At 37.3% G+C, this 72,089-nt stretch overlaps 2 protein-coding genes across 3 annotated transcripts; one reads left to right on the top strand and one right to left on the bottom strand.

The window, feature by feature from the left end:
• Positions 1-41,380: 41,380 nt before the first annotated feature.
• Positions 41,381-43,065, top strand: LOC126632120 (1-aminocyclopropane-1-carboxylate oxidase). Its single transcript, XM_050302358.1, has 3 exons — positions 41,381-41,558; positions 41,696-41,904; positions 42,171-43,065. Exons 1-3 carry the CDS (start codon positions 41,457-41,459, stop codon positions 42,766-42,768), a joined length of 909 nt encoding a protein of 302 aa, XP_050158315.1. The 5' UTR covers positions 41,381-41,456; the 3' UTR covers positions 42,769-43,065.
• Positions 43,066-44,241: 1,176 nt separating this feature from the next.
• On the bottom strand, positions 44,242-50,321 carry LOC126632119 (NAD kinase 2, chloroplastic). 2 transcript variants are annotated; one of them, XM_050302356.1, is made up of 8 exons: positions 49,968-50,321; positions 47,408-49,339; positions 46,299-46,420; positions 46,070-46,211; positions 45,751-45,975; positions 45,416-45,490; positions 44,729-44,830; positions 44,242-44,606 (listed from the first exon to the last, which is right to left on the bottom strand). In XM_050302356.1, the coding sequence occupies exons 1-8, from the start codon at positions 50,196-50,198 to the stop codon at positions 44,403-44,405; spliced, it is 3,033 nt and encodes a 1,010-aa protein (XP_050158313.1). In that variant the 5' UTR covers positions 50,199-50,321; the 3' UTR covers positions 44,242-44,402. The 2 variants fall into 2 exon arrangements, with proteins under 2 accessions (XP_050158313.1, XP_050158314.1); XM_050302357.1 differs by lacking the exon at positions 45,416-45,490.
• Between the last annotated feature and the right edge of the window lie 21,768 nt (positions 50,322-72,089).

Raw genomic sequence — 72,089 nt, 5'->3', positions numbered from 1 at the left:
TGCTGAGGCACTCTATTCTCCACGTTCCGGCAGAACGTTACTAAGTTTCAAGGACATTAGAGATAACAATTACCACGCTGAAACCCACGTAGAAAACGGAGTTAAATTTCTGTGCGTAACTTCCTACGAATATGGCCAGAAGCGTATTCTAGAGAAGATGGAACGTAACCCGAGTGGTCTGTATACTACGACCATACGCCCCATCGAATGCCACTATGTGGCCGGCCCTACCACAGGGACCGCGCACGAAATTACACTTTGGCATGATCGTTTGGGACATCCTGGACGAATAGCGATGCGCCGTATCCTCAAAACTTCACACGGGCATCCACTAACCCGAAGCTTAGGTTCGATCCATGAAATTGCATGTCAAACATATTCTATGGGAAAGCTTATTACTAAGCCTTCTTATGACAAGATTCGTTCGATAACTCCCATTTTTCTACAACGGATTCAGGGGGACATTTGTGGACCGATTCAACCTCCCTGCGGACCATTTAGATATTTTATGGTTTTGGTTGACACTTCTACACGTTGGTCACACATGTGCTTGTTGTCCACAAGAACGCTGCATTCTCCAAACTGTTGGCTCAGGTTATCAAGCTCAGGGCTCACCACCCTGATTATCCGATCAAATCTATTCGATTGGATAATGCTGGAGAATTCACATCTAAAACTTTTGATGACTATTGCATGTCGGTTGGGGTTGAAGTTGAACATCATGTACCCCATGTTCACACCCAGAACAGCCTGGCAGAGGCTTTCCTTAAGCGTTTACAAATGATTGCTCGATCATTGGTCATACGTACCAAGCTCCCGATCGCTGCTTGGGGCTATGCAATATTGCACGCAGCAAAGTTGGTCCGCCTGAAGCCTGTTGCGACACAACCATTTAGTGCCCTTCAGTTGGTCACCGGATGCGAACCCGACATATCGCATCTGCGCGTTTTTGGTTGTGCGGTCTATGTGCCGATTTCGCCACCCTTACGTACAAAAATGGGGCCTCAGCGAAGGATGGGAATCTATGTCGGATATGATTCTCCTTCGATTATTCGTTACTTAGAACCTTTGACAGGCGATCTGTTTACCGCTCGTTTCACGGATTTTCACTTTTATGAGACAGTCTTCCCGCCGTTAGGGGGAGATAAGAACGTCAACGTTCCAAATGAATGACGCGAATTATCGTGGACGACTCCCACTTTGTCTCATTTAGATCCCCGCACCGCTTAGTCTGAAGCTAAAGTGCAGCGCATATTAGATCTCCAGAGCATAGCTTAGAGCATGCCAGATGCTTTCACCGATCTAGCGTGCGTGAGAAGATCACATATTCCAGCTGCGAATGCGCCTGCAAAGATAGATGTACCAAATGTACGACGGACTACCCTCCTGGAAGCCCAAGACGCCAATTATGGTGATCCACGTACATTAGCGGCTAGCCAATCATCTGCCCCTACACAAAAGCGTGGCAGACCCCTTGGTTCAAAGGATTCACACCCCCGGAAGAGGAAAACCACGGCACAAGGTCCTGAAGAGCCTACTGTGAATCCGACTATCGCTTACTCATTTTACCCAACTCATGAGGAAATTCTAGATTATGGAAGCGTCCTTGAAGAGACGAATCCTCCTCCCGAGAATCGTGAGATTTCGGTCTATTATGCTAGCTTAGATGATGTGTGGCGTAGAAATGAGATGATTGTCGACGATGCATTAGCATTTGCAGTAGCTACTGAGATCATGTTGAGCGATGACATTGAACCGCGTTCCGTTGATGAATGTCGACGTAGAGCTGATTGGTCAAACTGGAAACAAGCAATCCAAGTCGAACTTCATTCACTTGCGAAACGTAAGGTGTTTGGACCTGTAGTTCCTACTCCTCCACATGTGAAGCCCGTTGGCTACAAGTAGGTTTTCGTTCGGAAGCGTAATGAGAAGAACGAAATTGTGCGTTACAAAGCTCGTCTTGTAGCACAAGGTTTCTCACAACACCCCGGGATTGACTATGACGAAACTTACTCACCCGTTATGGATGTGATTACTTTTCGATACTTTATTAGTTTGGTAGTTTCTGAAAAACTGGATATGCTGCTGATGGACGTAGTAACCGCGTATCTCTATGGGGATCTTGATACGGAAATTTATATGAAAGTTCCCGAAGGACTTACATTGACTGGTTCAAATATTTCCAAACCCCGGAACACGCTCTCAATTCGGCTGAGGCGTTCACTATACGATTTGAAACAATCCGGAAGAATGTGGTATAATCGTCTGAGTGAGTATTTGACTAGTCAGGGATATGTGAACAACGAACTATGCCCTTGTGTGTTCATTAAGAAGTCACATTCCGGATTTGCGATTGTTGCAGTATATGTCGATGACATGAATCTCATCGGAACTCCTGAAGAGCTCGCGAGAACTGTTTCGCACCTAAAGTCAAAATTTGAGATGAAAGATCTAGGAAAGACTCGATACTGTCTCGGTCTCGAGATAGAGCATTGTTCGGATGGAATCTTAGTACATCAATCGAACTACACCCAGAAGGTGTTGCGCCGTTTTAATGAGGATAAAGCGAAGTCTTCGAGTACTTCTATGGTCGTTCGTACGCTAGATGCAAAACGAGATCCCTTCCGTCCGAATGAGGATGATGAAGAGATTTGGGAGCCTGAAGTTCCTTATCTAAGTGCGATAGGCGCTTTATTGTACTTAGCTCAATGCACTAGACCCGACATCTCCTTCGCTGTTAATCTTTTGGCAAGATACAGCAATGCACCAACATGCAGACACTGGACTAGCATGAAAGACATCTTCCGTTACCTTAAGGGTATCCTCGAGTGATGCCGCACCCTATGCTCATCGGGTTGATTCTCGCCTTGTTGGTTATGCCGACGCTGGATACTTATCTGATCCGCACAAGGCGCGTTCTCAAACGGGTTATGTCTTTACCGTTAGAGGCACCGCAATATCTTGGAGGTCAACTAAACAGACCTTAGTTGCCACTTCGTCTAACCATGCTGAAATTCTCGCCTTACATGAAGCAACTCGGGAATGCTTTTGGTTGAGAGCAGTAATGGGCCATATTCGAAGCTCCTATGATCTTCATCCTGTCGTTAATGCCCCGACGACGATTTTTTAAGACAACGCAGCTTGCATCGAATAGCTCAAGAAGGGTTACATCAAAGGAGACAACACCAAGCATATTGCGCCAAAGTTCTTCTTTACACATCAACAACAAAAGCATCAGAAGACTGAAGTCACGCAAATCCAATCACAAGACAATCTGGCCGACCTCTTCACCAAATCACTACCGAAGGCGACGTTTCAGAAGCTTGTTCATGGAATTGGTATGCGTAAACTTTCTGAGTTGTAACTTTGCTATTTCTCTTTGGAATTATGTCAAACTCAGGGGGAGTATCTTCTGGATACTTGCTTGATCTTAATGTACTCTTTTTCCCTACGATTAGGAGCATTTTTCCCACTGGGTTTTTGCTACCTAACTAGGTTTTAACGAGGCACCCACCTTGGGCTGGTCATATCCCTGATGACGTCCTGTAGACTTTTCTTTTGACTTTGCATTTCTCACGCATTTTTCCTTAGACTATGGATTTTGTCCCTACTTGGGTTTTTTTGCCATAGCCTTAGGGTTTTTTTTTTGTGAGACTTACTACTTATGCAAGTTCCTACCTTATTGAGAATAAGCGTTGTTCCTTGGAATCAGTGCCGACGAGTCGACTTCCTCAACTTCTGCATGATGCTGAATCTACCTTAAGTATTTGCACACTCAAGGGGGAGTGTTGTAAACATTCCTAGAATAAGTATGATTGTGTAAATCCTAGATTAGATTTGATTCTAGTTATCCTTTCCTATTACAACTTGTATTACTTGGAGGAGAATGAATATCTTCTCTCCCTTTACTACTATAAATAAAGGCACAATGTAGGAGGGATAACAACACACACATTCCCCTACAATTCTACAAACACACATCTCTCTCCTCTCTCTCTGCCGCCGGCCCTAGTCTCTCTGTCAGATAAATATAGACCACAACAAAAAAACTAATTGTAAAGGCTTTGAAATTGTTAACAAATAAACCCCAGGACAGTTTATGTAACCCTATAATACGGTTATGTAAGGTAGTTATAACTAATCGTTGATAAATTAATCAAAGAGCTTGAATTGCACAGTTGGTCATGGCTGACACACAACCAGGCTCTTGAAGCCTTCCATTTGTGATATTTTAAATTCTTAAGTATAATTAACATAGTTTTATAATATTATCCACAAGAATATGCCCTATTGTTAATCAACCCAGCTGCTTAGTCTGCTTTCCCAATGAAATATTATATCATTAAGCTTAAAATATCTGGAAACTGAGTGACTGCCGACCACGCCAATGACTTTCTAACCCAATTAATTATACAATTAAATAATAATTTTCTTAATTAATTAGCAAAGTATTAATCTCTGCGATGACTGATGAGACGCAGAGGTTGATTTAAAAGGAAGGGAACGCCAAACAGCATTATTAGGCAAATCTATGTATAGGGTTCAGGCACCCTAGACTCATTTTTTCCATCTTTGCCACCCCCAATGGGTGCCTTGTGAGAGACATCATTACTCAGCACCATGTGAGAGTAGACACAGATGAGAGAATACTACTGAGACGTCTTGGAAAGAAAGGCAAGTCACAGTGAATTTGATTAGTTATTTAAAACACTGTGCATGAATATTAACTACGCAGACTCGATTCTCTCGAGGCACTTCTAAGCTATACTCTGTTAGAAAATGTTTTGGGGGAATGTATTGAGTCAGTCACTTGGATCATGGAAGACCCGTCACATTTTAAGAAATGAAACTTCATTAAAAAGGATCAAGAATTTACATAGGGTATGGATGTTAGATGCGAACCACACAGCATACAAAAACCACATGGAAAATTATTTGAGATCCATATAAGAGGGCAAAAGAAATAGCACAACACCACAATTACAAACTCATTATAAATACAATACAATTTCTCACCACGGAGGACTTACATTCAACCAATATGAAAGATAACACTCACAAGGACTAAATCTTGCATGGCAAAAAACTAACATCAACAAAGAACAACAGTGATGAGTCACCTCCAATAAATGCCAAGTTTCCTCCTCATAGTCCTTTGCCAAACACATAAACCACATTTTTATATCTAAATTATAATCACTGCTCTAAGATCCAACGTTGAACAATAAGCTATAATCGCTACACAACAGGCTCTCATCGACAGAGCGAGTTACCATAACCACATACTGAAAGAGTGACCACAAACATGAGTTGTAGATTGTTAGAGGATGTGAGAAACATGGAGGTGAATAGACCAAAAGAGATTGCAACTGACCCCAAAACCAAGGGTACATAAGGGTCGACAGTGGTAAATTTTTTCATGGGTTAAACGATATCACCAACTCATTTGAAAGTTACTTTCAAAGAAAAAGTCATTTTCAATCTTTAATACATGCATACATACAATAAAGGATACATACATTAACGATTAACAATCTTTCATGTATTCTTGAATGAATGTCTATGTCAATTCAAGTCTTCTATTTAGTAATAACTTATTGAACCATGGATATGCTGATTTTTGCAATAATAAGTGGTCTAAATTCACAATTTAACAATATAAATTCACAGTTTTACATCAATCTTCGGAGAAATTGTTGGAACTAGAGCTAGGTCTAGGATTAGAACTATTGTTGTATATTGCTTCACTAACCGTTGACATAGGCTGATCCTCCAAACCGTTATTACCGTTTCAATGATTAATTGTGCTAAAATTCAGGAGATCATCGAGAGTAGTTAGGACCACCTGCGTGGCTAGGCTTTAATTAGTAGCTCGGGAAATTCAGTTGCAGCTAATCTTGGGTTTCACCCTTTTGCTGGAGAGAAGTTTAAGCCTCTAATTAAGTAGAGTCACTGTAAAAAAAATAAAAAAAATAAATTAAGTAGAGTCAGAAATGTTGAATTAAAATACACCAATTTCAATCTGTTTACCTTTCGGCATTCAAACTAGTTGCATTAGGCATGTGTTTGTTGGTGATGCCGCATTGTCTAAAAGTTGAGTATAGTTTTTAAAAAATAGGAAGAGGAGAAATCTTATTCAGACTATCTCAAAAAACAAATAAATTTTAGTTTTTTTAATTTTTACTTTCACCTTCCTACTAGTCGACGATGCTTCAACTAATTTATTGGTCGATACTGTTGAAATATTCCACATTGATTGTATTTTTAAGAAAATAAGAGTTTAAATATCATAACCCCATTTTAACTAATACCGAACCTTTTGTGATAAAACCTCACACCTAATAGATTGTGCATGTGGTAATTACCAAGTTGGAAACAATATCGATGTTGTTGATAGTGGGTCTTCGGCCCATTTCTCTAATAATTCTACATTATTCTTATCTTCAAGGTGAAGTTATATGGTGATGGTTGTTTGGGGTGGTTCGTCATCCATTTTGCCTGTTCGAGGTAAGTTGTATGCTATGGTGGTTCACCTTTAGTTTTGGCAGCGCCTCATGGTAGCAAGTGATTTTCTTGGCTTTAGGACAAGGTTATTTGTTGTTTTGTCTTGTAACAAGTCTAGAAGATCATATTACGTTGTCTGTGTTAAGTAGCTAGTCTCGTTTTAGGAGAGGTTGAGTTCTCAAATATGCTCTCATTATACATCTATATGTGTTAAGTATTCATTAAAATTTACGTTCGTTGTGCGTTATCTTCTCTAAATAATATCAGCTCTCATGTTAAGATTGGTCGCTAAAAATTGTTTATCAATATTTAGTCTTGTATCTTTAAGATTGGTCACCAAAAATTGTTTATCCATATTTAGTCTTGTTATCTTCTAGTCTTTGCCAATTTATTATATCTTTTTTTATTTTTTAAATGAACTGATGTTAGCAATCCAAATATTTCATTATACACTTCTCATAAGTTTAATTTTCTAATTAATTATAGAAAGTTTGAAGTGTAAACTGAGATTTTTGAACTGTGTATAACAATTCCTTTAAAAAAAAGTTATTATGAAGTTAGAAAACATCCTAAAATCAAACTAAAGTCAGCCTGGCCATTATAATCGTGTCTCACCCTCCTAGTTCTTTTCGATTTTATTTGTCTTGAGGGTCAGATTTGCCAACTCTAGTAAATCATGGATAATGAGAAGTTTACTCTTGAGAATATTAATTTCACATCAAAGAAAGAAATGATCCTTGCTTGTAATAATTGGATTATTCTCTAGTATATATAGCTAACTGGTTTTATGGTAAAATTCTAATTTCTTTATCTTGCATGTGTTTGTAAATAATTGGATTATTCTCTAGTATATATAGTCATTTGGTTTTATGGTATAATCTTAATTTCTTTATGGCATTAGAGCAGATTGTGTCATGTGTGAAACTCAACGGTCAGGCTTGAAAATCACCACACATAAGAAAGCGTGATGATAGTATTAATCTCACATCCAAAAAATAAAAAACATTAGATTTACTTATAAATATGTATTACTCTCCATATTATTAATTAATTTTTTAATAACCTTTTTACGCAACTCTTAATTAATTAAAAGTTCAAGTTGAGTTGGCCTTTGACCTTCGTGCCCATGTTCTGTTCAAAAAATTTCACAATATTTTAACTTTAGTAAACTCGCTTGACTCTTGACCCTTAATTACGACACCCTTATTACAACCACTACTTTAGTTTGAACTAGACAACTCCTTCTATATCAAATTAAGCTGTTTATTATGTGGTTTAGTCGAATTCTCTCTTTTCTTAATGTAAAAATATCAATGCACTCAAAAAAAAAAAAAAAAAAAAACTCCCTCTATATGCAATTAGGGTTACAGGGAGATGGGTTAGAGGAGGTAGGATTTGAATTCACTGAGGTCATGATAATTGAAGAAGTAAACGTGGTAACATTTTGTGACTTAGATATATACTTCATGACTGGTTCTTAAAATTTGAACTCGGCATTGTACGAGATCATTATCTATAGTGTCATCATTATTCATAACGACCTAAACAAACAAGTTATAACCATATAGTACCTTAACTGTATAATGTTATATTTTTCCACTTAAGGAGCCACCACCTTTCATTTGAATGCCGAAAGAAAATACACCAACTTTTGTGAAAGATTATTGATCAATCCTTTCAATTGATTGAACTCACTAGGAAATATTGTAGTGTTTTCATAAATAATGAAAACCAAAAGCATGCTGTAAACACAAAAATCTTGTAACGAATGAAACGAGAACACGTGTACAAAGTAGATTTGTATTGATTTGAATTTGTAGGTTACAATCTCTGTTTACAACTTTTCCTTTGATTTAATCTTCAAATTTGATGTAGATGCGTAGGTTGTTGATCCAAGGGTCGTGATGACTTGATCTCGGACAAACGATTGAACGATTGCTTCAAGTTTTGAGCTTGAAAACAACGCGTGGATGATCTTCACCTCAAAGGTGCAACAAATGTAGTGTTTGATGCAGGATTTCGTTGCTTCAAGGGTCTTGGCGACTTGATATTGAAACATTGCTACTAGTTTATAAGCTTGCAACAAAGTCTTGAAGGAATCGACACAAGTGCTTGTTGATTCTTCAAGGGAGTGTTTTGGCTTTGGTCGAGAGAAAACTTCGGCTTTGGTTGAATGTTCTTCGAAGAGAGCTTTGGCAGCGTATTAGTCTTTAAAGGTTTGGCAGAGGTTCTTCTGTGTAGAGATTTTTCTGACCCTCATGCTTGTGGGAGGACCTTGTATTTATAAGTTTCTCAAAGCTTGCCTTTGGGTGGATTTGGCTTTGATTTATGTCCTAATTTGTCCATGGGAGAATTTAGGCATATTTTGTTTCTTAATTTCAGCCACTTTACTCCCTTGGCCGAAATTATGAGGCCTTGTTGCCTATTTTGTGAGCAATCTTCAATTCTTGCTTGTTTTATGAAGATGCCTTAACTATTTTTCCGGTTTTGAGAGTATTTTGAGCCCTTGCCGAATTTAAGAGGGATTCTCCCTTGTTTGTCAAGTTTTTTGGGAAGTTTTAAGATTCCTTTCCTTGATTCGTGCCACATATCATTGATAACTTATCCATTTGTGATGAGTCATATGTCACATGAAGTTTGGCGATGCATAATTTGTATGCAACGAAATTTACATGTCTGCACATGCAGATATAAACTTAAATTGAACCTAAAACTTAAACTGAACGTAATTTTTTTTTCTTGGTGAACAACTGAACTTAATTATTGGAAGTTCTTATTTGGGTATATATTGGGACCAACAGCATAAACCCTGTGGAGTAATATAGAGTTGTTGGGTCGGGTAACGGAACGAAAATTATCCACCTCCGGAATATGTAAATAAAAACCTACATTTACATTTTTTGGTGATGCGTCCCACTAATCAAAGAGTGAAAATTACATGAAATCTCAAATTTACATTTCTTCCATTAAAATAGAACTTTTACTAACATCTGCCGAAAATGTATGGGGATGCAAATATAATTTTTGCATCTCAAATTTGCATTTTTTATTGGACATGCCCTAATCATTTTTAGTAGGTACAGAGAGACCATATGGTCCATACACGTACATATACGCATTGCTGTTCACATCTATATTCTACATTTTTAGGGTTTTTCCCCGTTAGGAGAGAGGAGAGAAGAGATCGATTGGCTCCAGTAATTATTGATATATCAAATTATATCAAACCTAATGATAATTATGTTGACCTTGCCTCAGCGTACGTACCATGGACAAGGAAAATGGTACTAAAGATAATCCACATATATACCACATGATATGGTCACTCCACAACATGACATGCCAGCATGCCATATACAGAAAACGATTTGGTAGTCTAAGCTAGCTAGCATGCCACATAACATTATCCAGGTCCTGTTTGTGGACCTAATAATTAAGCCAGCTAGAGAGTAAGACCTTGTACTCGGACCTTTCAAACCGAAGATTTTATATGGCAATACACAATCCCGATAGAATTTCATGTCAATGACATAAAAACGTGTAAGTTTTTGTCTGGCATGAGTACATGATAGTATAATTGTGTTATGCAAGTTGTTCTTCTTGAACCATACATACATACACAAAACAAAAACTTTACACCCTCAATACAACATCATGCATAACATCTCGAATTAATAATATAATATTATATGAAAAAGTTAAATTAAGTATTTCGTTATTCATCTAGGATGTCAGGGTAGCATACTAATTATTGCTAAGTCCTCTACAAATGCATAAATTAATAAAGATACGCTTTTTTGGTTTTAAGCTTGTCAACCAATCAAATTACACATATTATATATAGCATTATCCTAACTAACCTAATTAATTAAATCTAAGTGATTCAACCTTCGGTTCCAGCTAGCACATTTTTCATAAACATAAACATATGAGCCAAAACATGCAACGTGGCTAAATCTGTATCTCGAAAACCATATGCCTACAAGCAGTCAACCGTTAGATCCTTGCAAATTTGACAACGGTTTTGAAGTACCACAAGTACAGCAATGCATTTATTTGTTTTCTAAGCCTGAGTTCTTGATCAGACGGCCATGATCATCTCTGTCCTCTGAATTGTACCCTTAAATTCGGACAACTGGAATCAAGTCAGAAGGGTGTATGATGTGCCCTAGTACCTCTATCATACAGCACATATAGTTGAATTCCAGATCACTAGCCCTACTAAAAACAATTCATGTTAATTAATTCACCCTGCGTGTATAGGCCTAGCAATTCCTGACACGACCCGATAACCCGACACGACACGACACGAAATTAACAGGTGTTCGGGTCGACACGATAACGAAACGGGTCATTATCGGGTAACCCGATAAGCACCTGTTAAGATAACGGGTTTGTTCGGGTATACACGTGGGTAACACGATACACGATAAGCAGAATATTAATTTAATAATTTATAACCCTAAATAAATACTATAATAATTATATATATATATTAATTTAACAATTTTATACCCCTAAAAACTATAATAATTATATATATATATATTAAATTAACTATAATAATTATAATAATTATATATACTATAATAATTATACCCAAAATATTAACTATAATAATTATATATATATATATATGAAATTTTATACCCCTAAAAACTATAATAATTATACATACAAAATAAATAGATTTAAATCTACTTAATAAATATATATATATATACACACACACGTGACACACACCATTGAACTTCATGGGATACGAATTATACGAAACTAATTTCAACGATCCAACCGTCAAACATGTTTGTATATACTTCGAGATCGCATACACCAAAAATTGCAAAAAACAAACATTCAGAGAGCAAGTAACGGGACAACACTTTTTGACGGTTATAAACGAAAAATCACAATTTAACGGTCATTTTAACTCCGATTTTGATGATTGTTTACAACCACACTCCTTGACCCTATATGAATACAATGATTGAATTCGATATTCAATTTAAAATATTTACACTAGTGGATACCACAAAATCTTATGTTATACTTAATAAAAGTATGAATAAACTCTTAAGTATTAGTGAATCTATTGTTTTGATGGGATACTCATTCTACAAAACTAGTTTCAATGATCCAACCGTCAAACATGTTTGTATATACTTCGAGATCGCATACGCCAAAAATTGCAAAAAACAAACATTCAGAGATCAAGTAACGGGACAAAACATTTCGACGGTTATAAACGAAAAATCACGATTTAACGGTCATTTTAACTCCGATTTTGATGATTTTTTACAAGTACACTCCTTGATCCTATATGAATACAATGATTGAATTCGATCTTCAATTTAAAATATTTACACTAGTGGATACCACAAAATCTTATGTTATACTTAATAAAAGTATAAATAAACTCTTAAGTATTAGTGAATCTATTGTTTTGATGGGATACTCATTCTACGAAACTAGTTTCAATGATCCAACCGTCAAACATGTTTTTATATATTTCGAGATCGCATACGCCAAAAATTGCAAAAAACAAACATTTAGAGAGTAAGTAACGGGACAAAACTTTTCAACGGTTATAAACGAAAAATCACGATTTAACGGCTAATTTAACTCCGATTTTGATGATTTTTTACAACTACACTCCTTGACCTTATATGAATACAATGATTGAATTCGATCTTCAATTTAAAATATTTACACTAGTGGATACCATAAAATCTTATGTTATACTTAATAAAAGTATGAATAAACTCTTAAGTATTAGTGAATCTATTGTTTTAATGGGATACTCATTCTACGAAACTAGTTTTAATGATCCAACCGTCAAACATGTTTGTATATATTTCGAGATCGCATACACCAAAAATTGCAAAAAAAAAACATTCAGAGAGCAAGTAACGGGACAAAACTTTTCGACGGTTATAAACGAAAAATCACGATTTAACCGTTAATTTAACTCCGATTTTGATGATTTTTTACAACTACACTCCTTGACCTTATATGAATACAATGATTGAATTCGATCTTCAATTTAAAATATTTACACTAGTGGATACCACAAAATCTTATGTTATACTTAATAAAAGTATGAATAAACTATTAAGTATTAGTGAATCTATTGTTTTGATGGGATACTCATTCTATGAAACTAGTTTCAAAGATCCAACCGTCAAACATGTTTGTATATACTTCGAGATCGCATACGTCAAAAATTACAAAAAACAAACATTCAGAGATCAAGTAACGGGACAAAACTTTTCGACGGTTATAAAAAGAAAAATCACGATTTAACGGTCATTTTAACTCTGATTTTGATGATTTTTTGCAACTACACTCCTTGACCTTATATGAATACAATGATTGAATTCGATCTTTAATTTAAAATATTTACACCAGTGGAAACCACAAAATCTTATATTATACTTAATAAAAGTATGAATAAACTATTACGTATTAGTGAATCTATTGTTTTGATGGGATACTCATTCTACAAAACTAGTTTCAAAGATCCAACCGTCAAACATGTTTGTATATACTTCAAGATCGCATACGTCAAAAATTACAAAAAACAAACATTCAGAGATCAAGTAACGGGACAAAACTTTTCGACGGTTATAAAAAGAAAAATCACGATTTAACGGTCATTTTAACTCTGATTTTGATGATTTTTTGCAACTACACTCCTTGACCTTATATGAATACAATGATTGAATTCGATCTTCAATTTAAAATATTTACACCAGTGGAAACCACAAAATCTTATATTATACTTAATAAAAGTATGAATAAACTATTACGTATTAGTGAATCTATTGTTTTGATGGGATACTCATTCTAAAAAACTAGTTTCAAAGATCCAACCGTCAAACATGTTTGTATAAACTTCAAGATCGCATACGTCAAAAATTACAAAAAACAAACATTCAGAGATCAAGTAACGGGACAAAACTTTTCGACGGTTATAAACGAAAAATCACGATTTAACGGTTATTTTAACTCCGATTTTGATGTTTTTTTACAACCACACTCCTTGACCCTATATGAATACAATGATTGAATTTGATCTTCAATTTAAAATATTTACACTAGTGGATACCACAAAATCTTATACTATACTTAATAAAAGTATGAATAAACTATTAAGTATTAGTGAATCTATTGTTTTGATGGGATACTCATTCTACGAAACTAGTTTCAGTGATCCAACCGTCAAACATGTTTATATATACTTCGAGATTGCATACGCCAAAAATTGCAAAAAACAAACATTCAGAGATCAAGTAAAGGGACAAAACTTTTCGACGGTTATAAACGAAAAATCACGATTTAACGGTCATTTTAACTCCGATTTTGATGATTTTTTACAACTACACTCCTTGACCCTATATGAATACAATGATTGAATTCGATCTTCAATTTAAAATATTTACACTAGTGGAAACCACAAAATCTTATGTTATACTTAATAAAAGTATGAATAAACTTTTAAGTATTAGTGAATCTATTGTTTTGATGGGATACTCATTCTACGAAACTAGTTTCAATGATCCAACCGTCAAACATGTTTGTATATATTTCGAGATCGCATACGCCAAAAATTGCAAAAAACAAACATTCAGAGAGCACGTAACGGGACAAAACTTTTCGATGGTTATAAACGAAAAATCACGATTTAACGGTTAATTTAACTCCGATTTTGATGATTTTTTACAACTACACTCCTTGACCTTATATGAATACAATGATTGAATTCGATCTTCAATTTAAAATATTTTAACTAGTGGATACCACAAAATCTTATGTTTATACTTAATAAAAGTATGGTATAGTACTATTGTTTTATTTTTTTTCATAATTATTTTGGTAAACTTCTCATAATTTGAATGATTTTTAATGTTTGGTTTTTCTATGCTTAGTTTATGCAGAAGATAGTTATGACGTGGAAAACCTTACTGAAAACATCATCAACATAACTCTTGAAGGCAATAGATCAAGCCAAAGTTCCAATGCAATTTCATGATGATCGATGTAAATCGAGGATTTTGTAAATTGAGGTTTAAACTTTTGAGAAAGATTTCACAACCTTGAAAACAAAAACTGTTTCATTTTGCATATCCTTGCACATTTAAAATTTGTAATAGATTAGTAGTGTATGTATTATTTTTTTATTAGGCTCTTATTTTCGAGTGTAAATGTAGTACTTAAACGACAAATGTGTTTTAATGTTTTGAAGTAATATTTATGTGGCAATGTGTGGTATGTGCAAATTTAAGAAAAAATATATATTTTTCTTAACGGGTCATAACGGGTCGGGTCACTTTACCCGTTGGGTAAAGTGACACGACCTGTTAAGGACCCATTAAGATAACAGGTGTGACACGACACGACCCGTTAAGATAATAGGTGTTACACGAAAACGACACGAACACGACTGACACGACCCGTTTGCCAGGCCTATGCGTGTATTTATCTGTGGAGGTTTTGCTAATTCCATGATCGATGCTGGTTAGTTGCGGCAATGGCTTAGGAAGGGTCCCTTAAAACATACAAAAGAAACTAAACCAATCATATCAATATAATTTGTTGATGCACAAAATCAGTGAGGACTTTGGTATAATAGAAAGTGTTAAGTTTGTGACCTTCACTAGATTGCTCCGGTCACTAGTGTGAATAAGTATGGAAATGGATAGAGACAGGGAAGCAAACACAAGATGTACGTAGTTTGCACATATTGGCTACGTCTACGGAGTAGAGGAGTTCTCATTAATTGTGAAGGGTTTACACAAGTACATAGGTTCAAGCTCTCTTTTAGTGAGTACAAGTGAATCATTTAGTACAAATGACATTAGAAAATATTGTGGGAGAATGATCTCCTTTTATAGAAGAGAGTTTCTAGCTTTGTTTTGACATTGACACATGTCGTGTTGTGATTGGCTTCTGATGTTGACACGTGTCGCGCTATGATTGACTTTTGATGTTGACACGTGTCACGCTGTGATTGGCCTCCTAGTTGGAGGGAAACTCTTTGAAGGAAATTTTATGAAAAACATGTTCATTTGAGTAACATCTATGGCATGCAATTAACAATTAAAGGCAGAATCATGCTTGTATGCACTCAAAACAAAACATTACCCATGAAATTCAAAGCCTAGTAGTTATGTGAACCGAGACTCAAATCAAGAACAAAGTGAGTTGAGGAATTTTATACCTTTGTTGATTCCTCTTTGCATAAGCAAAGGCTAATCACCCAAGGAGAGGGCTGATCGGATGATATTTATATATATTTTTACTTCGAATTCACTCGTCTTTTCTTAGTTAGTTCCTTATATTTTTGAGCTATTTACGTTATTTTTGTGTTTATAGGATTTGTTATGCAAAGAAAATAAAAATAGAACAAGTGAATTTTATGTAATAAATTCGTCAAAACTGTCTGTGTAGATCAGCTTTTAAATAAAATTAAAAAAAAATATATATATAATAATAATAACAAGTCATGATGATGTTTGAAACATCATCATGATTCATGTTTTGTAGAAGAAGAAAGGAACGGCAAAGAAGAAAAGAAAAAGAAAGAAAAGAAAAAGAAGGGAGGACAGGGAAAAACGGAAAAGGGGGAGCTGCCCTTTGGGCAGCTCGAAAGGAAATAAGCAGCACTTGCTGCTGTGCAGAGACGGTGGGCAGGAAAGGAGAGTCCACGTGAGGATAGCAAGACGAAGGAGGACGTGGGGAGAGATAGAACTGAGCTGCCCATGCAGCTGTGAATGAGAGTCCACGTGGGGAGAGCTCGCAGGACAGCCTAGAGAAAACCGGAGGGAGAGCTGCCATGTGGGCAGCTGAGATAAGGCGCAGGAAGAACAGACATAACGCAGCACTCTTCTTTTCTCTCGGTTAAATCTTTCTTCGGTTTAATTTTTCCAAACTTCTCTTTTATTTCTGTTTTTAATAATGTGTAATTAAATTTATGTTGGTTAGAGGTTAATTCGAAACCATGAATATATTTGTAATATGAATTGATTACCTTCAGTTGTGAGTTATAAGTTGTGAATTCAATTTACTTATCCGTTCGTATAAAAACTGATTTGTGTATGTTGGTTGAGAGTGCACGCTTAATTTACATGCATGAATTTGATGCTAGAATATAAGTGAATTTCACCTAATCGTTATGAACTTATTTTCACAAGTAGTAAAGGTTGCTAGTCACAATCACGTTAAGTAAATTCTTGGCAAGAGTATCATGCTTTTCATAGTTACGAATGCCTCGTCAATGCTTATAGTTTTCACAAAGTTTAATGATCTTTGATTGTATCGCTATTGTGCTTTTCACGTAGGGGACTTTTGAAGAATGTTTTGAATTGTTGTATGCGTTTTTCCGTCCAATTCAATAACTTAAGGAAAACTTGAAGATTAAAAAAGTGCTGTTCACGGTTAATCTGGAGTATTGAGATTCACAATTTATTGAAAGAACAACTGAAAATCAATTTAGGTTGCTTATGTGTCATGTGTGGAGAAGAACCCTCTAGCTAGTCCGTCATTTATCATTTTACCTTAATTTTATGTTTTTGTCAATTCTGTAATTTATTTAAGTTTAATTTACTTCTCGTAAAACCAAACACCCATCCATTATTAAATTATATTATTTATTTAGTTTTCTTTATTGTTAGTCTTTTAATTTAATTTCCATCCATTTCAGTTCCTAGTGTTTAATTTAATTGTTTTCATTATTTTGAGTCATTTTAAGTGTGTTTCGAGTTATTAGAGTTTTTAGCCTAATTTTGTGTCCTTGAGTCTTATTTAATATTTTTAAATTAATTTAGAATAGATTAGCAATCCCTCCTAATCCCCGGCCTAGAACGATACCCTACTTACATCTATACTACAATTGTCAAAAAGAGGGTTTAATTTGTGTGTCAAGTTAATTCTCGCACCAAATTTTGGCGCCGTTGCCGGGGATTAGCAACTTTGCTAATCCTTTTATTTTTGTTTTTGTTTATGTTTATATTGGTGTTTGTGTATTTTACTTTTGATTTTTGATTTATTTTTCTTTCTTTGATTTTAGGTTCAAATGGAGCCGAGGGAAATTTAAAGGAAAGATGCGTCCGGCTAAAGACGTTAAATCAAGCGCTTCTTGGGAGGCAACCCAAGCATTCAACGAAGGGAGACTTTGGAATCACTAACCCAATCAGCTTTGCATTCTTCCACCCTTATCTTTACTGCTTTCATTTTGTTTTGTTTAGTTAGTTGTGTTAATTGGTTGATTTCTGTGAGTTTGTGTTATTTAGTTTAAGTGTGGGGGAAGGTTAACCAAAGTCTCTTTACATTAATTTACACATTAAAAAAAAAAAAAAAAAAAAAAAAAAAAAAAAAAAAAAAAAAAAAAAAAAAAAAAAAAAGTACAAATATTTTACAATAATGTAAACTAATAGTATTCATTGGTCGGGTGGTGCTTCGGTAGTCGGCGGGGCTTCAGCAGTCGGCGGGGCCACAGAAGGAGGAGGCGGCAGAGGTTGATCAGTTGGAGCTTCACTACGCGGTGCCGCTCCAGAAGACGAAGGCAGATGCGGTTGGAACAAACCCACAAACCTCCGATGATCAAGTAAAATTTGACCATCGGTGTCCTGCATCTGGTCAATCTTTCTCTTCATGCTGGTGGCATAATTGTGTGCAAGCTTGTGCAATTGTTTATTTTCATGCTTGAGTCCTTTAATCTCCTCTTTGAGACTCTGTATTTCAGCCACCAACGATTCAACATGACGGGTTCGGGCAAATAGGCGTTGGGCCATGTTGGACACGGAACCGGCACACTGCACACTGAGAGCCAGAGACTCCTTAACCGCCAATTCATCAGACCGTCTAGCGAGCAGTCTGTTATCTCTGGGAGTGACAAGGTTTCGGGCCACCACCGCAGCGGTCATGTCATTTTTTATCACCGAATCCCCCACGGTAAGAGGACCGGTAGGGGATATGAAGGATGGGCGCCATATATTGTCTGGTGAAGGCGGAGCTGCCTCTTCACCAATGTTCAAGTCAAAACGTCGATCAGAAGGGCCTGCCATTTTCTGAAGATGTTGAGAAAGAAGTGTCGGACTGATCAAGATTTCGGAAGTGCAAGAAGGGAGTGTTTACTGGAGGGATAAGTGTGTTGTGGAGCAAGATTAACGCCTCTATAAAAAGGAAGAAATCAAAGAGGCGCTCCTCAGAAATTGAAGAAGCGTCCTCTCGCAAATCGAAGAGTCGGGGCTCCTTTCTCAAAAGCCGGATTCTTTTCTCAAAAGAGGCGTTTCATTTCTTAAAGGCTGGGCTTGCTCAGAAACAATGAGCCGAACCCCGGATTTCAAAAGATCAATTTGTCCAGACGTGTCGTCACTTGTCACACGCAAATTGCTTTGCGAAATTCTCGGGCAGTTTGTCGAAGCACCAATTCAGAAATCGAAGAGGGAAATTCAACAGTCAAAGACACGCTAGCTTTCTCAAAAGCTGGGCTTCAACCCACGGGCAAATCTTCTTTTCCAGATTTATCCGCACGTGTCACATGCTACCTCTACAATCGACGATGCTCAGAGCTCGAAGCGCCGATTCCAGATATCAATGAGGAATCTGCTTTGCGGAAATTACGGGCAGCTTTGTCAGAAAGCGCGTAATTTGTATTCTTCACCCATCCACCGGCTGCCGACACTAAGTGAGAGAACAGTTCCGGTTGTGAAGACAAGTCCTATAAGTTTCTACCTTCGCCTTCCACAGCAAAAGCACACTCTCTCAGCACACCCTCTCAACACTTCTTCATCTCCGAAAATGCATTCCCAAAGAACCCTCTCGAGTCACTCTGTATTCCTCATTCCTTGGGATACTCCTGCGAACAACCCATTCAAAGCAAAAGTATTTCATATCATGAAGGTTGAAAGCAAGAGTATCTCATATCATGCTTTCTCCATGTCCTTTCTCCAGCCAGCACCTGCTCTCGAGTACTCATCATCTTGTGCTTTCGCTTTGTTTCTCACTTATAAGGGAAGTGAAGATGATACCTCGAAGCATGTGGAGACAACGTGCTGATTCATCCTCAACTAAGGACAAGGAGAAAGAGAGCAAGAGGTGGGCACTTGGAAAGATTGAAGAAAGAAACAGACCAATACCTCTACCTCGTGCCTGCCCGCCATGCAGAGGAAACAAGCAGAGAAGAATGCAGCTTGCGCAATCATCCCAGCGGAAGGAGTCTGAGATGAAGAACAAGAGAAGCTGCCACATCTGCTTGGAGAACAAATAAGGAACTGCAACATTCCCAAAGAGCAAAGCCTTGCAGTACAATAGCATAAAATCATCACTTGCAAGTGAAAAGCTAAGTGTCACCCTGTTCAAGAGGAAAGCTGTGGAAAGTCAACAAGCACGACCAATGATTACTTATTAGTTTTATTCATTATCTTTTATCGTAATTTTCAATTTTTCGTTTGCAATTTTTTATTTTTTTTTTAAATTAATTTTCTTGCATACTTAACTGAATTATTTCTTTTCTTTGCAGGAACTTTTGGTTATTTCCACCCTTGAAGTTGATTGCAGAATTTTAGCTTGGGGGTCATCGCTTGATTTTACTGCAAATTAGGGAAGTTTTCAGTCCAATTGCGTTATTTTGTTTCTTATTATTTATTTATTTTATTTTATTTTTTTTATTTGCATTATAGTGTTTTCTGACATTGGGGACAATGTCAAGTTTAAGTGTGGGGGTAGAAATCTCTAGAATTTCATTTGTTTCTGTGTTGTTAGTTTTTGTTTTCTTAAAAAAAAAAAAAAAAAATCGGAAAATTTAAAAAATCCAAAAATATTGTCTTGTTTCCCTTATTGTTTTGAATTAGATTTTTGTTAGTTTCCCGACCCAATGATATAATTGGATCAAGAACTTAGTTAACATGTATTTTGTGAAATTCCTAATTCTCTTGTTAGTTTTGTACATGTTTGACCATCTTTGAAAAACCAAATGCACATAGCCTTGTTGATGTGAAACTAAAGTATGAATTAAAGCTTCATATGTGAATTTAGTGACCATATATAATTCCTATGTGAGTTTTTGAGCCTATTGAAAGTGTGTGCATTTTTCATACACTCCTATTCTTTCATGTGTGATGAACTTATGTGAGATACATCTCTAGAACTTGCGTAACGATCTTTCGAAATGTTTGTCATTGATTGCATGAACTTGGAAATGATAGAGGCATTAGGTTTACCACTATGGCCCAAATAACCATGTTTCCCAAAGAAAAATGATATCATTAGATTGCCAATTTGAGCCATGTATGTTGAGCCTTTTATTTCTTATCACCAGATATGTCTACCCTTATACCTGAAACATTTTTCCTTACCCTTTCCAAGCAAGCTAGTGAGCAATGTGAAATTGTTTTATGAGAAACGTTTGTGAAGTACTGTGAAGATGTTTAGCAAAAGATTAAGTGTGGGGGTATTTCATGTTTGTATTAAAAAAAAAAAAAAAAAAAAAAAAAAAAAGAGAGAAAAGAAAAAGAAAAAGAAAGATTGTATACGAAGAAAAAAAAAAGAAGAAAAAAAAAAAAGAAAATAAAAAGTTTTTTTTAAAAAGTTTCAGTTTAAGGGTATGGTTGGAGGTGCTAGAAGAATCGCTGAAAAAATTGAGTTCTTATAAATCTAAACAAAAGAATTGCTTGCAATATAGCTTGGAACTTGTGTTTTCCTATTCTTTCATTTCAATAACCCTATCCCTAAGCCTCATTACATCCAATAAAAGTCCTCTTGATTTAAGTTTTGCAATTATGACTGTGGAGAAGTGATCTTTATGCAAGCTTATGGTAGAAATTTCACATTTGTTTCTTTGAGCGAAACACATTAAAACTAAACACATGTGTGATTGAGTGAATATTCAGTGAGAAGGTCGCTAGTTTGCATATGATGATTTTAAAAATAAAAACTTGAAATTGCATTAGCATGGCTATCTCACACACTACACTTCAAGGATGATTTGAAGACTACTGCTAATATTTGAATAAGGAAGATGAACTTGGATTAGTTCCTTGATGCTAGCTATGGTTCTTGATGATTTGTTTTCTTAAATGAAATTCTATGAGGGTCAGATAGGGAGAAACTAATGTTTTTCTTGTTACTTCTTGTTCTTGTTTTCTTTGTTTTGCTCGAGGACTAGCAAAAGTTAAGTGTGGGGGTATTTGATCGGATGATATTTATATATATTTTTACTTCGAATTCACTCGTCTTTTCTTAGTTAGTTCCTTATATTTTTGAGCTATTTACGTTATTTTTGTGTTTATAGGATTTGTTATGCAAAGAAAATAAAAATAGAACAAGTGAATTTTATGTAATAAATTCGTCAAAACTGTCTGTGTAGATCAGCTTTTAAATAAAATTAAAAAAAAAATATATATATAATAATAATAACAAGTCATGATGATGTTTGAAACATCATCATGATTCATGTTTTGTAGAAGAAGAAAGGAACGGCAAAGAAGAAAAGAAAAAGAAAGAAAAGAAAAAGAAGGGAGGACAGGGAAAAACGGAAAAGGGGGAGCTGCCCTTTGGGCAGCTCGAAAGGAAATAAGCAGCACTTGCTGCTGTGCAGAGACGGTGGGCAGGAAAGGAGAGTCCACGTGAGGATAGCAAGACGAAGGAGGACGTGGGGAGAGATAGAACTGAGCTGCCCATGCAGCTGTGAATGAGAGTCCACGTGGGGAGAGCTCGCAGGACAGCCTAGAGAAAACCGGAGGGAGAGCTGCCATGTGGGCAGCTGAGATAAGGCGCAGGAAGAACAGACATAACGCAGCACTCTTCTTTTCTCTCGGTTAAATCTTTCTTCGGTTTAATTTTTCCAAACTTCTCTTTTATTTCTGTTTTTAATAATGTGTAATTAAATTTATGTTGGTTAGAGGTTAATTCGAAACCATGAATATATTTGTAATATGAATTGATTACCTTCAGTTGTGAGTTATAAGTTGTGAATTCAATTTACTTATCCGTTCGTATAAAAACTGATTTGTGTATGTTGGTTGAGAGTGCACGCTTAATTTACATGCATGAATTTGATGCTAGAATATAAGTGAATTTCACCTAATCGTTATGAACTTATTTTCACAAGTAGTAAAGGTTGCTAGTCACAATCACGTTAAGTAAATTCTTGGCAAGAGTATCATGCTTTTCATAGTTACGAATGCCTCGTCAATGCTTATAGTTTTCACAAAGTTTAATGATCTTTGATTGTATCGCTATTGTGCTTTTCACGTAGGGGACTTTTGAAGAATGTTTTGAATTGTTGTATGCGTTTTTCCGTCCAATTCAATAACTTAAGGAAAACTTGAAGATTAAAAAAGTGCTGTTCACGGTTAATCTGGAGTATTGAGATTCACAATTTATTGAAAGAACAACTGAAAATCAATTTAGGTTGCTTATGTGTCATGTGTGGAGAAGAACCCTCTAGCTAGTCCGTCATTTATCATTTTACCTTAATTTTATGTTTTTGTCAATTCTGTAATTTATTTAAGTTTAATTTACTTCTCGTAAAACCAAACACCCATCCATTATTAAATTATATTATTTATTTAGTTTTCTTTATTGTTAGTCTTTTAATTTAATTTCCATCCATTTCAGTTCCTAGTGTTTAATTTAATTGTTTTCATTATTTTGAGTCATTTTAAGTGTGTTTCGAGTTATTAGAGTTTTTAGCCTAATTTTGTGTCCTTGAGTCTTATTTAATATTTTTAAATTAATTTAGAATAGATTAGCAATCCCTCCTAATCCCCGGCCTAGAACGATACCCTACTTACATCTATACTACAATTGTCAAAAAGAGGGTTTAATTTGTGTGTCAAGTTAATTCTCGCACCAAGGGCCTTCATTCTTTCCTTCTTAGCTCCATGGATTTCTTGGATGAGGATGGTTGAAAGGATTCTCCAAGTTCCCAAAGTTGAGAACCTCTAAGTCTTCACACTAAGGTAGGACTTGAAGAAGAGATGAGTGACCTAGAGGAAGTAAGATTGCTAGCTAAAATCCTCTAGGGTGGCCGGCCTCTTAGAGAGAAAAGGGAGCTTGTGTTCCCATCTTTTCTCCAAAAGAAACCCTAAGGATGAAATAACTATAAAGTTGCCTGTATACCACCTCACAATGGAGTGGCAAACTTGCAATTAAGCCAAGTTCACTACCCCTCTCGATATGGCCGGTTTTCCCAAGCCTTTGGGCTGTTTTGGGCTTCTTGAATTTTGTTTGTTAAGTTGTCATACAACTTAAGCTAATGGGCTTGACGATTCGAAGCCCAATTTGGGCTTTAAGGCCCAAAACTAACTCAAGGTTGAAAACGAACTTATTCGTTTGATTAATTAACATATTAATTGATTATTGCCATAAACAATTAAACCATTTAATTGTCCTTACTTATCAACGTCAATTCCTTCAAGCATTACCTTACACGGTGTGCGATCCATTAGGTTCCTTTTAGCAAGGCAGTGGACGATTAGAACTCTTTCAAATCGATTGTGAATTGAAACTTACTTTCAATTCTCCCTTTAGTGATTATACACGTTTAGGGTTTCCACAAACCATGAGTGACACCTAGCAGTATGTCATGGTTACCTAAGCTAATCAGAAGAGGTGGAGAACCTATTCAGTTTAGGATTACAATGCAATACAATCTTTCTCTAATACAATACTCTTGACCACATTGTTTAGTTTGATAGTTTATTCATGTCTACTATCCAATGTGATTAATTTACTTATATGATTACCTTGAATGTGATTTGGAACGACTTCCTAAATCTCATTCATACTCTGGCCAGAGATTCTTAATCATATCATAGAGTATTCTCCCTCAAACAGTTTGAAGGTTAGAGATCCCTTGTTGCGCATTCACTTGCCTCTATGGCTAAGTGGCTTAACCCCAACTATGTCGTGGACACCCTCGGATGGAGTGACTATGACATAGTCAAAGATCAAGGACCTAACCATAAGACAACTATGATGCCTCAGGTTAAATGACTACTTTGCATTATCCCAACCATGAGTTCTCATGTGACATGAGTATGAGAACTCCTTGTTAATCACGTTCAGTGAACTCATTCTCTATTGAGCACCTACGTACTTGTCTTGGTGTCAGTCACACCAATGACTTGAGACCAGTCACTCTCCCTAAGAGAAGACATAGCACGTACTGATCTTAATTGTCTGTCAATGCCCAATTGGCAATCCTATGATCAGGAACGTTTAGGATATGTATACGAAAGAGAATGGTCTCATGAATCTAACTTCTTTAGATCGCATTCTCCTAATTACATATTCCTTGGACTTATCGTTTAAGCGTATAACATTTATATGAGACGACTTCAAACAATAATCTTTGCCCTTTAAATTAAACTATATTAGTTTAACATGTGAAATGTTCGTAAAGTATCATCATATGATTGGTTTTAGGGCACATTTCCAACACACTTCTGGGTCCTTGATGGTATAACGTTAACCAGTGCTCATTAGTTTCAGGATTGGTCAAGTATGGTACAAACAATGCTCCCCTAAGTTCCCGAGTGAGGGAATCTCCTCGATTGGGGACTTGCAAGATCCAAGCCGCAGAGTAATCACGAAACTTCTAAGTACCAAAGTGTGGTATCGTTTTCACTTGCCTTATCTGTCTCATAAGTAGATGTGGCATCTTCTCTAGAAGTACTTTTCCTCCATCCAAGGGTGGTATCTTTAACCGGTGGAGATACACAAGGTAATACATCAATTTCACTTGAAGCTTACTTGTAGTTTCATGCTTGGTCAAGTGCGATACAAACCCTATAGTAGGAGTCCCCCAAGTCGCCAAGCTAGGAGATTTACCGAATGAGGTAACAGACAAGGTAAGCAATCAGACTTCCAAGCAAGCAACCTGGATCAGAGGTTCAACTTCGGCTTCAGGTTGATTGTTCTCTATCTCCTTGTGTCGTAAACAGCAACAAGGATAAGGAGAAGCAAATGGAGAAGAGATGATATGAGATACTTTTGCTTTTGAAGAAGTAACTTTCCACATGCTTATTCTTGAACTGGGCTGGAAGGTTTTCTGGTTTCCTCCATAGTATAAGGCCGACTCAAGAATTTGAGGGTCAAAACAAGTCCATCAAATCTAGAGTATGTTCAACCCTGATGATATGGGATACTTTTGCTGTTGACAAAGTAGTGGATGTATCAGCACGTGTTTTGTTACGTTTGTCTCCATATGCTTCATTGTATCCTTCTCACTTGCCCTATCTGTTCCTCAGGCAGATATGGTATCTTCTCTGGAAGCATAAGATGTTGAAGATGAGTACTCGAGAGCAAATGCCAGGTAAGTAATTAGGCAAGGGGTTCCAGGCAGTCAGTTCCTGACTGGAAGCTTGATTCCAAGTGCTGACTGATTGCTCTCTTTCTCCTTGTCTTGCAGGTAAGAACAAGGCCAAAGGAAAAGACAGGGAAAAAGCATGATATGGGATACTCTTGCTTTTAACCCTGATGATATGAGATACTCTTGCTCTGGTGTGGCTTGTTTGCAGGGTATTATCGGGGGGAAAATAAGCTGAGTATTTTGAGAGACTCTGCTGAGAGTGCCCTCTCAGATGTGAAGAAAAGTTGAGCATTTTTTTTATTTGCAGGCAATTTTTAAGTGCCCTCTCCGAGTAAGGCAATTTTTTTTTTGAATTTTCGAATTTTCGAATTTCTGAATTTTCGAATTTTCGAATTTCAGAAAATATATATATTTTAAGCTTTATAGGGGAAGCTTTGTTGGGTACCATGAATTGATTTTGCTTCACACTATCTTGATCAAGATAGTGTGAAGCTTTTGTAGGTGAAGCTTTTGTGTTGAAGCTTTGTTGGTGAAGCTTTTGTGGTGGGTGAAACTTTTGTTGGTGAAGCTTTTATGGGTGAAGCTTTTGTGGGTGAAGCTTTTGTAGGTGAAGCTTTTGTCGGTGAAGCTTTTATGGGTGAAGCTTTTGTAGGTGAAGCTTTTGTGGTGGGTGAAGCTTTTGTGGTGAGTGAAGCTTTTGTGAGTGTAGCTTTTGTGGGTGAAGCTTTTGTGAGTGTAGCTTTTGTGGGTGAAGCTTTTGTAGTGGGTGAAGCTTTTGTAGGTGAAGCTTTTGCGGGTGAAGCTTTTGTGTTGAAGCTTTGTAGGTGAAGCTTTGGAGTTGAAGCTTTGTAGGTGAAGCTTTTGTGTTGAAGCTTTTGTAGGTAAAGCTTTGGAGTTGAAGCTTTTGTTGGGTACCATGAATTGATTTTGCTTCACACTATCTTGATCAAGATAGTGTGAAGCTTTTGAGAATTCGTAGTTGTCCTCCATTGATGAATGATGTGAAAATTAACTTAACACACAAATTAAACCCTATTAAGATAGTTGTAGTATATGAAAGTAGGGATCGTTCTAGGCTGGGAATTAACTAGGGCTGCTAATCTACACAAATATGACTTAAAAACACAAAACTAGGCTTAAAAACACTTAACTAGACTCAAAGAACTCAAAGCAAACTAAAAAGACTCAAAACAGCACATAACAATCAAATAGACTCAAACTAGACACTAGAATGTGAATTGGACGAAAATTAATTTTAACCTGACTCAAAATACTTAAAAACACAAATTGGACATATTCTAACTAACTTGACTCAACAAAGTAAAGGGGATTGGGTTTTTGACGAATTTAAAGTAAAACTAAACAGAATTAAAGACTCTAAATACTTTGGACAAAATTGGTGAATTAAATGGGTGAATGGCTAGTTAGAGGGACCTTCTCCACACATGAACATATGCAACATAAATCGATTTCCAGTATTGTTTCTTTAAACCATGAACGACAATGCCCCAAATTAATCGTGAATGCATTATTTAACTCTTAGATTTTCCTAAATTCATTTAATTGAATGGACAACGCATCGCAACCAAATTATCCTCATCAAGTTCCCTATATGAACAGCATGATAAAGATACATTCAAAGATTGTTAAGTTCCATGGAAATCATAAGCATTGGCAGGGTTATTGTAACTATGAACTGCATGATACTCCAACCAAGAATCTACTTAACACGATTGTGACTAGCAATCTTTACTACTTTTAATTTTAAGTTCCTAACGATTAGGTGAAAGTCCCTTACAATTTAGCATCAGATTCAGGCATGTGAATTAAGTGTCGACCCTCAACCAACATACAAGAATAAGTTATCGATCAAACAGATAAGTAAATCACATTCATGTTTTGCGAAACAAAAACTGAAAAGAATCAATTCATATTAAACATATGTCCATGGCTTTGAATTCACCTCTAACTAAAAAGAAATTAGTTCCTCATGTCTTTGAAAACATAAAACCAAATTAAAACAAACATTGAACTAAAACTAAGGATAGAATACACCTAGAAACGTCCAACAATCCAAGCTTGAATGGCAGGGCACGACTCCAAGGGTCTCCTCTCCTTCCTTCCTTACAAATCTGCACACAAGTATGTATTTTCTGATGTTTTGGCTCTTGTATGTGTGGTGTGGTTGAAGGGGACGAATTTGTGGTGAAAGGTGGATGGTGTGGTGATCTGATGCTAGAGGGTGGTGGTTTGAATTGTGGCAAAAAATATGTATTTATAGGAAGAAAAAGCACAACAAAAAGGGTTGAATTAGGACTCCAAATCAGCAAAGAACAGGGACAATTCTCATCAGATTCCAGGGATGAAAAGGAGTAGGAAATTCGTTAGATTTCTAGGGGGAAGAAGAATCAAGTTATTTGCATTATTTCAGGGCTTCTAGAATCAGATATTAGGCATTCTAATGTGATAAGGAGTCCCTTTTGCAGTTGTTTAAGGCATGATAAGATTGGGATAGGATAAGATAAGATAAGATTAGTTTAGATAAGAGAAGGTTGGATAAGGTTTTGGATAATGTTCCTTCTTTTGAGCTGATTCCTTATCTTCTTTGTCTTGGATTTATTTTCTTCATCTTTTCAGCACATTCCTAGCCTTTTGAACTTCAAATTCGTCCATCCATCTTGCTCCATTCATAAGCTATCCATTTGATGCCCAAAACTGCCTCAAAATGCTCCAAATTGCACTTTCCTGCCAACTTTGTCAATTGGACCTACAAACACACGAAAATAGCTTAAAACACTATAATAAACACAAACAAACTATGAAAATGCAAGAAAACAAGCTAACTAAGTCGCACAAATACGCTCCTATCAATCAAGCTTTTGTTGGTGAAGCTTTTGTGGTGAAGCTTTGTTGGGTAGCATGAATTGGTTTTGCTTCACACTATCTTGATCAAGATAGTGTGAAGCTTTTGAGAATTTGTAGTTGTCCTCCATTGATGAAGCTTTGTTGAATTTCCTTTTTTTTTTCTTTTCTTTATTTTTTTTGGAAACTAGAAATTTGAAAATGTGGGAGAGACAACATATACAAATTTTGCTTCCACACTGTTGAGCAAGAGATTGTGATGCAAGCCACACCTTGTAGTAGTTGAAGGTTTGGATGAACCATATAAATTGAATTTGCTTCGTACAGTCTTGATCAAGAGTGTGAAGCTTTCTACGAGTTGTAGTTGCCCTTCATTGATGAAGCTTTTGTTGGCACCATAAATTGGTTTTGCTTCACTGTCTTGATCAAGAGTATGTGAAGCTTTTGAGAATTGTAGTTGAACTCATTTGATGAAGCTCTTATTGGCACCATAAATTGGTTTTGCTTCACACTGTCTTGATCAAGAGTGTGTGAAGCTTTCTACGAATTGTAGTGTTTGCATTGTTACAGAGGAGAAATGTCGAAAGCAGATGCAAGAGAGCTGAATAGCTTAATCTTCGGCTGCCATGCACTAAAGTTGTTGTTGGCTTGCAATAAGACTTTGTTGGTGACTATAACTCTTGTTGGGCATAAGTGCTCCCCTAGTTGAGTTGTCAAGCTTGAGGGTTTTTTATTATTTATGAATGCTAGGAGTTCACATGTACAAGTTGTATCACTCGTCTTCTGGTAGGTGGAATAAATGGTGAGTTGCTTTCATCACTTGGTTGGTGGTACGAAGGTGAGTTCCTTCATTACCTTTCATCACATTTCATCACCTGGTTGGTGGCACGAGGATGAGTTCCTTCTTCACCTGGTTAGTGGCATGAATGGCAAGTTGCCAAATGATATTAGAGTATGTGTTGTACATTTCATCACCTGGTTGGTGGCATGAAGATGAGTTCCTTCTTCACCTGGTTGGTGGCATGAGTGGCAAGTTACCAAATGATATTAAAGTACGGGTTGTACATTTCATCACCTGGTTGATGGCATGAAGGAGAGTACGGGTTGTACATTGGTTGGTGGCATGAAGATGAGTTCCTTTTTCACATTTCATCACCTGGTTTGTGAGAATAAGGGCAATGTGTTAAGGCATATTGTAGCAAGTGTCGAATTACACAAAGTATGTTGAACCCTTTTGAAGCACAGTTGGCTTATGTATGACTATGTTGGAATGTATGATTGAACGAATATATTGTGAAGCTGTTCGTTTATTTGTATAGTCTTGTTGACATATACTTAGACTTTGTTTCATGTTGGAAGCATTCATGTTGAAGCTTTGAACCCGAGTGTTTCATTGCTAGGAATGTAAGAGGATTAGGACCGAGTTGTCTAAATCACCTCTTTATTGAATTCATGCCAAATAGTCTTCGTTACATAAGATGTCGAACGGGTAAAGCTTAACATTTGTACAATGTGAGTTTACTTGTAATAGTACTTCAAGTGATCAGCATTTCATGGATGGCCAAGGGTCTTGCCATCGAAGCTTCTAAGCTTGTAAGAGCTAGGGTGACCGATGCCAACAACTTCAAACGGTTCATCCCAGTTTGGACTAAGTGTTCCTTCACTCGAGACTCTATCGCAAAGTAATCTTTTCTTCAATACCCAGTCCCCCACTTTGAAAGAACGAGGTTTGACCCTTGAGTCATAGTAGTTGGAGATGCGCTGCTTGTAGGCGACATTCCTCAAGTGAGCTTGGTTTCTGTGTTCCTCGACTAGATCTAAGTTGAGGGTAAGTTGTTTGTCATTTTCGCTTTGCACGTAGTTCTAGACTTGGAATGTTGCTTATCAAGCTCAACTGGGACAATTGCCTATGTACTAAAGGCAAGTGAGAATGGGGTTTCTCCTGTTGATGTCCGATATGAAGTGCAATATGACCAAAGAACTTAGGGTACAAATTATGGCCAACAACCTTTAGCCTTGTCCAAGCTGGTCTTCAAAGTTCACTTGATTATTTTGTTGATGGCTTCAACTTGTCCATTAGACTGAGGATGGTTGGGGAGGCAAAACATAATGTGATGTTGAACTTAGAGCAGAACATCCAGAACTTATTGTTGTCTAACTGTCGCCCGTTGTTAGTGACTATCGCATTGAGAATGCCGAATCTGCAAAGGATATTCTTCCATACGAAGTCTTCTATTTTTTCCTCAGTAATGGTTGCCAAGGGTTCTACTTCAGCCCACTTTGTGAAGTAGTCAACTGCAACGATTACATAGCGGACCTTGCCCTTCCCTGCAGGCATTGGGCCAATCAAATCAAGTCCTTATTGGGTGAAGGGCCAAGGGCTGATCATAGGAGTGGCCGGCTCGGGAAGGGAGTGAGGAATAGTTGCGTAGCGTTGACACTTATCACATGAGCGATATATTCTGATGGCATCTTGGTGGAGTGTTGGCCAGTAATATCCTTGGCGAAAAGCCTTGTGTGCTAGGGATCGAGATCTAGCATGATCTTCGAAGACTCCTTCATGTATTTCCCGAAGGACAATTTCCACCTCCGCGGGCGTAAGGCATCTTAGGTATGGTAGGTTAAAACCCCGTTTGTAGAGTTGGTCATTAATGATCAAGTAACGGGTAGCCTTGTATCGAATCTGCTTAGCTTGGACTTTATCGTTTAAGAGGGTACCATGCGTAAGGAATTTATAAATCGGGGTAATCCAACTATCCCTCTGTTGTAAGTTGCACACTTCCGCGACCATGGTGCTTGGTGCTGCCAACAATTCGACCTGAATTTTTCTCCCAACTTTGCCATCTACTGCTGAGGCGAGGCGAGCCAAAGCGTCTACATGACTATTTACCGCTCGAGGAATTTAGGTGATCTGGTAGTGGAAGTACTTGAGCAACAATTGTGTTTGTTCCAGATATGCTGCCATGGAGCTATCCTTAGCGTCAAAGTTGTTGGTGACCTAGTTAACCACTAATTGGGAGTCACTGAAGATATCAATTTGTTTAACCTCAAGGTGTTTAGCCAAACGTAAGTCTGCTATGAGGGCTTCATGTTCAGCCTCATTGTTCAACACCTTGAATTTGAAATGAAGAGCATACTCCATCGCCACTTTGTCAGGGGTCGTAAGGACTAGTCCTGCTCCACAACCCTGTTGATTGGACAAGCCATTAACATATAAACTCCATGTTGGCGGTGTTGGTTCTATTTTCTGAGCTTTCGAGGGTAATGAAACCATTTCTTTAGGCGTAGAAACAATATCAACATGATATGTGAAGTCAACGATGAAGTCTGCCACTGCTTGGCCTTTCTTAGCTGGCTTTGGTTGGTATGAGATGTCAAACTCACCCAATGTTATCGCCCATTTGATCATTCACCCCTAAGTGTCAGGACTTTGGAGTATCTGTCGAAGAAGATGATTGGTAAGCACGATGATGGAGTGTGCTTAGAAGTAAGGGCGAAGTTTTCAAGCAGACATGACCAATGCTATAGCCAGTTTCTCAATGTTGGAGTATCGTGTTTCCGCATCTTGTAAGGCCTCGCCAGCGTAGTAGACAGGCCATTCAACATTACCATCCTTTCGAATGAGAATGAAACTTACTACTGAAGCCGATACCGATAGATAGATAATGAGAGTGTCACCAACCTCAGGTTTGGAGAGCAGATGGGCTTTACTCATGTAGTCCTTGAGGTTCTTGAATGCCTCGACACATTTATCAGTCCATGTAATATACTTCTTACTTCCCTTAAGTGCTTTAAAGAAAGGAGCACATCTGTCTGTGGCCTTTGAGATGAACCTAATTAAGGCTGCCACCTTGCCAGTAAGACTCTGGATGTCTTTTGAAGTTACCGGTTCCTTCATGTCGAGGATTGCTTTGATCTTCTCGAGATTAGCCTCAATGCCTCGTTTGCTTATCATGAAGCCTAAGAATTTACCAGAGTTTACGCCGAAGGCACATTTGTTAGGGTTCAACCTCATTCGATACCTCTTCAGAATGGTGAAAGTTTCAGATAGGTTGGTGATGTGTTGGTCAGCATGTTTGCTCTTAACTAGCATATCATCAATGTAAACTTCCATGCTCTTCCCAATCTGTTCGGCGAACATTGAATTTACTAGTCTCTGATAAGTCGCTCCTGCATTCTTTAGGCCGAAGGGCATGACTTATAACAATATAGTCCCCTGTCAGTAGTGAAGGTTATGTGTTCTTGGTCCGGAAGGTTCATGAGGATTTTGTTGTATCCTAAGTAAGCATCCATGAAGCTCGGGAGTTTACACCCTGCCATAGAGTTTATAAGTCTGTTAATGAAGGGAAGAGGAAAGCTATTCTCCACAAGACCTTTTGGAGCAAGAGACTTTCTTTGGTTGGATTTTTGTTAACAAGGACCACATTTACTACCCATGTTAGGTAATTGACTTCGCGGACAAAGCCTATGCCTTTGAGTTTTTCAACTTCTGCCTTCATTGCTTTGTATCGTTCAGCGTCATAAGATCTTCGCTTCTGTCTCACCGACTTGGTCTTAGGGTCAATACTCAAGCGATGACATGTGATATCGGGAGAGATGCCTGGCATGTCCTCCTATGACCAGGCGAAGACCTCAGTGTTCTCTTGCAAAAAAGAGATCAATGCCACCATGCGATATGGATAATCTTTTAAGATAGAACCTTCTCCAACTTTTCAGCAGGTTGTGTTTGCTGGGTGAAAAAGTCATCTCGAGGATCATCAGGTTGACTGTTGCCACCGTGAAGATCCAAGTTGGCTTCGTCTGGGCTGGTCTTTATGACTTGGTCATGTATACAAAAGGTTTCCTTGGGCACAGGCAGGTGTTGTTGCTTGACCGAAATGTTGTAACATGAACGTGCATTAAGTTGATCTCCTCTTATGTAACCATTGCCATAGGGGGTTGGAAATTTCATCAATAACATATGTGTGGATACCATGGCCTTGAGATCATTGATGCTTGTGTGTCCAAAGATGACATTGTATGCCGTTGGGTAATCAACCACCAGGAAGTTAGTGGTAATGGTAGCTATGTAAGGGCCTATACCAACGGTGAAAGGTAAGTGTATGCTCCCTAAAGGTTGCACGATATCACCGGAGAAGCTTATCAAAGGAGAAATCGAGCGATCGAGCAAGTGTTCAGCTACATTAAGTGCTATAAAAGCTTTGCCAAACATGATATTGACTGAAGCCCCCATGTCTACCAGGATTCGTCGTACTTCAAAGTTGGCTATGCGAGCTTCCACGATCAGTGGGTCATTGTGAGGGTAGATGATACCTCTTTTTTCCTCAAGGTAGAAACATATTGGATCCCAGTTAGGCTTTTAACACTTGCCTCCCCTGATGTCTTCCACATGAAACACTTGGTGACCAGGCCTTAAACGCGTTCGTTGTTTTTCATGGCTCTGTTGGAAGATTCAGATATGGTATGCCACCACCTATGGAATATATCACATTCACTTGGCGTTGGTTACGGTTATCCCTTGAAGGGTGAAGGAGGAATTGATCAATTTTTCCTTCACACGCCAAAGCTTCAATATGATCACGAAGGGTGATACACTTCTCGCCATCATGGCCATTATGCTCGTGGTAGCAGCAAAACGTGCCCGTCTTCTTCGTGGGCTTGTAACCCGACTGCTTCGGCATTGGCTTCGGTATCTGATAGGAGCATATTTATGCAACTTAGTTAGCTTGTTTTCTTGCACTTTTATAGTTAGTTTGTGGTTATTATAGTGTTTTAAGCTATTTTCGTGTGTTTGTAGGTCCAAATGACAAAGTTGGCGAGAAGGTGCAATTTGGAGCCTTTTGGAGCAGTTTTGAGCATAAAATGGATATCACATGCTTGGAGTCAAATGGATGGACGAAATTGAAGATCAAAGGAGGCAAGAAATGAAGAAATGAACATGAAGAACAAAGAGTTCAGAATTGGAAACCAAAGTTTCTAAAGTTGGAAGTTGCTATTCTTGAAGGTTTCCATTCTTGAAAGTTTCTATTCTTGAATTGGAAGTTTCCTAATCCTTTTTCAGCTTTGTTCTAAGCCCATGCCGCACCCTAGGGCCTTAATCCTTTATTTTCTGCTAAGTTTAAACCCTAATCCATCCACCCTAGGGTTGTGCCGCACCTAGTGTTCTAGAAGCCTAAAAATCTGCATAAAACCCCAATTCTTTTCTCCCTTGGATGGGCCAAGCCTTTTATCTCCAAAACCCTAACCTTTTCCCATCAGATTTTGTGAAAACCCTAGCTTTGCCATGCCTATAAATAGATGTTTTAAAGCCTAAATTCGTCACCACCCTTCACACCATTCAGAAACACCTTGCCGCAACCCTAATCACCATTCTACATCACGAAATACCATCCTCCATCCATATACATCTCTGCCGCACCTTTTGGAGAAGAAGGAGAGCCTTGTCGTGCATTCCATTGATGAAGGAGGGCCTTGTGCGCAAGCCATCTGCATCCTTGGGAGTTTTAAGAGTTCTTTCTTCCCTCGTTTTAGTTTCGATGTTTATTTTAATTTGCTTTTCAATTGCTATGAACACGTGGAACTAAACTCTTATTAGTTAGTGGTGAATTTGAAGCCATGGACATATGTTAATATGAATTGATTCCTTTCAGTTATTGTTTCGTAAAACATGAATGCGATTTACTTATCTATTTGATTGATAACTTATTCTTGTGTGTTGATTAAGGAGGCCTACTTAGTTTGCATGCTTGAATCTGATGCTAAATTATAAGGGACTTTCACCTAATCGTTAGAAACTTATAATTACAAGTAGTGGAGATTGTTAGTCACAATCGTGTTAAGTAGATTCTTGGCAAAAGTATCATGCAGTTCATAGTTATAATTGCCTTGTCAATGCTTATGATTTCCATGGAATTTAATGATCTTTGAATGTATCTCTATCATGCTGTTCATATAGGGAACTTGAGAAGAATAATTTGGGTTGTTGCATGCATTCATCCAATTCAATGAATTTAGGGAAATCTGAGAGTTAATTTGTGCATTCACGATTAATTTGGGGCATTGTCATTCATGGTTTAAAGAAACAATACTGGAAATTGATTTATGTTGCATATGTTCATGTGTGGAGAAGGATCCTCTAACTAGCTTTTCACCCTTGAATTCATCTTAATTTCGTTTTAGTTTACTTTGATTTGCAATTTGTTTAGTTTTAATTCAATTTCGTCAGAAATCAAACCCCCTTTTCTGTTTTATGTTTGTAGGTCAGAATCTGTCCTAATTAGGTTCTTTAGAGTGTTTTGAGTCAATATAGGTTAGAATCTGTCCATAAACATTGTTTGGGTCTTAGTTTAGTCTTAAATTCGTCCAATTTCATCTCTAGAATCTGTTTTGAGTCTAATTGTTAGTATTGTGCTGTTTTGAGTCTTTTAAGTGTTTTCTGAGTTAAGTTACAATCTGTTTTCTTTTAATCTTTTGAGTCAAAGTAAGTTTTAATTTCGTCCAAATCACTTGTTAGGTTTAGAATTGAGTCAATTTCACTTAGTTTTGCAGATTTGAGTGTCTTAGGTCAGTTTAGAGTCTATAGAGTCTATTCTTGTGTTTTTAAGTCTAGTTTAGTGTTTTAGAGTTTAATTTCAGTAGATTAGCAGCCCTAGTTAATCCCCGGTTTAGAACGATCCCTACTTACATCTTTGCTACAATTGTCATCAATAGGGTTTAATTTGTGTGTCAAGTAATTTTCACATAAGTATCAAGTGTGCTATGTTAGGGTAAATGGCCACGCATGTGGCATTCAAAGGCGTGTATGTCTCATACCTCAGGGCAGGGCTTGTCTTGACACGTTCTTGGCCCACTGTGTTGACTACCTGGGGACCGGCATTATTGTGGCAATACCCTTAGTTATCGCGATAGTGTCCCTTACTCCTTTTACTAAAATGAGACTGGTGATGATGAAAATCTTTCCTTTTGCCCTGAGATTGATATGTCTATTGACTTGGCAAAGTATTAAGTAAGGTAAGGGGAGGAACCGCTGTCGTTTAGAAGGTTGAGGTCTTCTCATTTGGGTGGGTCTGGCTTCCACTCCCCACTTGCTGATAGGGGATGGTTGTTGGGGGTTTCTCTTGGTATGCCATTGCCTCGGTGGAGGCATGGTTATAAGCATGCGCCATAACCTTAGAGTAAGTCTTCCAAGCGTTGGCATTGATCATGTACTTAAAGAAACAGTCACGTAGGCCTGCCGTAAAGGTTTTGAGGGCAGTCTTGTCGTCTGCCTCGGCACAACGGGAATACTCATGGCTGAAGCGACCAGCATACATACGTAATGACTTGTCTGGCTTCTGGCCAATAGTGTATAAGTCATCCGCAGAGTGCAAGTGATCGGTCTGGAAAATGTGTTGAGAAACAAACAGTTTCCTCAATTCCTCAAATGAGTCTACCGTCTCAGGTGGAAGACGACAATACCAGTTTAGAGCTTTGCCAGAGAGGGTGAAGGGGAAGAGAAGACATCGCTCTTCGTCGGTGTGCATTCGGTATGCCATAGTGGACTGAAAGATATTAAGGTGTTCAATTGGATCCTTATTTCCAATATAGAGTTGCAAGCCAAGCTTCTGCTTTGTCTTTGCTTAGAGGGGGTGTCGAGGATCCTCCTTGTAAGAAGGCCAAGCCTAGGTTGGTTCCAATCAAGTATCTCAAATTGTCATTCAGCCTTCAACTTGTTTACTTCCTTAAGAAGCTGTAGGATAAGAGGGTCTTGAGTGGAGTCATGTACCACTGGAGCTTTCTTTCATAAATCTCCATCTCCTCTTGGAAGTAGGAAGGTTTGATCAAGAGCATGTGATTTTTCCCTAGACTCGTCGTATTGACTTCCAAGGTATGTTTGTCGAAACATCTTTGAGTCCTCTATACCTTCGTGTTTCTCTAGGACTTATTGCCCCTTCCCCAAATTGGTAGCCGGTCTGGGACATGGGATGAGACCGAGTTTTTCAGAGACCCTTGGGTCATTGATCTTCGAGCTTACATGGATAGGATTGTCTCGACGTTGCTTTAGAAAGCCTTGACAGTCGTGAAAGACAGCTTTCGATCCTTCCACTCATTCTGTAAGGAGGTGCCTTCTTCCACTCCTCCTGCTTCGGGTCGAAGCAGCTGGGTTGAGAGAAGTCTCATATTGGTCGCCATTTCAATGAGTAGCTTGCTCCTCAACAAGAATACCCAGGTCGAGAGCAAATGACCCTCCGTGTTGGGGGGCACCCAGTTGATGGTTAACTTCCACAGGGGTAATGAGCTCGTGTGTTTTAGTATATCTAGCCTCGTGGAGCATCTCGAAGACCTTCTCATACTGCTCTTGGAGGATCTCATTCTTCATTGCTATCTTGTTATTCTGAGCCTCAAGTTCATTGACTTTAGCCTGAAGATCAAACTTCTTTTGTTCATTCTTTCGTTGCTTCGCACCAAGTGCAAGAGGGGTGTCATTCTGTGTGTTGTGGCTTCCTTCGCTCCCCATGTTGGAAAGGGATGCCTGGTCAAATGAGAGGGTATAAATGGTGGAAACCAGCTTAACAAAGCTGAAAAGAGTGGGAATAAGTGTCGTTCCCACAAACAGCGCCAAATGTTGATGCACAAAATCAATGAGAACTTTGGTACGACAGAAAATGTTAAGTTTGTGACCTTCGCTAGATTGCTCCGGTCACTAATGTGGATAAGTATGTAAATGGATAAAGGCAAGGAAGCAAACACAAGATCTACGTGGTTAACCCAGATTGGCTACATCCACGGAGTAGAGGAGTTCTCATTAATTGTGAAGGGTTTACACAAGTACATAGGTTCAAGCTCTCATTTAGTGAGTACAAGTGACTGATGTAGTACAAATGACATTAGGAAATATTGTGGGAGAATGATCTCCTTTTATAGAAGAGAGTTTCTAGCTTTATTTTGACATTGACACGTGTCGTGTTGTGATTGGCTTCTGATGTTGACACATGTCGTGCTATGATTGGCCTCCTGGTTGGCCTCCTCGTTGGAGGGAAACTCTTCTGGGTCCTTGATGGTATAACGTTGACCGGTGCTCAGTAATTTCGGGATTGGTCAAGTATGGTACAAGCATAATTAATTGGAGAATATTTAATGTTTTTTTTTTATTGGAATGGAAAATTTATCAAACAAGAGTGATGGGTGTTAAACTTTTTATGAAAAAGTTACTATTGAAATGATTATAGCATAAAAGCATAACTTGTTTACGAGCTTTAATAAAAGGGGAAGATTCGAACAAAAATTTAAGTTCAGATTCTCAAAACTATTACCATGAGAAAGGAATTAGTTTTTCTATGGTTAAATAAAAGCGGTTCAGTTTGAAAAACGAAGGCTAATTACAAGATTTATAGACCTTATATCTATATAAACTGAATGAAAAATGAATTAGTTTTTCTATGGTTACACAAAAGGGGTTCAGTTTGAAAAACGAAGGCTAATTACAAGGTTTATAGACTTATTTTATATAAACTGAATAAAAAAGGAATTAGATTTTGTTTTTCTATGGTAAAACAAAAGGGGTTTTAGTAAAAACAAAAAACAAGTTGTTTTACGTCAATGAAACTCGAACTCAGGACAACTTGGAACCATCAAACTCCACTAAACAATGCCCTACAAGCTCTAAATGTTAGCAAGCCATACATATATATTTAATAAATCTCAGGATGGGCCTAGGCCATACCTGGCCTCCATATGGGTCCGCCACTGAGTTGCGGGATGTGAATTCTCAATACATCGGCAAAACAACAGTGGTGTCATTCACATCCCTCAACTATACAGTAAGTTTTTTGACACTAAAAGAGTATGTACTTAAACTTTTTGTTTTTTCTTGTTTTGTTAGAATTTGGTTAGGTTTAGAATTTGAATCTTCGATCCTCTCCAACATAACAAGAAAAATAAAAAAATACCATATGTTAACTATAAAATTATTAATCTCATAATCATATAGTAATGGAGTTGACAATGTATAACAATTAAATTAATTATTGTTTGATGATGATTGCTTTGTTTATAAAGGTCTTCGCCCTTGCCTTCCTTAACCCTCAAACTATGCCTGCAAATCAGTGTATTATAAGTTTAAACAAGTAACCACTTGTCACAGAAAGCATTTGATTTCCATGTGTGTGAAAGGCCGATAGGGGCCACAAGGTATTGCTGGTCACTGTCAACATGGTGAAGCATCGTCGGCAGAGATTTATGCTGTAAGTAAAATAAGCTTAAAATAATAATATTAATGGATTAGTAATATATGGGGAAGAAACACCAGAAACGAAAAGGAATAATAATGCACAAGATCAAGGACATACTATGTATGTTGCCATGAGATCATTGGAATCTATTATCTGGCAGATGAATGAACTAGAACCATTTCATTTGAAGAATTCTTTTTCTCATATCTATCCGCCCATCATGGTAAAAATCAACTTGATCTTACTTATGACTTTGAAATGTATATTAAAAAAAACACACATATGTTGTAACATCGCACATCGTTCAAGGGAGTGGATCATGTAAGCCTTATATGTATTTTCTCATCTCTACCTAGCACGAGGCCTTTTGAGAGCTCATTGGCTTCGGGTTCCATCGGAACTCCGAAGTTAAGCGAGTTCGCATGAGAGCAATCCCATTATGGGTGATCCACTGGGAAGTTCTCATGTGAATTCCCTGAACCAAAACCATGAGCGCGTGGTCGGGGCCTAAAGTGAACAATATCGTGCTACGGCGGAGTCGAGCCCGAAATGTGGTGGGGGCCTAGGCCGGGATGTGACATATGTCAAACTCGCTCCATAAAGTAATCTTACCTTATAATCCGAACCATTTGTAGGTCGCTATTCATAGATCATCTTTATGAATATTCATTGAAATAAAAAAAAAAATTATTTAGATATTTATATGTGACCTAATAAATTGACAAACACAATATTGTCGAAAAACAATAAAATTTTGACGTTAATAATTCAAGGGAAATGATAACCGAAAAAAATAATCCATTTAGGTTATTAGAAATATTATAAAAAAAAATTGATCACAAATAGTCCAGTTAAATATAGAAATAAACTTCACATTGTAATAAGTTAGAAGTCAAAGTATAACTTGATACGCAAGTGGTCCTCTACCACACTGGTGAGGAGTGTTGCCTCTACCATGACATGAATTCAAACCTCGCCAACTCTCTAATCTAACAAACCTACATTAAAAAAAAAGTATAACTTGATATAGATAAGATAACAATGATTTTCACACCCTAAAGTAAAAAAAAAAATTTTTGTAACGATACCTTGTCACATTTCTTCCATATTTTATTTTGTTGTAGTAGCAAATTATTAGTGGCCATCAAGATATCTATCCAATGGAAGCTAATTAATTTGGACATGATGATATGGTTCATGCAATTGATATAGTAATTAAAAAGAATAACGGAAACTCAACGAGGTGAATCACCTGCAGGAAGAGTATGCTTATGTTGTGGGTTGCCAATGCTACCTCACAAAGCATTGACCTTGTATCTAATTTTAAAATGCGAAGGGTCACCGTCCCATACCTTTTACCCTAACGGCTACATTGGAAGTAACAACAAGGGGGAAAAATATTAAAAGAATAAAAAGTTAACGTCCAACAGATGGCGGGAAATTTTGCCATAAATAGGCTGATCACCACCCTTTCTTCCTCACCACATCCACCAACTCTCTCTCTCTCTCTCTCTCTCTCTCTCTATTTGTGAAGCTTAATTTTTTTTGTTTTAATCAGATCAATGGCAATCCCAGTTATTGATTTCTCAAAACTTGATGGTGAAGAAAGGGCCAAAACATTGGCTGAAGTTGCTAATGGATGTGAGGACTGGGGATTCTTCCAGGTACTAATTATTATCCATCTTTGATTTAGCTTATATATTTGGTGGGGAACAATTTGTGCTTCTCATTACTTTGTTGTGCTTTGTTTTTCTCTTTGTTAACAAAAGTGTTTAATTTTGGATGTTTGTGTTTTTCACAGCTGGTGAACCATGGAATATCGGAGGAGCTTCTCGAGAGGGTGAAGAAGGTGACCGGTGACTTCTTTAGGATGGAAAGAGAGGAGAACTTTAAGAATTCCACACTAATGAAGGCGGTAAATGAAAACAAAAAATTGGAGAATGTGGACTGGGAGGATGTCTTCACCCTCTTGGATGACAACGAATGGCCCTCGAAAACCCCTGGATTCAAGTAAGTAATATGTAGAACTAGTAAGCAGCACACTTCAAGCAATGCTCTCAAATTCCTAACATAATATGTAGAACTAGTAAGCAGCACGCTTCAAGCAATCCTCCTAAATTCCTAATCAGTTATTCAGATTAACAGTTTGGCAACATAACATATTAGACTGTATGACAATGTCACATTTTAAGGGGAGTAGAATTTGTAAATATGTGATATATTATATCGCAGTGTTCAATTATATGGAATCTGATAATTATTTTTCATATTGCTAGGGAAACCATGGAAGAATACAGAAGAGAATTGAAGAAACTTGCTGAGAGGGTCATGGAAGTGATGGATGAGAACTTAGGGTTGCCAAAGGGATACATGAAGAAAGCCTTCAACGGTGGCGAAGAAGACAATGCCTTTTTCGGCACCAAGGTGAGCCACTACCCACCATGCCCTAAGCCAGAGCTGGTGACTGGTCTCCGAGCTCACACTGATGCAGGCGGTGTAATATTGCTCTTCCAAGATGACAAAGTTGGAGGCCTCCAAATCCTGAAAGATGGGCAGTGGATAGAAGTGCAACCATTGCGCAACTCGATTGTCATCAACACTGGGGACCAGATTGAGGTCCTGAGCAATGGCCGCTACAAGAGTGTTTGGCACAGGGTTTTGGCTACCCCAACTGGGAATCGGAGGTCAATTGCTTCGTTTTATAACCCATCAATGAAGGCCACAATAGCTCCTGCGCCGGAATTGGTCGAAAAGGAGAACCAAGAAGTGGGTCAGACTTATCCCAAGTTTGTGTTTGGTGACTACCTCTCTGTATATGCTGAGCAGAAGTTCCTCCCCAAGGAACCAAGGTTCCAGTCTGTGAGGGCCGTGTGAAAAACATAAGATCCAAATTAAATGGGGATAAATTTACTTCACTTTTTATCACTTGGGTGGTTAAGTACGTACTATTATTACATACTCGCTCGTCTCTCTCTCAACTGAAAAACTTCTGTGTGGGAGGAGAAAGCTGAAGTGGGTGTAAGTCAGTCTGCGTGTTATGTGCTTGTTGTTGCTTTTTTCTGTCTACGTATTGGTGTGTAATGATGAGGATGCTTAAAAGCTCCATTTCAGATTTGCTATGTAAAATAGTAAAATATTATGGATTGCAATCTTAAATTTTGTTGTTGGTTATGCACTTCTTCTTTCCTTGTGTAGCAATGAAACTTTTTTTTTTTTTTGACAAGACAATATCATGTACGTAATATTGTTAGGAAGATTTGAATTTTGAGTGTAAGGAGACGGATACACTGCTCTTACCAACTGATCTAACCAATTTGCATGTATCAATGGACTTTGATGGTCACTTTTTAGTTAATAGACTTCTCATAAGTAGCTAGATGCATTTTAGCAATGCATAGATTCAACTTAACTAGAAATTAAAATCTATTTTTCTTGGTTTTTTTTTTTCTTTTTTTTGTTTTGTTTTTGTTTTTGTTTTATACTAGCGAAGTTGAGAGGGAAGAATCTAGCACTGGACCTCAAGTTACTCGCTTCATCTATAAGCCTTTTACGTATTTTTTTTAAGGAAAATTAATGAAAAGGGCTTGAAAACTTTGAGTTTTAATGATAAGGACAAAATAAAGGGTAAAGTGAATAGTACCAGGATTGACTTTTTAGTGTAAAAATGTGGTTTTTCGTTAAAATGAACAGTACCGGGAACTTTTCGTTAAAATTCCTTTTTTTTTATGTTTAACAGTTCTTTACACGTTTTAGCAATGCATATAATCAACTTAACTAGAAATTAAATCTACTTTCCTTGGTTTTTTTTTTTTTATACTAACGATGTTGCGAGGGAAGAATCTAGCGTTGGACCTTAGATTATTCTTAATTGCTTCAGCTACAAGCCTTTTACGTATTTTTTTATGTTTAACGGTTCTTTACATACGTCTTTGATGGTTCCCTATATGTTTAGCAAGTCCCAAGTATATCCACAAGGAACAGCCTAATGACAAAATTCACAAAATCCAAAAGGAAGCAAGCCACCAATTGCCGTAAAAACTTCTTGACCATAAGGAATTAGTCATGCTACCTAATCCTATAATTTAGTGTATTCCTCGTCTCTGGTAAGTGAGAGGTCTTAGTTCGATTCTCGCTAAAAGCAAATTTAAACCACATTATTACTAGTACATTCTGAGACTTAACTCACTCCTCCACCCTTTCCAGTAAATAATATCGTTAGAAAGAAAAAAAAAATTAGTCCTACTTTCTATAGTAAGATTTTCAATTCTAATCTCTCTCATGAAAAAAATAAGATGTGTTGGAAAATTAATAGCGCTTAAAAAATGAAAAGAGGATCACTCAATAACATCCATGAAAGAGTAAGTATAATTTCTATTGCTTTATACTGAGAATGAATATACTTACTCTCAGTTTTATTTCCTCTAATCTGTAATATGTACAATAATATACAGAATCATTAACCAAGAATGAAGAGTGGAGTAGGTTTCCTTTTTTTTCGTTTCGGATGCTTAAAGGGCCTTTTGATCTAGTCTTTCGTTCCAGTTTAGGCAACGAATCAAGCTTCGAAACCAATCACCTGTTTGGTCACGTTTGTTAACAGTTGGAAGTGGGTGTTGGCTCATAGATATTCGGACAGAGTCTCCTCTTGAGAGTTGCTGCCTTCTCTTTCCGTCAAAAGAAACCCAGGCATTGCTTCGAGCATCGCTTGGAATCTGTACAAGTAAATGAGTTATCTCATGAATACAACAGCTCGCTATAATTATAAAAATCCTCTCCTAGTCCTCCAGATATAACAATAAATAATGCTGGAAGCGTGGGGGAAAACAAAATTCACCTTCAATTCAAGCTTTGCAGAATCTGGAAGTATAACTGGTCTAAATGAGAGGGAGTGTGGGCAGATTGGGGTAAACAACATGCACGGGACATTTGGATGCACCTGCATTTCATATTATCTAGTGTTAGAAGCACAATGACTTTGTTAAAAATCAACCGCAACAATGAGAGACAAATAATAAAAATTGTGGTTTCGGCATGAATTTCTACTTTGATTGGTCAATATGTATAATATCTTCAAATTGAAAGTCGGCAACTTGTTTATAAACTTGCCCCACACTAGTTTGAATTAGTCAAATAAATAAGGACTCCTATGTGTGCTTGAACACAAACTAGCAATTTTCTGAGCAAACACCTCATCAATCCTACGTTCAGGCAAAAAGCAACTAAATGTCTAGCATAAATTAGGAATACGTGCACACACACATATGTACTAATGTAGACTTTGAGCACAACTTTTAAGCACATTAAAATAGACGTCTGCCATACGAATTTCCATAATCCTTATAGTAGGAACTAGCATTTTTAAACAAATCATATAAATAAGTATATGGAAGAGAATTTCTCTTTCATTAGGAAATATCACACCTAACGCAAACTGAACCACCCAAGCCCTTCAATTTGCACAAGTGCCAGGTACCAAATATTGAAAGATGGTCACTACGACACTGAAGAGGACTTTGCTTACCATGGAACCTCCTGCAGCTGTAGAGTATGCAGTACTTCCTGTAGGTGTAGCAATAATGACCCCATCACCTTGGACCTAAAAGATGTGGTATTTTTCAATAGACAGCATGACAAAATAATTGTTACGGAATCTCTCCATGTTATATGAGTTTCTTCACATCAGATGCCATCCACATAGTAATTACTCTCACAGATTTGATAGCTAGGAAAAGAAAAAGAAATGGCCTTCTATGACTGTGGAGAACAAAGTACAACTCATTTACTCGTGAAAAGTTTAGGACATTATTAGAGCCTATTACAATAATCATTTTATAAGATATGCAATACAAATCTCACCTTGGTTATAAGCCGGTCTTGTTCATAACATTCAATCTTAGAAAGGTATGGATTAGAACCTCGATCAACAACTATTTCATTCAAGACATCAAATACTTTCCCAGGCATTGCTTTACCCTTTCGAAAAATCTCACACCTGAGCCGCATTCTCAGAGTTATATAAACACCATCACTTGTGTTATTTCCATGGATCACTTGCCTTAAGTCCTGCATATAGTCATCAAACTGATACAAAAGTATAAGATGGGTTAGACAAATGACAATCTATGAGAGTACATAAATCACCTACAAGCCTACAAAAGACAATCAAACAACTCACCGTATGGGAAGTCAAAAATCCAAGAGATCCAAGATTAAATGATACAATTGGGGGAACAGCACCTTTAAACAGATTTGAAGCATGGAGTATAACTCCATCTCCTCCCAGGCATGCCACAAAATCAACCCTCTCATGCAGATCACTGAATTTATCAATCAAGTATAGAAAATTTCCAATAAGGTCGTGAAATATACAAACTGCTGTCCAACTTTAGGTACAAGTTTGGTACCTGGTATCTTGACTATAGAAGGTCTGAACAAATCCAAACCCTGGGATTCTAGCAAACACATCATGCACATCTGGTTCCACCAGAACATTCATTTTCTCTTGGTAATACAAGAAAGAGACAACCTACACAAAGACATGGAAAAAGCGTTAAGAATATCCAGCGAACAAACTCACAAATTAAAATAATCGTATATTGAAAAATAACTGCTGACATAGTAAGATATCTTCCAATATACCAGCAGAAAATAAAAATGCATCCATATATACTGTATGGTGCATACAAGGCCCCTTCACAGAGGGATCCCCACATTTGCAAAACTGGGAATCCTTTTGTGGGGACCATAGGGCATTGTTGCTTAACGATCTAAACCGTTTTAAGTCTTTCTAAATGATCATCCTTGCTTATGATAATAATCCCAATCAGAAATCATTAAGATATCTGACTATGTTAACTAAATAGACAAACACAATGTTTCTGGTAAACACTTGCATGATCATGAATCCTTGATGATAATCAAAGGGTTTGACTGGTTTTTTACAAGGATGAATTGTGGATGTAGAATGAAAAAGATGGTCAGTTCGGAACATTGAACTGCAAGAGAAGAAAGCCCACCTGGGATCCCACTATATGTATGCTACTGAATACCAAATTGTTTGAAATACATGTGTGGAGGAGCTGTAGTAAGAACATGTTCCCCTTATTTTAGCCTTTAGTTTGTTCAAGTTCATGTACTAGCAAAGCAAGCAATCTTTAATGCTTAATGAACTAACCCCATTGCCTAAGTTGTTCATTCTCATTGTAGTGGAGGTAGAAAATTTTGTAATGAGCATGATCTTTCCGGTTTACACTCTTATATTCATACACATTAATCGTTTATACAAACTCTGTATTTTTTTAAGAGAAAAAAATTATAAAAAAAAAAAAAAAAGAGATGCAAAACAATATGGACAAGACTTCCAACTAAATAACAGAGTTTAGAAACTCTGACTGACACCAGTTCTATCATTAGACCACATTGCAAGTACAAAATGCAAAGCATCATCTAAAAACAGATAGTAGGTTTTAAATATGAATAGAATATTTGCAGATACTAGATTCTCAGATGGTACCTCTTTAGCTTGTTGCATGAGTTCTTGCCCTAGCTTCTTCAACACTAATACTGTCTTTGGTGAGGATTTCCACATAAGCATTTGCTGCTGGGTACTTGGATGAGTGAAGGCCAAGGAGGATTCTGTCACCTTTTCTCGGCTACAAGAGAATCCATCTGTTCGAACTAAAAACATCTCAGCTTTCTTTCTTGACTGCACCCTTACAACACCAGTTGCAGAAGCACACATATTTCCTTCAATTGACCCCAGGTCATCGTCTCCTGAAGCTAAGGTGGCTCCACCATTACTCTTCCTATCCTCATTTACTGCTTTAGGTAAGACACTCTCATCATAACTACTACTCGGAGTAGTAGACACATTACTTGCAATTTCATTCACTTCACCAAATCCGTTCACAACTGGACGAACAGAACCAGAACTAACACTAGTTAAATACTTCCCATTTCCAGAAGTAGAGGTCTGGACTTCTGGAGATAGATCCTTTCTGTAAGGTGGCCCATATGAATTTTGTACCACCACAAGCTGAGGTGCCGAATTGGTACCTCCTCTCTGCATTGTCTTAATATTGATACCTCTGGAAATTGGTAATGTAGCCAACCTTTTTAACTGATGATTAAAATAAGAGTGAGGTGAGATGCTTTTTCTCCCCAGAAACCTAGACATTTCTTTTCTAGAGAAAACATTACAAGGAGGAACTTGGGCATTCAGGGGTTCAACTTCCCTGCAAAAGTTCATCATATTTCCTTCCCCATTTTCATCTGGTTCTACTGATGTCATGCCTTGGACAGACATAAGGCTGTTATATGTCCCATTTGAGCTCTGATTTGTTTCATCCCTATCTGGAGACACATCCTTTTGAAATACGCCATTTAAACCATAAGTTTTGTCCAGTTCCCCTTGCAGTGGCTTGTTCTTTCCCGGGATAGACCTTTTCTTAGAAGTGGAAGGCTCCAGCACTTCGCCTGCCCCATTTGTATTTCGTAGTAACACATCGTTGATAGCACTTGACCGCTTGGAGACAAACTGCACATTATAACGCGTCGAGTATTGCCTCCATCTAGAAACCATGGCAGAAGTTCTCAACGCTCCTTCCTTACTATGAAGATAGATCGGCTTCTTGCTGCAATCTGAAACCAAAGATGCAAATTTCTCAACCTGCTCCATTGAAGGTGCAGTCCCAACTTCAACTGGAATTTTGACCAATTCAACTTTCCCGGATGCAATAGAATCATCTATGGCTGAATGATAAGCTTTGTCTTTTACAGTCTCTGCCCTAAGGTCAACAATAGTTTTATATCCTTTCTCTAGTAACCACTTCAGACCTTCTTCTGTTACCTGGCCACCCCTCCAAAAAGCTATCTCTGAATCTACGGACCTAATGTCCTCTTTAGAAGAGGATAAGTAAACAGGAGCCCAATTCGCAAAAAGTGTATGGCAAGGATAATCCTCCCTGCGGGGAAAACCAGAATCATAACAGACATTCTTCAGTCTCTGAAGTTTCCTCCATACATCCAAGCTTCGATCATCCCCAGGAACCAACCAGTTTTCAAGAGCAACATGCAAGCTCTCGCAACACCTTTTCACCTCACTCCTGAAAATGGCGAGTGGAGGAAGCTCATCCTCCATTACACTTAAATCTGCGAGGCGAATGGACGATCTACCAGAAAGCACATCCTCCCTTCCTTTGTTCAACAGGGATACCATACACCCAATCACAGAGACAATTTTATCCTCCAAAAGTGGTTTTTCCTCTGATGGGTAATCATAATAAACACTACATTCACCCGTTACTGGATTGCATAATGTGTCCATCAATGCACTATGAAGCCGTTCAGCACATCTAAAGATTCTACAGTATGCCTCAATTTCTGCAATATCTCCAGGAATAGGACCAATTCTAGGTAATTGCGAAGGATCATGAGGCCGAAAGGTCTTCAAATTCAGAAGCAGTGTCAGTCTACTATACAAAACTTACAAGAGGTCATCAAGTTATTAAGTTTCCACTATAAATCATACACTTCTTTATATGATTAATATCATCAAAATAAGGTTATATACACAAGGTTCGCGAATTAAGCACACGTTTTGAAACCAACACAGACATGCATGCTGTATACAAAAACAAAGGGTAAACTAACAAACTGAAAGGAATGAAATTTATTCCATGACAACAAGTATTTCTTGCTGCCGGATTACGAATGACATAAACACGGTTCGATTGGTTTGTGTTGATTCCAAATTCCAAAACCCAGTTGAGAGATTTTCAACTAGTAAATAGCAACAAAAATCACCAATAAAAGTGCGAGCACTAATGATCGAAACAATTCGAAAGCAAATAAATTTAGACAAAATTGATTTTATACACAAAATCTAACATAACTCTGAGAGTAGATTATCAAACAAATCCCAATCAAACCCATTTCTTTGTTTTGGCCAATCAATGAAACCCATTTGCAGTTTTAGCATAATCTCAGTCTTTCTGTTACCAATTCAACAACTCCACCGCCACTCAAATGTCAGAAACATGGGAGGGAATTAATACTAGAGTGAGTAGTCTGACCTGAGAGTCCAAGCCGAAGCTGAGAGCGAATGGCTTCGAAAGCTCTGCACTGACAACGAACTTAAGCCGCCGCCTGAATCGCTCTTTCCTCTGGAACTCGAACTCGAACCTGAAGAACTTGACGGCGGTGGTGCTGCTGCCGGAGAACTGGCACGGCGTAAAGACGCAGAGAGGGGGAGGCGATGAAGCGCACCGATTCATGTCGACGACGACGATGGCCAGCTGGCACATAAGGCTGCATGCCACCTTGTGTGAATTTTTCACTGCCCAATTTGCATTTTCTCTCTCTCTCTCTCTCTCCCTTTTTTTTTCGGTTGTAAAAACTTGTTTGGATGACGAGAAAATGAAATGTGTTGTGGAGAAATTGAAAATTTATTATATACTTATTGAGAAATTATCTAAAATCTTATTGTTTTGTGGTTATTTATTTTCTTGGTGGAGATTGGTTCTTGTTGGATAATAATTTTATTTTGAGTCAAATCATGTAATTGGAAGAAATTGATTGGATTATTTGGAAATTTTATTGGATCAAGTGCTATTCTTTTTGGAGCCTTGTTGAACGCATGAGAGCTGCGTTTTACCATATCTCAGTTATCAAGAAAATGCAAATCATGCCCACACAATAAACATCGGCAATCTTTTCCGCCTTAATTGGTTCAAAAGCTCGTTTGGAAATATTTTTAAAATAATTGAAAGTGTATATGGTGAAAATATTTATAAAATTAACCCATTCAAGTAGATCATAGAAAAACACTTGAAGTGCTTCATGCAAGAAGCACATACATGGTGCTTTTTCTAAAACGCACTTGATGTGCTTTTGAAATGGGTGTAGGAATCCTCGCTGTCGATCAGCATTTGGATTGGCAGTGTTCTAAAAATCGGCTTAGGTGGCTGCCTAGGAACTGGTCGATGACATGCCATTCCGACTAGGTGCAATCGACAGACAAAAGTGAGGAGGTGTTAGGCGCCCGCCTGGGCACTCCTAGGCGGCCTAGGCGGTGGTGCTAGGCGTTCCTTTTTTTTCTTGCCTTCTCTCCCAATTGCCGTCCTCCCGCCGCCTTTTGCACGAGTCACGACCTCATATTTGTTATGAAATCTAAGTGAAAGAGAGAGAGGGGGAGAAAGAGAAAGGGGGGCGAGAGAGAGGAAGGGTGAGATAAAACGATCTGCTGCAGAGAGGGATGAAGGGGGAGGAAGAGATAGATTGTTGGTCTGTGCAAAGAGGAGACAGGAGAGAAACGGCAATCTCATCTGAAGAGAAAAGTTGGTGGGTGCGGCTAACTCTGCTAGGGTTAGTTAAGTTTATTAGTTAAAAGTTTGGGCAATTTTTTAAAGATTTTCAGCAAACCCAACTTCAATTTTTTTTAAGAAAACATGGACCCAATAATAATTTAAAGTTATGGTCTTAACATAAACTCTAAAGCTTTATACAATAATAAAGTTATGGTCTTAATACATACACACACACACACACATATATATATATATATATATATATATATATATATATTTGTATGGTTTGTATTTTTTTTTTAAGATGTATTTTTTTTTTTATACATCCTGATCCGAATTGTCCACTAGGACTCCGAATCGAGTTGTGCTGGCCAACACCTAGAAGGTGATGAAGTCATAAAGTTTAGTGATGTGGAATATGTGAATAAATTTAAACCTAAAAGTGCCTAAATACTCTCGCTGTGAGCTGTAATGAACTCATTTCACACGTGACGTCAGAGCATAAGTAAAGTAGAATAGAGTGGATTGAAAATCATACCATCGAAGGTAATCTCTAATACCAAGATTTGCCACGAATCCTCGTCAATACGAAAACTCTGCTACTAGAACCTGGAGGGATAAAACCAAGAGTGAGTGGGCCTGAATATAAAGCATTAATAAAGACGTTCTAAATGATATAACCCCTCGTTGTACTACCTAAATAGTTTCCAGGAAATCATACTACATATAAGTATGAAGTCAAATGTAAATCCACATTAAATCCAAGAATAATCCAAAATCACTACATATCGACAACAACATAATCAAATCAGGTGCTCATTAATCTATGATAACCCACAAGTCGGAGTTGCCTAACACAACCTGTACGACTCATAACTCAATCTGTGATAACACATGAGTCGGAGTTGCCTAATGCAACTTGTACAACTCATAAATCAATCTATGACAACACATGAGTCGGAGTTGCCTAATGGAACCTGTACGACTCATACACAACTTGTACGATAGTGTCGAAGTTGTCCGTTGCAACCTGTACGACAATGTCAGAGTTGCCTATCATTGCAACCTATACGACAGTGTCGGAGTTGCCTATTGCAACCTGTACGACAATGTTGGAGTTGCCTAAAACACAAATATAGTCATGCCATCACTCAATAACTCACCTGAACTTACCTGTGCGTCCCGCATTCACCTTAGCACTTCAAAGCATTCACAACACTTATATGTAGGTAATATGCATATGGATATGCCATATTGCAATCTAAAGCTCAACCATATCATAGTATTTCAGATTATATAAATATATATACAACATGGCATAAAATGCACAAATCAATTTAAAAGCGTTTGTGGACTTATCAATCATATATATATGATAAAAAGGAAAATGCCCACTCACCTGAGGTCCATGATACGACTCCCTAGCACAAATATCGAGACATCATGAACGATCCTCACCTATATCTATTATTTAGTCACGTCTCAGAACTCTTATCAATAGAACACATAACTTACATAAAATACATCCCAAGGACGTTCTACAATAATTTGAAACCCATTGACCAAAAGTTAACCGTCGGTCAAAGATCAACGATAGGGTCCACAATCTTATGTAACTCAATCTGAAAGATCTACATCTCTGATTTTCATTCTGCAACTTACAAAGATCCACATTGTGCTTCTAAAACATCATACTAAAGTTTCATTACAATCCAACGGTTAGATCTCCGCCAATTGACAATTCAAGTGGCGGTCAACGTTTTATTTTACGAACTTACACATCTAATTCGAGAAGATCCGTATCTCAGATTTCTAATCTGTAAGTTTCTAATATCCTTAAATATTACATACTATATTGTATTAAAGTTTGGTGACGATCCAACGGTTGGATTGTCAATTCACATAATGTTCAAGTAGCGGTCTTTATCAAAACTATGTTCAAACGATGAGATTTCATCAATCAGACTTCACCTATGGAATTGGGGGTGTCCAACATAGCTTAGAAGGGTCAGGGGATGACTCGGCTTACGCGCTGCCGTACACGGCGGTCGGCCGCCCCGACTCGCTGGAAAATCCAACTATTTCTAAAAATTCTCATACTTCACAGAAATGAAGATCTCAATGATTAGAGCAAGTTTTATACATGTAGCCAAGTTCAATTTGGTCGGGAAAAGCCTCATATCGCCACTAACCCGCTAGAACCCTAAAATTTGGGTGTTCTTGATTCGTCCTCAAATCAACTCCAACGTTACAACCACTTATTAGGCATTGCTCTTGACCTCAAGGGAAGTGTTTTGGTGGTGGTGATCAACAATGATGACTTCAGAAATGGTGGATTGCCGCTGTGCATGTCCTCGAAGTCGTCGGTGCAGCTCACGAAATCTAGGCCTAAAATCCACCAATTAATGGATGGAAATTGAAGAGAGGAAGTCAAGGGATGATTTTAAAGTGAAGAATGGGTGAATTTCCTTGGATTAATTGGTGGAAATTGGCAGGAATTAGAACCGGGTCGAAACCGATTTTGTCGTGGGTGTGGTTGATAGGAAAAGGGAGATCCTCCCTCTTGATTGGCTACCCTCCTATTCATCTAATTGGTCCCTTGCCCTTTGTCTGATTGGTCCACTCCTTCCTCCTTAATTTCTAATTGGTTACAATTCCCACATGGTGGGAGTTTATTTTCCTTTAAATCTATAGTTTAGTGAAACAACTTCAAATGTCTGTAACTATACCGTTATAATCCGGACTCGCAAATGACTTTCGCCTATGCGTTCGTAGCTTCAAAATCTATTCAAAAACATTAATTGTGACTTCGAACGGTCAACGGAAGTCAAACATCCTCACCTCTAAGGGCATTTTCGTAAAATCACTATTTAGAAAATTTATGAAACTTAAAATTTGGGACGGATTGTCACAATCTACCCTCCTTGAAAAAATTTCGTCTCTAAAATTTGAAAACACTTGTTAAACATAAGGTACTCTAGAAGATAGGAAAAAGTATATATATACTTATATAGAAGGAGGAATTCAAGCTAGAGCGTTTGCATAAAAGAGAATGTCATTCCGTCACGATCAGAGTGTAGTGATTCCTCTTTCATGCCTCCAAACCCAAAATTTTGCTTCTCCTTTAGTACAATACTAAAATATACAGTCCTTTATAAAACATAAAGTAGAAAAATAGATGTATAACAACATAATGTCGAAGTACGTATATAATAAAGTGAAGTTAAAATAGTTGTACTGAAAACAACACCCAAATAGAAAACTTCACCTACACACCCATAGGTGTCACGTGCCTCAAAGATGAGTGTGTGCTATCTTTGGGTTAAGCCCAAACAATAATTAAATAACTAAACGTAGACGGACCTAGATGTCCACTTGCTTAACAAGTTCAACAATTAAGTTTTCAATATTACGGTCTGCAGCCCGTAATACCAACAACTCATTATTGTCATGATAAATAAGTAACCAATTCTCGAGGGTGCAGTATTACCATCATGCCCCCCATTGGGAAAATACGCATAAATCATCCAATGAGCGCCTTACTCACGCTCACGTACTGCCCTCCTAGGCAACCACAGCAATAAAACACAATTTGCTACATCATAATCTTGATCATTCAACTACCTATTCACAATATTTTTCTATCGATCATGTGCTATGGATAACATTTTCACAATATGCCTCAACAATGCCATACTCAAAACCAAAAATTGTAACCGTAGTTACAACCAACCAAAATAAAGATAGCAATTTATTACAACACACACACACCACATAACCCAACAATGTAGTTCATAACACTATAGTGAGCAGGTTCATATTGAATTTTCCCTCGAGTTTCTCAAAACTACACCAATAAGAACAATCAAGAGTTTGAAGGTCAAACAAGTCCAACAAATGTAGAATACAAGGTAATTGAAATTAATATATGACATCTCACTACAACGGTAGCTTCTGGAACATTCAATCACCAACGGTTAAGATTCATTTAGCAGAGTATTTGTTGGGTGATTAAGAAATTAATGTTCACGACTAAATGTCAATGTCCTAGCAACTCCTCTAGACGATTTGCTTGTTTTCAAAATAATACAAAGTGTAGTAGGGTAAACATGGACCTAAAATTGACTACAATACTTTCTAGCACAAAGAGATAAATATGGAATCCCCATCAGAATAGACGCTAGTCTAAACGCCCGAGAAATCTGATAATCTCATGAATGAGGAATTTTACTAAGTGGTCTAAAATGTAGTCCCTCTAGACAAAAAAAAAAAATGGATTGACATGTCAAGTCTATCTATAAACATCGAAGCATCATCATCATTTCCACATGTACAAGATACCTCGTATTGAAAGTGTATGATGATACTTCCCAACTCCCTTCATATAAAAAAAGTGATTACAACTATTCAAACCATTTCTTGATATCTTGCAAGTAACGTCAAAACAATACCTGTAATTACAAGCCGAAAGTGTTCAAGTATACATATGTCTTTTGCTGCATTAAATAGTAATTACATTTGCACAATTAGGATAATACACGATAGTGCAATCATAGAAGTTGATTTAGTTCTTCCATCATCACTATTGATGTGAAAAATAAGTTAACACACAAAATTAAACCCTCTTTTTATCAAATGTAGTAAAGTATGTAAGTAGGGATCGTTCTAGGCCGGGGATTAGGAGGGATTGCTAAACACTTGAAAACTGACTTAAAAACATAAAAACAAAATTTAAAACACTAAACTAGACTCAAAGAATGCAAAACTATACTTTAAAATACTTAAACAAACATAAAACTCAAAACAGCAACCTAATGACTCAAAACTGCCTAAAAACCACTTTCTGGGCAGTTTTGAGAACCTAACAAGAACTTGGACGAAGTTGGATGAAAACTTGAATCAAAACACTTAGAAACACAAATCAAAACACTTTCTAACTAATCTAAGACTTCAAAATAAAGGGGGATTTGTTTTGGACGAAAATTGAAAACAAAACAGAAACTTTAAAACAAAACAGATTGTAAAACGTTTTTGGATGAAAAGGATGGATAAAAGGCTAGTTAGGAGGTTCTTCTCCACACATGACACACTTGCAAACAAAATGATTTTCAGTTGTTCTTTCAATAAATTATGAAACTCAACACCCCAAGTTAATTAGATACGCTTAAATTAACCTTCAAGTTCTCCTTAAGTTAATGAATTGGATGGAAAAGCGCATACAACAATTCAAAGCATTCCTCAAAGGTTCCTTACGTGATGAGCACAATAAAGATACAATCAAGAATCATGAAGCACAATGAGAACTATAAGTGTTGACGAGGCATTCGTTACTATGATGAGCATGAAACTAGTGCCAAGAATTCATTCAACGCGATCGTTTTCAAGCGACCTTCACTACTTGTGATTATAAGATTGTAACTATTAAGTGAAACTCCCTCATAATCTAGCATCATATTCATGCATGAAAACTAAGCGTGCACTCTCAATCAACATACACAAATAAGTTATCAATCAAGTAGATGAACGAATTGAATCCGCAACTTATGAAATAACAACTGAATGTAATCAAATCATATTGCAAGCATGTACATGGTTTCGAATCACCCCCCAACTAAGGGGGTTTAGTTCCTCATTCTTGCAATACAAAGATACATAAAATTAGACATTAAAATCAAAGGAAAGAAAACACCTAAAATGCTCCAACTTGGAAAGCAAGTGCATCAATGGATCTCCCTTCCTCCTTGTTGCGGCATGAAGCTTGTGGACAGATTTTTGGGTGGATTTATGGTGTAGAATGGATGGGGAATGATATGGAGGGGTTTAGGGTGAGTGTGGAAGAGTGTTTGATGGTTGGAAGGTGGTGGAGAACTAGGCAAAGAGGGTGGAAGAAGGTGGAGTGGCTGTTATGTTTTCTAGGCACTAGAATGGTGTTTTTAGGGTGTTTTGCTTCCTAGGGTGTGTATGGACGAATTTCTGTGATAAAATGATGAATATGGGGGATTTTTCTTTGGCCAAGGGGTGTAAACATGTATTTATAGGCCCCAAAAACCTTAGAAAATCAGGTTAGGCTAGGGATGAAATGCATGGCAAGTTGGTGTGTGTGGTGTGCAATGGTCCAAGGGTGAAAATGAAGTGATGATGCAAAGTGTGAAGGGTAAAATGGAGTGGTGTTGCAGATAGGGAGCATGAATGATTGTGTACATTGCATAGAGATGGAAAGGGAGGTGAAATGTGTCAACAAATGGGTCAAAGGTGCAACAACATGTGTGACACATGCCCTTGGATTCCAAATGTGAATGATGGAGCATCAATTGGTGCATGTAATGGATGTAAAGGTTGTCTAAAATCTAATGGGTGAAGGGAACAAGAGGTATCAAGCAATTGAGTGAAATAATTAAATGAATTAAAGCATGAAATCAGAAATTATGTAGGGGACAAGAGTGATCAAGCATGGCATGGGAATCCAAAGGGAATTCTATGTGTTTTGCATGGCAAGGAGTGTGCAACTTGGAGTGACAAATTTTTGGGCTGAATTCTTTATCTTTTGGACACTAATTCTTCACATTCTTGGCCTCTTTAGTTCTCAAATTCGTCCATCCACTTTGGCCCATGCATTTGCTATCCATTCCAAGCCCGAAACATGCTCCAAAGGCCTCCAAAATGCATCTTCTTGCATACTTTGTACTTAGAGTCTTTCACTTTGCATGTGGGCTTCTTTGCATGTGTATGATTTGTCATTGTTTATCCTTGCAATTACACACACACACTTGCACACACATATGCCCAAAACGTCCATCCTCATGCATGCAATCCATTTGAGCCCAATATTGATCCAACATGCACCAAAATGCACTTTTTTTGCCAAGGTTGTTATTAAGACCTACAAACAAATGAAAATGGCTTTAAACACTAAAATAACTAAAGAAACACAACGTAAACGCACAAGAACAAGCCAATTAAGTCGCATAAATATGCTCCTATCAACTATCAGAAATCTTAACTTATCTCAAATGAAGATGTATTTGATAAAGCTAAGGTTAGTAAAGGTTCTAGACACGTTCTCACCGAGAAGTGTTATCCGATGTTTCAAACGAAGATAATAACACTTGACTCTAGGCATGAATCGGAGTATAAGCGATTCTCTATCATGCTGACCCAACTCAGTCGAAACATTTAGAGAACACATCATTATGGATTTCCAAATGATTAATGTCATTGAAAGGTGTAAAGAAAAGGTAAAGTCAAACCACAGTTCATTTGTCAAAACTTTATTCGTAATAAACCTCCCAAACCAAACTAATTTTCCTTGGTCGATAAGTGAAGAAAAACACTATAGTAAAAAAAATCGATAACAATTTGTCAATAAGTTCAACAAGACCAAAGATTATCTCGAATTTCACAACACTTTGTGTGAATTCCAACTTTCTTCCACTATTACCTTTGGAGAAAAGAAAAGAATATCATTTATGAAAATCACATCTCCCAGAAGAAGTACGGATTTACACAAAGGTAATATTTGAGGAATTGATGTGAAGCTGACTGTTAATAATTGGAGAATTTAATCTCGTTACTAGAATAGGTGAGATAGTCATCTACAAGACTATTATGAATTCGTCAACTACCAAAGGAAACTCGAGTTACAAAGGTTGGTCGATTAGACCATCAATTCAAAGTAGGGGATAGCAGTTTTTAATCGTCATCTGAGGAAGTTGCTAAAATCTAGGTATGATCCTGAAGCTTAGTCTTTCACCTTCACATATAGGTTTGAGATTTCCAAGATAAAGAGTTGAATAACTAAGTTCTTCCAATGAAGTAGGACTTATTCGAAAAGTCATAAGGAAAACTGATATAGGAGTTGTTTGATAAGAAATAGGAAGAATAAATATAATGTTAACAAGGTGGGTCAATGGTGTATTCTACTTCTCGCATTTGGTAGAATCCCAAGTAAAAATTTGAGAATTGATGAGAAAGGTAAACATCCTCAAAACGTACTATACTACTAACCATCTCTACTACACGTACTAAAAGGTCTTCATAGTTTTCTCGACACTCAAATCACTCCAACAGAGAGATATCATCTCGTCTTTCGATTCTAATGTCTATCTGTGGAGTGATTGAGAGGTGGCTAGGCAAAGAAGTTTTGATTACCTAAATAGGTAATATGGTTAACATAACTGTGAGTTTACTATCTTAATACAAAGTTTGACCTTAACTTTCCGAGATTTAGTTTCTTAGACTCCAGCAGTAACTGTTAGTCAATCTTTTGGTAAAGAACTGGTACTAGGAACTGTTGGAAATGTGCCCTAAAGCCAATCATGTGATGATACTTTACGGACATTTCACATGTTAAACTAATCTAGTTTTACATATAAAGGGCATAAATTATTGTTTGAGCCGTCTCATATAAATGTTATATGCTTAAACGATAAAGTCCAAGGAATATGTGATTGGGAGAATGTAATCTAATGAAGTTAGATTCATGAGACCATTCTTTCGTAGACACATCCTAAATGTTCCTGATCATAGGATTGCCAATTGGACGTTGACAGTCCGTTAAGATCAGTACGTACTATGTCTTCTCTCAGGGAGAGTGATTAGTCTCGAGTCATTGGTGTGTGTGACATCAAGACAAGTACGTAGGTGCTCAATAGAGAATGAGTTCACTGAACGTGATCAACGAAGAGTTCTTATATTCCATGTCACATGAGAACTCATGGTTGGGATAATGCAAAGTAGTCCTTTGACCTGAGGCATCACAGTTGTCTTGTGGTTAAGTCCTTGATCTTTGATTATGTCAAAGTCACCCCCTCGGGGTGTCCACGGCATCGTTGGGGTTAAGCCACTTAGCTATGGAGACAAGTGAATGCGCAACAAGGGATCTCTAACCTTCAAACAGTTGAGGGAGAATACTCTATGATATGATTTGAAATCTCTGGCCAGAGTATGAATGAGATTAGGGAATGCGTTCCAAATCACATTCAAGGAAATCATATAAGCACACGAATCACATTGGATAGTAGACATGAATAAATAAACTATCATACCAAACAATGTGGACAAGAGTATTAGATTAGAGAAGGACCGTATTGCATTTGTAATCCCAAACTGAATAGGTTCTCTATCCTCTTCTGATTAGCTTGGGTAACCATGATATGCTGCTAGGTGTCACTCATGGTTTGTGGAAGCCCTAAACGTGTGTAATCACTAAAGGGAGAATTGAAAATAGTTTCAATTCACAATCGATGTAAAATGGTTTTAATCGCCCACTACCTCGCTAAAAGGAACCTAATGGATCGCACACCATAAAAGGTGGAGATTGAAGATTAAACGGAAATGAGTAAGAATGATTAAATGGTTTAATCATTTATTTATGGCAAGGATTAATTAATATGTTAATTAATCAAACGAATAAGTTCGTTAAAGACTTCGGGATAGTTTTGGACCTTAAGGCCCAATGGGCTTCGAACGTCAAGCCCATTAACTTAAGTTGTATGACAATTTAATGAATGAAGATTCATTAAAGCCCAAAAGCCCAAAATCCCCTAAATGGCAAGCCATAGTGTGATGAATTAGGGTTTTGGTTATTTAGGTCACTTAAAGAAGTGACTATATAAATGACTTTATAACAAAATATTCATTAAGTGATTAAGGGTTTATTTTGGGGGAAAATTGGTGAGAATTGTCTCTCCATTTTCTCTCTAAAGAGGCCAACACCTTGGAGGGTACATCTAGCAATCCTACTACTCCAAGGTCACTCATTTCTTCTACAATCAAACCTTGGTGAAGAGACTTAGAGGTTCCCTATTTTGGGAACTTGGAGAAACCTATTTTTCCATCCAAATCCATGGATCTAAGAAGCAAGGAATGAAGGCCCTATCTCTTTGGGTGATTAGCCTTTGCTTATGCAAAGAGGAATCTACAAAGGTAATAATTTCAACTCACTTTGTTTTGAGTTGATTATTGGTTCACCAATCTACTAGGCTTTGAATTTCATGGTAATGTTTTGTTTTTTGAGTACATGCAAGCATGATTCCGCCTTTAATTGTTAATTGCATGCCATATGATGTTGCTCAAATGAACATGTTTTTCAAAATAAATCCTTCAGGAACTGGTGCCATAATTCTAAGGAAAATACTTACTACTTTGGGGATTTCTATTGATTGGAGTGTTCTAAAATTGGAAAACAAAAATTAGAATTTTCTAGTAATCTACTATAGAACAGACCTAAACAGAAATTGATCTTCCCCTTGAAGATCTGGAATGATCATAAGCGTGTTTGGAAAAATTTGTGCTATCAGGGACTAAAAGTGATTATCCCAAGATGTTCTTTCGTCGAGTGCTACCCATGTAGCACTACATTGTCACTCGAGACATTTCTTGAAATTTTGACGAAACTAAAACTTCGTAAGGATTCTGGTAGTGAAACATTAACGGGTATTGCCAAGGAATCAAAACTATCAATGGTTTCCTAACTCTAAAAGATTGGAAGAAATGACTAGATAATAGTGGAATTAATAGGAAATTCTGCCCCTGAGATACACAACTATCAATATAGTAGCCCTGCTTCAAGGTCATCAACTTATCCCAAATCTACATCTTTCCTTGGCAGGGAAATTCTTCCCTCATAATTTAGAGGCATTCCCCCAAACGATCTTCTAAAACGTCGACAAAACTACCCAAACTTAGGCAAAACTAACATATTTTTCGTATTCGACGAGGTGACAAGATTTGGAAATTAGGTTCAAGAATCAAGAATGCTTACATCACACGTGTGATGAATGCATTACTGCCCAACTTATGCTCTGATACCAAACTACACATCCTGACCCGGATTGTCCACTAGGACTCCGAATCAAGTTGTGCTGGCCAACACCTGGAAGGTGACGAAGCCATAAAGTGTAGCAATCTGGAATATGTGAATAAATTTAAACCTAAAAGTGCCTAAATACGAGAGTGCGCTGTGAGCGGGAATGAACCCATTTCACACGTGACGCCAGAGCATAAGTAAAGTACAGTAAAGTGGATTGAAAATCATACCATCGAAGGTAATCTCCAATATCAAGATTTGCCATGAATCCTAGTCGATACGAAAACTCTACTACTAGAATTTGGAGGGATAAAAACAAGAGTGAGTGGGCCTGAATATAAAGTTTTAATAAAGACCTTCTAAATGATATAACCCCTCGCTGTACTACCTGTATAGTTTCCACGAAATCATACTACATATGAGTATGAAGTCAAATGTCAATCCACATTAAATACAAGAATAATCCAAAATCACTACATATCGGCAACAACATAATAAAATCAGGTGCTCATCAATCTATGATAACCCACGAGTCGGAGTTGCCAAATGCAACCTATACGACTCATAAATCAATCTATGATAACACATGAGTCAGAGTTGCCTAATGCAACTTGTACGACTTATAAATCAATCTATGATAACACAAGAGTCGGAGTTGTCTAATGCAACCTATACGACTCATACGCAACTTGTACGGCAGTGTTGGAATTGTCCATTGCAACCTGTACGACAATGAAAGAGTTGCCTATCAATGCAACCTGTATGATAGTGTCGGAGTTGCCAATTGCAACACGTATGACAATGTCGAAGTTGCCTAAAACACAAATATAGTCAGGCCATCACTCAATCATTTCAAATAACACCATAACTCACCTGAACTTACCTATGCGTCCTGCGTTCACCTTAGCACTTCAAAGCATTCACAACACTTATATGTAGGTAATACGCATATGGATATGCCATAATGCAATCTAAACTCAACCATATTATAGTATTTTAGATTATATAAATATATATACGACATGGCATAAAATGCACAAATCAATTTAAAAGCGTTTGTGGACTTATCAATCATATATATATGATAAAAAAGAAAATGCCCACTCACCTGAGGTCCGCGCTACGACTCCTTAGCACGAATATCGAGACATCACGAACGATCATCACCTATATCAATTATTCAGTCACGTCTCAAAACTCTTATCAATAGAACACATAACTTACATAAAATACATCCCAAGGACGTTCTAAAATGATTTGAAACCCATTGACCAAAAGTTAACCATCGGTCAAAGATCAACGGTAGGGTCCACAACCCTATGTAACTCAATCCGGAAGATCCACATTTCAGATTTCCATTCTGTAACTTTCAAAGATCCACATTGTGCTTCTAAAACATCATACTAAAGTTTCATTACGATCCAACGGTTGGATCTTAGTCAATTACCAATTCAATTGGCGGTCAACGTTTTATTTTACGAACTTACAAATCTAATTCAAGAAGATCCGTACATCAGATTTCCAATCCGTAAGTTTCTAATGCCCTTAAATATTACATACTATATTGTATTAAAGTTTGGTGACGATCCGACCATTAGATCGTCAATTCACATAATGTTCAAGTAGTGGTCTTTATCAAAACTATGTTAAAACAATGAGATTTTATCAATCGGACTTCACCTATGGAATTGGGGTGTCAAACATAGCTTAGAAAGGGCAGGGGATGACTCGGCTTATGTGATGCCATACGTGGTGGTCGGCCACCCGACTCACCAAAAAATCCAACTATTTTATGCCTATGGCCATGTTCAATTTGGCCGGGAAAAGCCTCAAATCACCACTAACCCGCCGGAACCCTAAAATTTGGGTGTTCTTGATTCCTCCTCAAATCAAATCCAACGTTCGAACCACTTATTGTGCATTGCTCCTATCCTCAAGGGAAGTGTTTTGGTGGTGGTGATCAACGGTGATGACTTTAGAAATGGTGGATTGTCACCGTGCATTTCCTCGAAGTCGTTGGTGCAGCTCACGAAATCTAGGCCTAAAATCCACCAATTAATGGATGGAAATGGAAGAGAAGAGGTCAATGGATGATTTCCAGGTGAAGAATTGGTGAATTTCATCGGATTAATTGGTGGAAATTGGCCAAAATTAGACCCGGGTCAAAACTGGCTTTATCGTGGGTGTGGTTGACGGGAAGAGAGATATCCTCCCTCTTGATTGGCTGCCCTCCTATTCATCTAATTGGTCCCTTGCCCTTTGTCTGATTGGTCCACTCCTTCCTCCCTAATTTCTAATTGGTTACAATTCCCACATGGTGGGAGTTTATTTTCCTTTAAATCTATAGTTTAGTTAAACAACTTCAAATGTCCGTGATATGAGCATATTTATGCGACTTAGTTAACTTGTTTTCTTGTGTTTTCGTAGTTAGTTTGTGTTTATTATAGTGATTTAAGCTATTTTTGTGTGTTTGTAGGTTCAAATGACAAAGTTGGCAAGAAAGTGCATTTTGGAGCAGTTTTGGGCACTAAATGGATAACACATGTATGGGCCAAGGTGGATGGATGTTTTTGAAGATCAAGTGAAGCTAGGAACGTGCTAAAGAGATGGAGAATCAATTCAAGACTTGGAAGATGAATAATTAGCTGCAAGGGCACCTAAAACCCTTGTAGAAGGCCTATCCCTTCTCTTATACATGTGCCGCACCACCCTTTCTAGAAGCCCTAGAAAGGTGGCGCCCTAAACCCTTCTAGAAGTCCCAATTTCTGCCACAAAACGTGTTCTTTCTAGAAGCCTAAAAAAGTGGCTCCTATTCCCTTTCTAGAAGCCTAAAAATCTGCCACAAACCTAAGTTCTTTTCCACCTTGGATTGTGATGTGAAAATTAACTTAACACACAAATTAAACCCTCTTTTGACAATTGTAGTATAAGTATAAGTAGGGATCGTTCTGGACCGGGGATTAGGAGGGCTTGCTAATAACCTCTAAACTGACTTAAAAACATACAAAACAAAGTTAAAAACACTAAACTAGACTCAAAGAATTCAAAACAAACTCAAAGAATTCAAAACAAACTCAAAGAACTCAAAACAAGCTAAAAACACTCAAATCTGCCTAGAAACACAAATTGGGCAGATTTGGACTCTAAACACACTTTTGGATGAATTTTGGTTTCAACTTGGTTCGAAATACTTAAAAACACAAACTAAATCAGTTTCTAACTAATATGACTCAACAAGGTAAAGGGGGTTTTGGTTTTGATGAATTTGAAAACAAAACAAGTAAATTAAAGAACTAATGAAATTTGCACAAATTTGAGTAAATTGAATGGATGGAAGGCTAGCTAGGAGGTTCTTCTCCATACATGACACACTTGCAAACAAAACGATTTCCAGTTGCTTTTCAATAAACTACGGATTCCCAACGCCCCAGATTAACTGTGAATTGCACTAATTAACCCTCAGATTTTCCTAATTTCATTGAATTGGATGATTGCATACAACAACCCAAAGCATTCCCCACAAGTTCCCTACATGAATTGCATAATAGAGATACAAGCAAGAATCATTAAGTTCTATGAAAATCATAAGCATTGACGAAACACTTGTAGCTATGCATTGCATGAAACTTATGCCAAGAATTTACTTAACACGGTTGTGACGAGCAACCTTTACTACTTATGAATATAAGTTCATAATGATTAGGTGAAACTCCCTTATATCCTAGCATCAGATTTATCCATGAAAATTAAGCGTGCACTCTCAACCAACATACACAAATCAGTTTTAATTCAAATGGATAAGTAAATTGAATTCACAACTTATGAATCACAACTGAAAGTAATCAAATCATATTGCAAGCATGAACATGGTTTCGAATTCCCCCCTAGCTAAGGGGGGTTTAGTTCCTCATACTCACAAAGCAAAGATAAACAAATTTAGACATTGAAAATAAAAGAATGAAAACACCTAAAAACGCTCCAACAATCCAACTTGAATGGCAAGCAAGTCCAAGGCTCCTCATTCTTCTCTTTGTTGCGACACAAGCGTCTAGGATGTGTATGGATATATGGAAAGGTTAGGAATGTATTTAGGATTGGTGAATGTCTCGGCCAAGGGAAGGAAAATGTATTTGTGTTTGTGAAATGTGGGATTTATGGATGTATGGATGGAATGGATCTCATGGCATGGAAAATGGAAGTGTATGGAGATGTGTTTGAATGTATGGATGAAATGGAATGGAGCTCACGGCAAGGGACTTGTGTTTGTGAATGAAGCTTTTTTTTTTACGGATCAAGATTCATTTTAGGAAGGGGAATGGTGGATGTATTTATAGGCTAAGGAGATGACCACTTCAATTCCTTGCATGTGCAGTTTGTATGGATGTGTGTTATCCATGTTTCCCTTTACATTTGCACACACATGACCTCCATCATTTCAGCCACAAAACCACCTCTTTTTTGCCCATGTGCCGTGTTGTCCATGCGATGTGTATTCTTTGCTTTCCCATGTGTGTGTGCTGCCATGTAATCATCATTTCCACATTGTACTAGTTGTTACACTTGCACACACATGTTCTTCATCATTTCAACCATAAAACAAACAGATTTTCTGCCTATGCCAAGCTGTCCATGGTGTGCCTTTCTCTTTGCCCATGTGTGTGTGTTTCCTTTTACTTTTGCACACCCATGTTCTTCATCATTTCAGCCACTAATCCACCTATTTTCTGCCCATGCCAAGCTGTCCATGGTGTGTCTTTCTCTTTGCCCATGTGCGTGTGTTTCCTTTTACTTTTGCACACCCATGTTCTTCATCATTTCAGCCACTAATCCACCCATTTTTTGCCCATGCCAAGCTGTCCATGGTGTGTCTTTCTCTTTGCCCATATGCACACACATGCTTTTCACCATTTCAGCCCAAAATCAACACATTTGCAAACACACATGCTGATTTCTAGCCTTCTAATCTTAAAAAACGTCCATCCTCATGTCTCCATGCTTGCATTATCCAATCTTGGCTAAAAAATGCTCCAACATGCACCAAAATGCACTTTCTTGCCAACTTTGTTATTAGGACCTACAAACGCATGAAAATAGCTTAAAAATACATAATTGACTAAGAAATAACAACATAAATGCACAAGAACATGCTAACTAAGCTGCATAAATATGCTCCTATCAAATTCCCCCACACTTAGCTTTTGCTAGTCCTCGAGCAAAACAACATAAACGAAATGACAGAACAAATTAAACCTTCCAACATTTGCCTCAGGGATTTTTAATGAAACATGACATGCCAAGATCATCACTTACATAGATTTAAGCAATCCTTACCCTCGAGCATACTTAATCATAATCACCTTTCACTAGTTCACATGTAATCAATTAAAACAACATTTTGAAGGTAGTAACATGCCTTAGAGAATTCCCTCAATTCCTTACTAGATACTTGAAGGAAATTTTGTGAAAAACATGTTCATTTGAGCAACATCTATAGCATGCAATTAACATTTAAAGGAAAAATCATGCTTGTATGCACTCAAAAACAAAACATTACCCATGAAATTCAAAGCCTAGTAGAAAGGTGAACCAAGACTCAACTCAAGAATAAAGTGAGTTGAGATATTTTATACCTTTGTTGATTCCTCTTTGCATAAGCAAAGGCTAATCACCCAAGGAGAGGGCCTTAATTCCTTGCTTCTTAGTTCCATCGATTTCGTGGAGGAGGATGGTAGAAAGGATTCTCCAAGTTCCCAAAATTGAGAACCTCTAATTTTCCACACCAAGGAGGGACTTGAAGAAGAGATGAGTGACCTTGGAGGATGAGAGATTGCTAGCTAATCTCCTCCAAGAGGGTCGGCCTCTTAGAGAAAAAGGAGAACATTGTGTTCTCATCCTTTCCCCAAAAGAAAACCCTAAGGATGAAATGGCTATAAAGTTGCCTTTATACCACCTCACAATGGAGTGGCAAACTTGCAATTAAAGCAAGTTCACTACCCTCCTCTATTTGGCCGGCCTTAAGAGTTTATTGGGCTTTCAAGCCCTTTGTTTATTCAAGTTGTCATACAACTTGAGTTAATGGGCTTGACATTCAAAACCCATTGGGCCTTGCGGCCCAAAACTAACCCGAGATCTTTAACGAACTTTATTCGTTTGATTAATTAACATATTAATTAATCCTTGCCATAAATAATTAAACCATTCAATTATCCTTACTCATCTCCGTTGTTTCTTCAATCTCTACCATACACGGTGTACGATCCATTAGGTTCCTTTTAGTGAGGCAGTGGGTGATTAGAACTCTTTCAAATCGATTGTGAATTGAAACTTCCTTTCAATTCTCCCCTTAGTGATTATACACGTTTAGGGCTTCCACAAACCATGAGTGACACCTAGCAGTATGTCATGGTTATCCAAGCTAATCAGAAGAGGTGGATAACCTATTCAGTTTAGGATTACAATGCAATACGGTTTTTCTCTAATACAATACTCTTGACCACGTTGTTTGGTTTGATAGTTTAATCATGTCTACTATCCAATGTGATTCATTTACTTATATGATTACCTTGAATGTGATTTGGAACGACTTCCTAAATCTCATTCATACTATGGCCAGAGATTCTTAATCATATCATAGAGTATTCTCCCTCAAACGGTTTGAAGGTTAGAGATCCCTTATTGCGCATTCACTTGCCTCCATGGCTAAGCGACTTAACCCTAACTATGTCGTGGACACCCTCTGACAGAGTGACTTTGACATAGTCAAAGATCAAGGACCTAACCACAAGACAACTGTGATGCCTCAGGTCAAAGGACTACTTTGCATTATCCCAACCATGAGTTCTCATGTGACATGAGTATAAGAACTCCTTGTTGATCGTGTTCAGTGGACTTATTCTCTATTGAGCAACTACATGCTTGTCTTGGTGTCAATCACACCAATGACTCGAAACCAGTCACTCTCCCTGAGAAAAGACACAGCACGTACTGATCTTAACGGACTGTCAATGCCCAATTGGCAATCCTATGATCAGGAACGTTTAGGATATGAATACGAAAGAGAATGGTCTCATGAATCTAACTTCTTTAAATTACATTCTCCTAATTACATATTCCTTGGACTTATCGTTTAAGCATATAACATTTATATGAGACGACTTAAAACAATAATCTTTGCCCTTGATATTAAACTAGATTAGTTTAACATATGAAATGTCCGTAAAGTATCATCATATGATTGGTTTTAGGGCACATTTCCAACAATCTCCCACTTGCACTAGAGCCAATCAGCTTGGTCATCAATGATGATACCTCTTCTGTAGTCATTTCAAAAATGGCTAAGTAGTAGGCTAGGCAATGGATATCGATATGTTATCCATAAAAGCAACCTTGAGAATAATGACGTCACCATTATACATGATTCTCAATCATGTGGTTCAGTCTCTCATTTGAGTTCGGATCTTGATGAGACCGTGATTCCCTGGCTTGAGCTATCGCCCCATTAGTGTCGTAGTGTCAGTACACTGGAGACACTTTCTGGTTGGAACCGAATAAAGAGTTCATAAATGAACTTTTCCATCCAAACAACATTGTTGTAAGCTTCTATATGGCAATATATTTTGCATTCATAATGGAACACACTAAAGTCATTACTTTTAATGTTTCCATCCAAATATCTCTTTAGTCATAATAAAGAGATATCTGATTATCTCTTCATTCATAATGAAGAAACATCCAATAATGGATTAGATTCATAATCTAATACATTTACGCTTCCATTACGTTACTCTAATTCTTCTTCATTCTTGAGGAATCCATCATTTATTATTTCTCAAATACTTAAGGATTCACTTGACAGTTGCCATGGTTCTGATCCTGGGCTTGCATTGATATCGTTTTGTACCGATCTTGGTACAACTCATATCAACGTTTTTCATACAATATGAAATACATAAATCACCTTTTTGCGTATAAATAAAGGATTCTATTTACACATTATTTCTTTGGGAGTCAAAGGGTACGTTCCCTTTGAGAAGAGCTACCTCCTAGTCTTACTAGAGTTGTTCTTCTGATTGAAGTTTATCATTATATGAGAAACTTCCTAGCATGTTCTGTCTATCATTAGGGCTTGATATAACCCAATTATATCCTCAAATCTATCATTATAGATTTCCATCCCATATTTATAGACTATGTCTCCCATATACATTTTATCGTTATAGAATGTTTAAAGTCATAACTTTAACGAAGAAGTATTCTTTTCATTTCCAAAATTAATATATCATACATGTGTGTGTGTATATATATTCAAATTTAGGAACATGATTAACTCCCACTAATCTTTTGTAAACCTGGTAAACAAAAGATTCATTTATATCTTTATGAGAAATCAAACGATTTGATCTTTCTCTCATAAGACGCTTATAGCTCCCACTAGCTTGCTAAGATTCATGATGGATGGATCTCTACAACTTACATGTCTTGTGATTCATAGTTTTAGACATATATTATCAAGACTATCTTAATAATGGTTTCGGAAACCCATATTATATCCAAACATTGAATCACCATTTAGTTGTGGCTAGCAATCTTCGAATTAATTGAAACCAACACTACGTCAAAGATGGTTTCTTCAAAGTCAACCAATCTCTTTGACTGTAGTCACCTTAAGCTAGCAATTAGCTATAAAGGTTTCATTATTTCAGGTCAAATGGTATTTTACCATTTCCTTGAGTATATGTCATATATACACTCAATGTAGTCATATGGATTTTCATTCTTATTTCTTTCGAATTAAGAGGTGTAACTCTATGACATAATCATAAATTTCAAACCATTCAACTGAGACAGTTTATAAATCCTTCTCGACTACCTTGGAGCTTGTGGTATAGGAACTAGGTTGTTATATTTGTTGATCACTATCTTGTCTCTCAAAGAACCCATTCTTTGAGTTCTATCCCTCGTTCATTTGCTCTATCTTAGGCAAATCCTGGTGTAAGATTACAATGAACTACCCAAAAAATAACATTTGTTAGTTGGTTTATAGAAGTGATATCCAAATGTTAATTTAAGGATACCCACAAGATAATTCTTTAAACAAATATTGCTTATTAGCACACAACCCCAAATCTTAACATGATTAAGATTTGTCTTTCTTTTCCACTACATCCTATGGAGTCATGAAAATTTTGGAAGATCTTCTAATTGACAATCATATTGTCTTAGAAGTATATATCCTATATATACGGGTAATTGATAACATCCAACGAACTAAATCTTACTCGAGTTCGTTCTTCTCTTAATGGAGAAATCCATTATCATATGATGCTTCTTTCCTTGATATCTTTCAAGGAAACTGTTCTAAAGTGTTACCTTTCCTTAGATCAAATCTAAGGAGGTAAATACTTCAGACATCTTACTTATCAACTTACATTTCTTGAATTCTTTGAAACCTTTTGCAAAGTCTTCGGACTTGTGTTTATTCAAAATAAATGATAGTCCAACCGAGAGCGATCTTCGGTGAATGTCATACAACATGAGTAGTATTATGTTGTGGACAAGTGCCACTAACATCTAAGTGAATTAACCTCAACAACTTTGTGATTCTTTCTTCCTTTCCAAAAGAATAAAGATTCAAACATTTTGCCTCTATACAATTTTAACAAGAAGGCATTGGATCCGGATCTAACGATCCAAAGCATCCATCTATGACCAACTCGTAATTTATGTTTTAGAGGTATCACAACTCAGTTGGGATTAGTCACTACCTTGCAACCTTTTGGGTTTTAAGCATCGTTATATTCTAAACAGTTAACACTACCATATCATCTCTACTATAGAGATAATAATTAGATTACAATAATCTAATCATTCATTAATAAAGAACAATGTTTTGTCAAACAAAACATTCATCCATCTCTAATAGTGACGGAATTAAGTTCCTTAAAATTGGAATGTAAAGACAATCTTTGGTTTTTCCAATTTCTTTGGTAGTTCATATGAGGAAGTAAGTACGATCTGCTTTCATAGAGATCTACATTTGATTCAGGTTCCGAATGTGAAGTACTTTCTCTTCTCCCATTAAT

The sequence above is a fragment of the Malus sylvestris genome, chromosome 8 (assembly GCF_916048215.2).
Source record: "Malus sylvestris chromosome 8, drMalSylv7.2, whole genome shotgun sequence".
In the NCBI taxonomy this organism is placed as follows: Eukaryota; Viridiplantae; Streptophyta; class Magnoliopsida; order Rosales; family Rosaceae; genus Malus; species Malus sylvestris.
Note: the sequence above shows the minus strand (reverse complement) of the source record. Positions and strands in the feature narration are given on the sequence as shown.

Excerpts from the sequence above, each read along its gene's own strand:
- LOC126632120 (XM_050302358.1), top strand. The coding sequence starts at position 41,457 with ATGGCAATCCCAGTTATTGATTTCTCAAAACTTGATGGTGAAGAAAGG. Across the intron at positions 41,559-41,695 it reads AGGACTGGGGATTCTTCCAG|CTGGTGAACCATGGAATATC; the intron begins GTACTAATTATT and ends TGTTTTTCACAG. Across the intron at positions 41,905-42,170 it reads TCGAAAACCCCTGGATTCAA|GGAAACCATGGAAGAATACA; the intron begins GTAAGTAATATG and ends TCATATTGCTAG.
- LOC126632119 (XM_050302356.1), bottom strand. The coding sequence starts at position 50,198 with ATGTGCCAGCTGGCCATCGTCGTCGTCGACATGAATCGGTGCGCTTCA. Across the intron at positions 46,212-46,298 it reads TTCTATAGTCAAGATACCAG|TGATCTGCATGAGAGGGTTG; the intron begins GTACCAAACTTG and ends TGATAAATTCAG. Across the intron at positions 44,607-44,728 it reads CTGCAAAGCTTGAATTGAAG|ATTCCAAGCGATGCTCGAAG; the intron begins GTGAATTTTGTT and ends TTACTTGTACAG.